The sequence below is a fragment of the Cupressus sempervirens genome, chromosome 7, assembly GCF_028749045.1.
Source record: "Cupressus sempervirens isolate cs-2001-9-10 chromosome 7, ASM2874904v1, whole genome shotgun sequence".
Classification (NCBI taxonomy): Eukaryota; Viridiplantae; Streptophyta; class Pinopsida; order Cupressales; family Cupressaceae; genus Cupressus; species Cupressus sempervirens.
In genome coordinates, this window is record NC_143124.1 from 152,824,060 (window position 1) to 152,896,148 (window position 72,089).

General features: G+C 35.2%; 1 protein-coding gene across 2 annotated transcripts; it reads left to right on the forward strand.

Annotated features, from left to right (window-relative positions):
* The first annotated feature begins 13,588 nt into the window (after positions 1-13,588).
* LOC149545973 (Rrp15p protein) lies at positions 13,589-40,144 on the forward strand. 2 transcript variants are annotated; one of them, XM_089790917.1, is made up of 9 exons: positions 13,589-14,337; positions 16,543-16,644; positions 21,740-21,821; positions 21,945-21,964; positions 22,166-22,226; positions 23,347-23,456; positions 39,051-39,161; positions 39,411-39,525; positions 39,686-40,144. In XM_089790917.1, the coding sequence occupies exons 1-8, from the start codon at positions 13,921-13,923 to the stop codon at positions 39,477-39,479; spliced, it is 972 nt and encodes a 323-aa protein (XP_089647043.1). In that variant the 5' UTR covers positions 13,589-13,920; the 3' UTR covers positions 39,480-39,525; positions 39,686-40,144. The 2 variants fall into 2 exon arrangements, with proteins under 2 accessions (XP_089647043.1, XP_089647045.1); XM_089790919.1 differs by having other exon boundaries at positions 13,726-14,337; positions 39,054-39,161.
* The last annotated feature ends 31,945 nt before the right edge of the window (positions 40,145-72,089 follow it).

Here is a 72,089-nt window from a genome sequence, read left to right on the forward strand (position 1 = left end):
GACACAATCTAGCAGCCTAAAAGACACAAACAAGCTACAACCAGATGAGAGATTAACAAGAAAATTTTTGCTACCCATAGAAACCCAACACAATATACTAGCACAAACTAGAAATAAAATCTATAGAGTAGAAATCAAAGGAGGTTTAAGGGCCCCTAAACCTTAACACAAAGAATACATGGCTTCAAGAGCCATCAAACTAGATAAATGATGTAAGAGCATCCTGGGTTTCTCTACAATCCTGCATATTTTCAGTTCTATCAAGTTACAATGTCTTCCATTGTTGAACAATCTGTTTGATTGTTGAGTTCTTAGTTGTTGTCGAGTTTGTGTGATTTTTGAGTGATCCTTTGATTGCCAAGTTCTTAGTTGTTGTTGATTCATTCCTTTAGATGTTGAGTTCATGTGGTTGCTAAGTGATCCTTTAGTTATCGAGTTCTTAGTTGATGTTGAGTCATTCCTTTGGGTGCTGAGTTTATTTAGTTGTCGAGTGAACATTAGGATGCCGAGTGCCAGTATTTCATGGAGCCTTTGTTTGTTGAGTTGTTTGTGTCTGGTTCTAGTTTGGGTCGATCTTGCTTGTATTTAATTTTAATATAGGTAGTTAATATATGATTTGAGCTGACTTGTGGCTACACATGCATTAAATGTAAGATTTAATTATGTGATAGGGCGACTTGTGGCTGCTCAAGTATTTAAGGAAGTCTAGGATTGAGTTTTAGGGAGAATTTGGTAGATTCATGGAGGAGGAGAATAGTAAGAAGCAGAAATGCGAGGTAGGATCATCGAGGATTGTAATTGAATTGTTATATGGTCATCACCCAAAATGCATTACAATTGGGCATGTATGTTGATTATTGGATGAATCAATAAAAGTGTTTTCACTTCCTCCTCCTTTGGTTGTTGTTCTTTGTGTTTTGTTTTCGCTGTGTTAACTCTTGCAAGGTGGTTTGGATAGTTGGGTGCACCTTTGGCCCTAGCTATCTTCCCTCTTTGTGTTAGGTGATATCAGAGTTCATGGTTCGTCCTTGTGGTGATTGGATCATGTAGAACCCTAAGTGAATTTGGTTGTAGGGTTGCAAATCTATAGATTTGACCTATAACTTGTAGAGGGTTACAATCTTGCAGGAACCTGATTTGTAAAGATGGTTCAAGATAGAGGAAATGTTGATAATGCAATATTGGATACATTGAAGTAGATTGTAGGTAGATTAGATGTTGTGGAGATAGCCTAGAGGAGAGGAGTACATCTTGATAATGTAAGTGATGATGAAGTGGTAGCACCAAACCCTAATCTAGAACCTGAAGAAGATCAAGATGAAGCAAGGTTGTTGAGAATGTTGTCTAGGGAAAATTCAAAGTCTATTGTCGAAGTTGTTCCTTATGATGGAAAAATGGACACCAATGTTGTGTTGGATTGGATCTTTGAAATGGAGAAGTTCTTTGAGTATGAAAACACTCTTGATAATAGGAAGGTGAAGATTGCAATTACTAGGTTGAAAGGAAATGCCTCACTATGGTGGGAGCATTTGCAAACTGATAGACAAAGGAGAGGAAAGGAGAAGATTAGAACTTGGGTGAAGATAGTGAACAAAGTGAAAAACAAATTCCTTCCTATTGATTACCAAGTTAGCTTGTTGAGAATGATGCAAAATTTGAGACAAAGAGACATGAGTGTAAAAGAGTATATTGAGGAATTCTATAGGTTGGACATCAGATTTGGACATGTGGATGATGACGTTGAGAAGATTGCAAGGTATCTAAATGGATTGAGATCTGGAATTCAAGATGAAATAAGTTTTGTGAAATTGGAAAGTGTGGAAGAAGCATACCAATATGCCTTGAAAGCTGAGGCGATCTTGATAAAGAAGCATGAACAAAGACAAAGAGGTAGAGGTGGTAGATTCTAGAGAGGCAGAGGTAGATCTTATGGTGAAGGTGGCAGACCTAACCATTATGTGCAAGATAAAGACAAATCTGAATGGAAGAATGATGACAAAGGAAAGGCTGAGTGGAAAGGTGGTGATTCTTACTGAGGTGGTACTGGTTCTTACCGAAGAAGAGGTAATTCTTATTATAGAGGTAGTTTTCATGGTAATTGTTTTAGATATGGTAAAGAGGAACATTGATCTTTTGAATCTAGATCCTCTAAAAGTAGGCAAGGTAATAAAAATGTTGTGATTCAAGGAGATGATGAAGGTTCACCAAATGGACCTGAGGTTGGAGAAAATCTGATGGTGAGAAGAACCTTATGTAATAAGGGAAGTGATGAGGAACCTATTTTAAGGAGAATTCTTTTGAAAACCAAATGTAAGATGGCTAGAAAATGTTGCAAGGTAATCATTGATAGTAGAAGTCCTACAAATTTGGCATCAGAAGAGCTAGTTACAAAGTTTCAATTATAGAGGTTGAAGCATCCTAAACCCTATCATGTTTCATGGATCAAATATGAGCATAACATATCGGTAAGTGAGCAATGCCTTGTGAAGTTCAAGATTGGACATTACTTTGATGAAGTTTTGTGTGACATTATGCCTATGAATTGTTGTCATATTTTTTGGGTGGACCTTGGCAATATGATGGATATGCTATACATGATGGAAGATTGAATCAATATACTCTTTGGGTGAATGGGAAGAAGCAAATATTGCTACCTTTGATTAAAAGTCCAAATGAGGTTAATTGTACTGCTGTAAAAATTTGCATGGTTAAAGTGAAACAATTTGAAAAGGAAATGAAAAAGAATCAAGTTTGTTTTGCTATAATTTCAAGGAAACTGAGTTTTGTCAATAGTAATCAAGTGGCAGAGAACAATGTTAACTAAGTGCCAATCAGTGGTGACTGAGTGACAATTGGTAGTATTGATCGCATACTAGAACAAATTGTAGAATTATTGAATGAGTATAAGGATATTGTTGCAGAGGATACTCCTGATGGTTTATCTCTAGTAAGGAGTATAAGTCATTGCATGGATCTGATTTTTGGAGTTAGTTTGCCAAACAAAGCACCATATAGATTGACACCTATAGAGAATGAAGAACTTAATAGACAAGTGTACGAGTTGTTGGAGAAAGGTTTGATGAGAGAAAGTTTGAGTCCATGTGATGTACCTACTATTTTAGGACCTAAAAAGAATGGATAATGGAGGATGTGTACTAATTCTAGAGCTATTAACAAGATCAAAGTGAAATATAGGTTTCCTATGCTGAGGATGGATAACATAATGGATTGTTTGAGTGGAGCAAAGTATTTTACAAAGATTGATTTAAAGAGTGGCTATCATCATATCAGAATTAGAGAAGGTGATGAATGGAAGACTATTTTCAAGACAAATGATGGTTTGTATGAATGGTTGGTTATGCCTTTTGGTTTGACCAATGCACTTTGTACTTTCATGAGGTTGATGAATGAAGTTTTGAAAAGATTTTTGGGTAAGTTTGTGATTGTTTATTTGGATGACATTTTGATATTCAGTAAGACTAAGGAAGAACATCTTGAGCCTATTAAACAAGTATTACAGAGATTAAAAGAGGAAAAGTTAATGATTAATCTGAAAAAGTGTTCTTTTATGCAAGAGGAGATTGTGTATTTGGGATTTGTGATTTTAGTTGACGGTTTGAAGATGGATCCTGAGAAGGTAAAAGCAATTTTGGAATGGCTTACATCTGAGAATGTGGGTGAGGTAAGATCATTTCATGTTTGGCTAGTTTTTACAAGAAGTTCATAAGAAATTTTAGTTCTATTTGTAATGCTATGACTGAGACAATGAGAGTAGATAAGAAGGAATTCAAGTGGACACATGGAGCTAATAAGAGTTTTGAGACTTTGAAACAAAAGGTTGGTGAGTTACTTGTATTGGCTTTGCCTAATTTCAATAAGGTCTTTCAAGTTGAATGTGATGCTAGTGGTAGTACAATACGATCTATACTAAGTCAAGAAGGTAAACCTATTGCTTTCTTTAGTGAAAAGTTGAATGATGCTAAAAGGAAGTATTATGTGTATGATCAAGAGTTTTCTACTATTGTTCAAGCCTTGAAGAAGTGGAGACATTATTTGATTCCCAAGGATTTTGTGTTGTATATTGATCATAAAGCTTTATAATACTTGGGAAGTCAACGTAAATTGAATCAGAGACATATGAAGTGGGTTGAGTACTTGCAGAGTTTCACATTGGTGATCAAGGACAAGAGTGGAGTTACTAATAGAGTTGTTGATGCATTAAGTAGAAGACATTCTTTATTGACTGAGATGAAGGCCGAAGTTCTTGGTTTTGATGAAATGAAAGAGTTGTATGATACTGACCCTGATTTTTCTGAGGCATGGAGAGAGTGCAGAGTACCAAATCTAACAGATCACATAAGTAAGTATGATGAATATTTCATTCAAGAACGTATGTTGTTTAAAGGTATTTAGTTGTGTATCCCTAGAAGTTCTATAAGAGTTAATTTGAGTCAGGAAAAGCATAGTGGTGTATTGGCTGGACATTTTGAAATTGATAAGACATTGAGTTTGTTGAAAGAAAAGTATTATTGGCCACAAATGTATAAGGATGTTTAGAAACTTATGAAGAGTTATGGAGTTTGTCAAGTTGCAAAAGGAGTAAGTCAGAATACTGGTTTGTATACACCTATTGTTGTTCTTGAGAAACCTTGGAGTGACATCAGTATGGATTTTGTTCTTGGATTGCCTAAAACAGTAAAGGGGTATGACTATATTTGTTGTTGTGGATAGATTTTCTAAGATGGCTCATTTCATACCTTGTAAGAAGACATCATACATAGAGCATGTTATTAAACTTTTATTCAAAGAGATTGTGAGATTGCATGGATTACCAAGAAGCATTATTTCTGACAAAGATAGTAAGTTTGTTGGTTATTTTTGGAAGACTTTGTGGAAGAAGATGGGTATTGAGTTGAAGTTTAGTTCTACATTCCATCCACAGAAAAATGGACAGATAGAGGTTGTAAATAGAAGCTTGGGTAATTTGTTGAGATGTTTAGTTGGAGATAAGCCAAGTAATTGGGAGATGGTATTGGCACAAGCCGAATTTGCATATAATAATTCTGTGAATAGGAGTACAGGGAAAACACCTTTTGAGATTGTTATTAGAATGCAACCTAGAGGAGTATCAAATTTGAGGAATGTTACTGGTGAAGAAAAGAGAAGTGTTGTAGGGGAAGCATTTTTTGACTTTATGGAGTCTTTTAATAAGGAACTGAAGTTGAGGATGGAACAAAGTAATTAGAAGTATAAAGAGAATGTTGATAATTCTAAAAGACATCATGATTTTCAAGTTGGTGATGAGGTGATGGTTCATTTGAAGAAAAGAAGATTTCCTATTGGAACATACAGTAAGCTAAAGATGAAGAAGTTTGAACCTTGTAAAATCTTGAAGAAGTTTGACAGTGGTAATGCTTATGAAGTTGAGTTACTTGATGACATGGATACATCTCCTATATTGAATGTTGCTGATTTATATAAGTATCATGAATAAAATGATGAAGTTATTGTATCAAAATATTATACTAAGAAGTAGATTGAAGAAGTTGAACAGATATTGGATTAGAGAATTGGTAAGAGCACAAGAGGAAAAGATTACTATGAATATTTGGTGAAGTGCAAGAACAGACCTATTGAAGATGCTTCATGGATTTCTCAATCTGAGTTGGATTCAACTTAGGTTGTGACATCTTAATGATTCAGGAGAATCATTTCTTCCAACCCTGGTTGTCTGATGCAGGAGCATCCTGGGTTTCTCTACAATCCTGTATATTTTTAGTTCTATCGAGTTACAATGTCTTGCATTGCCAAGCATTTTATTTGATTACCAAGTTCTTAGTTTTTGCCAAGTCATTCCTTTGGATGCCGAGTTCGTGTGGTTGTTGAGTTCTTAGTTTCTATCGAGTCATTTCTTTGGATGTTGAGTTCGTGTGGTTGCTGAGTTATCCTTTGTTTGCCAAGTTCTTAGTTGATGCCAAGTCATTCCTTTAGGTGCCAAGTTCGTGTGATTTTTGAGTGATCCTTTGGTTGTCGAGTTCACATGGTTGTCGAGTGATTGTTTGGATACCAAGTGCCAATATTTTGTGGAGCCTTCATTTTCTGAGTTGTCTATGTTTGGTTCTAGTTTGGGTCAACCTTGCTTGTATTTAATTTCAATATAGGTAGTTAATATCTAATGTGAACTGACTTGTGGCTGCACATGCATTTAATGTAAGATTTAATTCTGTGATAGGTCGACCTATGGTTGCACAAGTATTTAAGGAAGTCTAGGGTTGAGGTTTAGGGAGATTTTGGTAGATTCGTGGAGGAGGAGAATAGTAAGAAGCAAGAATGTGAGGTAGGATCATCGGGGATTATAATTGAATTATTATATGGTTGTAACCCAGAAGGCCTTATAGTTGGGCATGTATGTTGCTTATTGGATGAATCAATAAAGGTGTTTTTGCTTCCTCCTCCTTTGGTTATTGTTCTTTGTGTTGTGTTTCTGCTATGATAACTCTTGCAGGGTGGTTTGGATAGTTGGGTGTGCCTTTGGCCTTAGTTATCTTCCCTCTTTGCATCAATAAATGGAGTCACTCAAAGTAATGCTCAGAAGCAAACCTAAATTCCATCCACGAGTTTGACTAACCCAAAAACTTCCTACCAAAATAATAAAAAATAATTAGTCTCCCAAAAGGGCCCTTGAAAATTTGCAACATCCTTCTAATCAAGAAGAAAAATAGAGAAAACATGCCCAATTGAAATGAAATATTGAAACCTCGGTAAATGCCACTACTTCTAAATCCAACCAAAATGATAGAAGCACTAAATCTCCCATCCTTCGACATTAAACATGAAATATTCAAAGCCACCCAAATGGAAGTGGAGCGAATAATGAGCCCACCAAGAACAAATAAACTCTAGAAAAAGAATGCCAAAAGAAATAAGGTAGTAGCAAAAAGGCCCAAAGCAAAGAGACTCATCTTTGAGGCTCTTAAAAGAAGAAACCCAAACAACATCAGAGGGTAAAATTCTCTAATCTCTGAAGCCTTCAAATGAAGTAGCCCCAATAATACCAAAGGGTAATGCCCCCCCTGCTTCCCCCATCTTACTGGATTGACCCTCACCAAGCAAAAAATAGGCCCCAAAAATCCTTCTAGACTAGAGGCAGACAACTCCCAACAACCACTACTGAAGAAAAACTACAAACCCCCCTCCCCCCCTAAAAAAAAAAACCCTCACAAGATGACCCTGAGAGAGGGAAAAAAAAAAAAACCACTAAAACCAATCCAAAGATAATCCCAAAGTGGGCCCAAAGCTCCCAACAGTCATAGATAGGAGTAGAATACCCCTGCCATCAGCAACAACATCCTCTTTCTTGATTCCAGACACAACCACTTCCAAAGACCCTAAATAGTGCATTAGAAGAACGTTGAGATGCCTAGGAAAGAGAGAAACAGATTGCCTCACCATACAAAACCACACCAGGACACAAGAGGAGACAATCACCCACATCAAGCTAGAGATATGACACGTACAAAAGCCATTGCCCAGGGCACTATAGAGACACAATCATAGGCCAGAGGCATTAGGGACACAAATCCCCAAACACAACACCCAAGGCCCCACAAATCAAATCCAAAAACAACTCCATTAAAATCCATGCAAAACATCCCCAACAACTAAATCCTTTGAATCCACAACATCCTAACAAACCCTAGTTGCAACACACATGGAAAAACCCATCCCCCAACATAGGAAGATGATGGGGAGACAACAAAAACTCTAAACCCCAATGTAGAACTACACAACACAATCAAGGCTCAAGATCCCATGAGGTGGAAGAAAACATCCCTCATCATCATCATCATTATCATCGTCACTATCTTTCCCTTGGCTGCCATCATAGGGCTTTGAAACCCTAACGCTGCTATTTCCTCTACCTATCATCATCACTCAAACCATTACTCAAGTTATATTGTATAAATAGTTAGTTATATCTTTACAACCATTTAATTTGATATGTTTATCAACTACATAAGTTTATTATTTAGTTTTAGATATTTAAATAAATTTATTAAACAATAAACAACATATAGTGGTTAGAATTTACATGATGGTTATTATTGTTTAGTGGTAAAATAGAAGCACTTTAATAGGATGTAGACTTCCACTTTATGGGCATTGATCCATTCAAATATGTGTGTGAGGGAAAGATGAGGATTTCCAAGTATGATTCCACTTATGATCCATATTACATTAGCTAGGACCCAAAGGGAGAAGGGTGCTAATACTAAATCTAGGTTGTAAAGAGGAATGCAATACAAATAAATACCCTCTCTTGGGCCCTTAAATAGGATAATGTGAATGTGATTTTAAACTACTTGCTTATCAAATGTAAATCTAGATGCTATGTGAATACAATCAGCCCAATTAAGATGCAAATCTAGGGTAAAGATATGAAAGGAAATAAAATATAAATGATTCTCCCTGAAATGTATAGAGGAAGATGTGTTTTTTCTCAAGAACTTTTGGATCTGAATCTTGGAATGAAATGACGAAAGGAACAAAACCCAAAAATCTCCCCAAAATCCAAGACTAAAGGGCTAGGTCAACTTGGAAGGACATTCTATAAATGTAATCTATGACTCCAAAACTGACGACTCTAGAAAGCTTGCAAACTTTAGGTTTGAGATTTGTAATTCTTTTCACTCCGAACCTGCAAATCAACACATAAAAGAAAGGTTTGGGGGGTTTTATTGGGGGAGGGCTTGCCTTGGTGAAGCCCTAGGTTAAGGACTTAACCATAAATGACAAATATAAATGTAAATAATTGTAAAGAACAAGATAAATGTTTGGATTCACCTTGCCAGTGTGTATGTAGTGTATTGTAGATGTTGAATTAGGAATGTAGGGTATCTCCACACTTTGTAACAGATCTACTATAATTCCAACATGATGCCATGGAATTGAATATGCATTAATGAAGAAGAAGATGAATGCTTAAATGTGGATCTCCTCCCTTGATGGAAAACAATATGCTATATCTTGAAGAGGAAATGCTCACAAGGGATTCTTCAATGCTAGATAGAAATCTCCTTGCTTGAATGCTTAAAAAAGGCTTGAATGCTTGAACTCCTTGAATGCAAAAGAAAAAAATCTTCACTAGAGAGAAAGAGCTTGAATTACTTGAGAAATGATTGAGATGAGATATGAAAATGAAGCCCCCAAGCCTCCTTTTATACTAGTTTTTGGGCAGAAAAAGAACTAAGGCCAACAAAGGAGTAGAATTGAATTATAGGAAAACTTGAGGACTTTTGGGCCAGAAGCCTCACAATCACTATGGACCAGGTCGACCTGGTCCCAGAGGACAAGTCAAATAGGGCACAAAAAGTGCCAAGAAAGGGTAGGAAGATAATAGACTGATACCATCAAAAGGGTAGCAAAATAGCACCCAGAAAAGCATGTCAAAAGGAGAGAGATGCCAAAGAAGAGTGAAATGGAAGAGGAGAGGAGAAAAAGAGACGTTGAGCATAGGTTCATACATGGTCTGAGAGAGGAATTATGGAAAAGGGTGTTAAAAGGTCTTAAAAAGCAAGTGCATTCATTTTAAGATGGTACAAGTATCATTGTTAAAGTTAGGGTTTTGAGTACAATTATAGTTCAGGATCAAACTAAGGATTATGTTTTAGGATTCAGAATTATGATTATAGTTAAGATTATTAGGATTGAGGTTTACATCATCATTGGTTTTTTCAATATTAGAAGCAATATAAATCAAGCTTTATCCCTTATTACAAAGCCCCAAGGGCACACTCAATATATAACCACTGTAAGCACATTACTAGCAAATAAACCAAAGGAAACATGCATCACTACTTCCCTTTATAAAAACTACCCATTGTCTAATAGTAACATAGAAAACATCAATTCATAAAACTATACTAGCTAAACCTCTTCGAGAATAGATATTATCAAAAGATTTAAACATGAGCCACACATGTATACACCGGACAAAACTAACAACAAAGTTCTTTAAATGAAGGTCAAATATGCCACAAATATTTTTAAAAAAACACAAAAAATTAGGAACTAACATCTTAAGTCTTCTTTTGAGTACCCAGAGTTGAGAACAACATTTGAGCCCAATTTCTAGTTAGAAACCTGAATAGTTCCCTAAAATATTCCTCATTGTTGACCTTTCCTCCATGCACTTTCGCTTGCAACAAACATAAACTAATCACCAAGATATGCAACATTTTGAGCTTAAACTGACAACCTTTATAGCCTTTTGCCAATACACACACACAAACACATACACACATGCATATATACACACATAATTATAATATGATATTATAATTGTTCATAGGCCCAAATAATGGGCCTTTATTCCTTTAGCATCATAAATCATCTTGGAATAGACGAAACACAATCATTGAGTCAGTCAACATATTCCCTTCTCTAAATATATGTTACAAGGTAAAGCGATCCATGCCAACCAAGAGAAATCTAATATCCTTCAATATTCTTTCCACCTTCTAACGAACTAACATCATACCATGGTCGCTTCAATGATTAGTTTAAAGCCCCCCCTCAATTTCCAGGTTTCTAATACCAATTGTCAGATCTATTATAATACCCCATAAAAGAGACATCCCTTTAGCTTAATTAACATTAACATCTCTTAATCTATTGTAATCAACAATCATTAACCGTCCTCTATGGTCTTTGAGCCCCACAACCTTTATACCAAGTTTAGCAACAACACCAAAGTTTAATTTATGCCATGGTGGGCTTGAAGCTTTCCACATAGTGTTTTAGTTGGCTAGTTTCTTGGAATTATCAAATTTATTGAAATCTCAAGGGAGTTTCATATTCTCAGCAATCAAATGATCTACATGTGAAGGTGGATAACTAAGATCTTTCCATTTTGAAATAGAGATGTTCTCTTGCAATAGTTTGTTGAAAATGAGAAATTCATTGTCAATAGAGTTTTTTGTATCTTTAAATATCTTATTATTTCTCTCTTTCCATGTGCTCTACCATACATAAGGAGGGATTTCCCTCCAAAGTTGATTAATAATGGGGTGATCAGAAGAGGATTTCTAATTTAAAATCAATTATTGGAAGTTTCTATCAGAGACCCACTAGAGTTTGTACTTTCACAAGACCTTTCTCCATATGTGTGAGACAATTTGACAATTGATAAACAAATGATCACTAGTATCTTCCCTTATTTTGCACATAATACCTATGTTAAGCACACATGAAAAACCCTTTTCACTAAATTGTTCCATGTTAAAAATTTCCCATTCATCGAAACCCACTAGAAGAAGTTGATTTTAGGAATAATTGTGAGTTCCAAATTTGCTTCTAATAGTTAGGGTACCCATGGAAATTTGTCAACAAAGAATAAGCAAACTCGATTATGAAAACCCTTGAAAAAGTCATTATCTAAATAAATTTGTCTTCTTTATCGAACTTGGGAAGTCTCAATCACATAGGAGAATCTATAATTCAACAAATTTGGGAGAAAGATTCAACCTATGTTTGAAGAATTGAGCAAAGATCTTCCACTCCAGGTCCTAAGAAAACATAACCAACAATGTAGTCCCCAAAATAATCTCTGAGTCTATCCTACATCATCTCCAATGTTATCATTAGGGTTATGATCAGGGTTTTGGATTACAAGTAGGGTTTGGTCTAAAGTTTATAACATGAGTGCAATTATGTTCAGGGTTAGGGTTTTGATTAGGGTTATTATATTGGATCATGGTTATGTTAAGAGTTAAGGTTCACACCATAGTTAGAGTTAAGATTAGGTTTTGGGTTTGGTTAATGATCTTGTTTAGGATTAAGGTTTAATATTTGAGCCAGGGTCAGAGATAGAGTTGTGGTTAAGGTTTAGGATTACAATTTTGATCAAAGTAAGAGGTCACATCATAGTTAGTATTATGGTTAGAAATAGTTCACCAATTACTCTTATTAGTTACACAAATATATACCAAATAATAGACAAGTATTTTCCCTTAATTGACCTTTGAAATCATTAGATCATGAAGTGTCAATGCTGGATATTATTAGTCTCCGTCTGTATAGGCGGAGACTAATATTTTCGCTTTAACCAAAATACAATTAATCATGCCTCAATAATCCCTCAAATAAATATACGTGGCATCTATTCTATTGTTTGAACTCATTTTATTTTATATATCTAATTTATAGAACTTTTCTCATGATTTTTGTTCGACGGATTTTGATTTTCTTGGTTTTTTTTCCTTTGTCTATTAAATTTTATAGAAAACAATTGTTTAACCAATCACGACGATTTAGGGGAAATTGTTTTTCAAATCTTAATCTAAAGTAATTTTTTAATACTCAGATATTGATGTGCAATTAATTTTAAAAGCATATAAAAATATTTATAAGATTCTTAATTTTTATGTAATTTAATTTATTGATAATTTTTAAATATTATTTTCTAAAGTTTTGTAGATATCAATAATTTAATATTTCATTTATTTACAATAAATATATATTTAATTTTTAACATCTATTGATTTAAAAATAATTGAATGTATGTTCATTTAACCAAAATAAGAGATAAAAATAATTTAAATCAGAATTAAAATTATAAAGGGAGATAATTAAAAAAAATGAAAAAAATAGAATGTAAAATTATGTTTAGATATTTTAAATATAATATTCAATTGTTAAAAAAATTAAAACTTATGTTGAATTCATTAAATATAAAAATTTATGATAACAATATGTCAATTTAAAATTATATTTTAATAATACATAAACAAACATATGTTAATGAATTATATAAACTTTTTAAAAATTATTTCAATTTTCTTACTATTTTAATACATTGAAATTTATTATTTAAAAATACATATAACATTTTAAAAATAAGTAGTACTCTCCTCCTAGTTCATATTATCTATTACAAAATTTATTATATGAAATTTATAAATAAAATAGTTTCCACCAAAACTTTAAAAAATAAGTAAATAAAATAGTTATAGATTTAGCATAGATTATTAACATTTTTAAGAAGTTTTTATTATTAATCAATAAGATTTTAAATAATAACTTGAAGACATCGTTTTTACAATTTCAAAGTTGTATATTAGAATTTTTTGTTTCTTCTATATGTAAATATTATTTTACTCAATTTTTATATATTTTGTTACAATATTTCAAATATTAATTAAAAAATATGGAAGACCAAAGTTAAGCAATTTCTAAATTGGGTAGCTCTTATAATAACTAAAACATGACCATCAATTACCCTTCAATGAAGAGACTTTTAGTAATATCTTGAGTGAAAGTAATGATTCAAATCCAACTCCCAACCTTCCAAAAATACCACTTGTCTCAAAGACAACATTATCCTTCTTAATATTCACTTGGATCTTAGATAATTGGTATGACCTCTGAGCCATGGGCTTCTCTAGCCTTCATTTCTAAAATTCGAACACAAATTTTCAAGAAGGAATTTGGAGAGTCGGAGTCCTAATGTATTTGTCATTATTTCATCTCCACTCTTTGATTCTTTTATGTTTCTCCTTATCTTCATCATAGATCTAATCCTCTATTTAAACATACAAACAATCTTATTGAACATAATTTTACAAACAATCTTATTGAACATAATTTTAACCTTTAGAAGTCCTCTAGTTTTTTTCCACATGGGGGGAAGTAGCTGTAATACAGCTCTTGTCATTACAATAAACCAGTCATTAGAACTTTTTTAGTCTTAAAACCAAGCTTAAGGTATTTGAATAAAATTAAAAAAATTTAGGCCTCAAGATCAGAGGGTCGAACTTGGCCGGTCATACGAGAGCATATACATCAAAATAGTACAGTTGAAGTTGGGTAATAAGCTTTTTTGTTAAGGGTTTAGCTAGGGTTTTTGTCGTCAAAGCAGTCATGACTGAACAAGCGATGGCGATATCAAATCCACGCAAGCGCAGTGCAGAGCATAAACACAAAAAGAAAATAAAGAAGACGACTGCAGATTCAACTCGAACATTAAACCCTAAACACGCCTCAGAAGAATTGTCTGAAAAATGTGAGAAGGATAGATATTTGTTTGGAGAAGAGGATGCGAGCGACGATGAGAAAGATGTGGTTTTTAGAAGCTCAAGTGGGGTTTCTACAACTCCTGCAGAAGATAAAGAAGAAGAGGAAGAGGAAGGTTATGCAGGAAGTAGTGAAGACGATGAAGATGAGGACGGGAGTAACAGATATGAGGAGAAGAAGGGAATTCGCTTTGCTGAGGGTTCGAATGCTTTCCGTGCTGCGTTTGCCAAAATTATGGAGAAGAAAGTTCCAGACGATACACTGGTAGCTCAAATTTTGTTGAATTTGTTCTGTTATCCTTTCTATAGCGAAATTAGACATTTTTTAAAAGTAAATTATTAACAGGAAGTATCACGGTTATGTATTGCCAGCCTCTACAGTTTATAAATTTGAAAACAAGACATCTTAAGATAACATATTAGATTTGAGAATTGAGTTTTGTTGATAAATATGTATAAATAAGATTGAAGCCTTCTGCACAAATTTCAAGCTCTATGCAGTTTACAAACGTGTTGGGACACAGTTTATGACCAGTCAACATGATAGTCCTTCACGAAATGTGCTCCTTTTTCTTTCCTTAATTTTTTCAGGAACTCTTTATACCGTCTCAGATTTATCAGAGAATTTAGATTTATTTATTCATTTCTTGAATTTGTTGATATTTTTGTTTTGCCTGAACTGGAGCTTTATATTTCTTAAGAAGCTCTAGAATTGTTCTAATGTTTGCCTGATAGTTTGCGTAAAAAATCAAGGCTGCATGCAAATAGGTTTCCTATCAAAGTTGTTCGATAATACAATGATCAATTAGCCAATGGCTTAGGTTTAAAATATGCTCTGCCCCATGCTTTTTGGATATTTGAAAAGATGAAGAAAGTAGGAGATATTTTCCATAGCAAGTTAAATTGTAATATTGCAATCAGGATTCAATTGTGTAGTTTTTGAGTCAAATTCATTGACTCACGTTTTGTGAGTAGTAGTTTATAAGAACCTATTGACTTTGTACTTGTTCTCAAGACAGATGGGTCAATGAATTTTGACTGAAAAACTACACAGTTGAATCCTGATAGCAATATCACAAGACGAAGATAAATATAAGTTGAAGCATTAGCTTTAGAGATATTACCTCCTTGTTCTTGCATGCTTCAGAAACTACCACATGTTAATAGAACTGTCACATACATTTTAAGAAGCAAGCATAATAGTCGTGTTTAAACTTGTTATTGCACCCATCCTTTATAAAACTAAAACCCATGGGTTTAATCCCCAGGTTGTATCTGCTGAATTTTCCGATTTGAAATAAGGTTACGATATATAATGATAAAATTTTCACTGGATTTGTACCATAAGGATGGTGAATAAAATTTCTGTAAGACATTTATTACAGTCAAATGATAATTGCTTGTGGGATAAAAATTATATAAGATAATGATTTTAAGGGTTATGTGTCCTATGTGTATCTGCTGAATTTTCCGATTTGAAATAAGGTTACGATATATAATGATAAAATTTTCAGTGGATTTTGTACCATAAGGATAGTGAATAAAATTTCTGTAAGACATTTATTACAGTCAAATGATGATTGCTTGTGGGATAAAAATTATATAAGATAATGATTTTAAGGGTTATGTATTCTATCTTACACTGCATGTTGATAAAAATTAGTATTACAATTACTTGGGTGGCAGGAAAAAAGATCATGACATTCAAAAGATAATTGTTTGTAGCATGAAAATTATTTAACTGAACCATTAAGGGTATTTAGTATTTTAAGCTCATTAAATCCATTTTTTTGAAATGTGAGCCGCATATTTGTGCTTTCATCCATGATCATGTATCCCCTATCTCTCATGGTAAAAGGCTTTCAGCTTCCACAATTAGTAGAAAAGGACTGGCAAGCTTGACAGACAGATCTCTACCAGACTATGTTTTTTTTTGATCGGTAAGAGGCCATAGCCACAGTTAATTAATATTAATATTATTATTTATTAATCTCGAGTAGATTTGAACCCAAGATCTCCCAGATAAGAGGCTCATAATTTATCGTTGTGTTGTAGGCTCTTGCCTCTCTACCAGGCTATGTTATTGTCTATCTTACAAGCTAATTTGTATAGCCAAGATTTTATCATGTTTATTTGTTAACAGTTTAACAAGTGTGATCTCCCTTTTTTTGAAAAATGAAAAATCATATAGCAGTTGCATGACTATGCAATAGCTGTCTTACAATTTTTGTAGCAATCTACTTTTTAAGCAGTCCATAGCAGCATTTATTGACATATGCTTGAGCCACATAGGGCATTATTATGTGAAGACTTAACCTACCATTTAAATATATCTTTAGCACATTCTTTGATGACTTGTGGATTCTTGAATGCATGTGAGTTGTCTATTGAAAGAGAACTTGCTCATTTCAAATCCATGTTTGGGTTTATTGTGAGATGTTTTGACGAGTTTTCATTCAATGTGTTACAGGGACCTGTTTTGTCAGCGCAAAAGAAACTTATTGCAAAGAAGCTTGATGAAGAGGCTAATGAATTGAAGGCCAAAAGTGAGGCCAAGAAAGAGAAGCGCCTGGTAAGTATACAGTTTTTAGTTTTCATGTTTTCAAATTGTTGGAGAAGCAATTTCCAAATGATAGAGTAGTAGCTGTATTTTACTAAGGTAAATTAATTGAACACATTGCTGGTGTTTTGCACCACTTTTCTTTTGTGTTTGGAAAGTGGTGTTAGCGACAATCCATTCATTCACATTCTTTGATACTTTTTTGAAGAGCTATAAAGAAGGTTTTGTACAGGAAATTTCAAATGACAGTAGCATAACAGTGCTTGACCACCTCTGAAATTACTTATTTTTGTGCTTTCTTTATTTTATTCTAAATGAATCTCTCATTTCATAATAAATATTTAGTAAGTAGAGGAGAAATTCTCTACTGCCAGAGGGTGAGCTGTAAATGGCAAGTTCCTTGCTAATGTTTCATATTTCATAATTCACATCACTTATAAGTTATTTTACAAACAAATGCCGGTTTCAATAACCTTACCAGGCAGATTGAAAACAAACATTATTTCCAATAGAAAGGGGAATTTTAAAGCAATATAACGACCACTTATTGCAACCAACAACCGTGCTGGACACTATAAGCTGTAATTTTTTTGCTGCATCAGATGCAGCATTAACAAGGAACCAACATACAACTCCTTTCTAAGATGGATAGGCTTGGAGAGCCTTGAGTTGTACAGATGGTTCATGCAGAGTCGCAGACATTTGAGGCACAACATTGATCATTGATGCCAGGTGCTTTCTTTTGTTTGTTGATGATTTCAGTAGGAAAATGTGGGTGCTTTTTTCGATGTCAAAATTAAATGTGCTCGAGAAGTTTCCAAAGTTCAAGTAACCCCAAGCCGCCTGAACCATAATGGCTTGGGGCATAGGATTTGGAGAGTAGCCGATGAAAACAGGTCAAGCCGCATGAAAATGGATAGTCCTGGATCAGGGTCTGATGGGCTGCCCCTGTGTGGCATAACTACATAAAGCTCTCTCTTTGGTCGAGGACCGGCAGTGAGCACTAGTGTCCCACCGCCATATTTAACTTAAAAAAACCGAAATATTTTGTTTTTTGTAGAGAAAGAATCAAGATATGACATTGTAACTCTTAGATATGATATGGAGATGAATTCTATTCAAATAAATTCACTAAATTCTCCACTAAACATGGCATCAACATTCAATACACAATACCTGAACTCCGCAGTACAATGGAGTATTTCAGAAATGGAACCATACTATTACAATTATGGTATGATGTGTGTTGGAGAACAGGAGTATTACCAGGAAGTTTTATTCAGAGGCAGTTTATAGTGCAATTTATCTTTTCAACAGTATTCACCACAGGAGTGAAGTAGAAGACCACAAAAAAAGTTTTGCTTGGTAGAAAACCAAAAATGAGTCATCTTAAGGTCTTTGGTTTTGCTGCATATGCCTGGTTTGTCGATGCAAAGAGAACCAAGTTGGACTGGAAGAGTGAGAAGTTGATGCGTATAGAGTATAGCGAAAATCATAAAGCCTACAGGCTGATTGATGTTGACACTGACCACTTGATATTCAACTAGGATGTTGTGATTGATGAAGTTAGGCCCCGTCAGCTTTCTTCACAGATCAAGCGTACTACTGATCAGCATATTAATGCTAAAGATTTAGGTGTCCAGCTTCCATTAGTCCCACCTGAAGACTCAAATGATTGTGAATGAGGGATCTCATTCCAAGCATGTGAAATCTCCTAGGCAAGTAACAATGCTAGAATATTTTCTTGAGGATAACTTGGATCAACATCCCCATGACATACAAACATGCAACCAAAGTCATGATGCCAGCTCTAATTTGGATGAATAGGTGCATGAAAAGAGCCCCAAGAGGTGGGACTGTGTCGATTGTGATGTTTAGGATGATGAAATGGTTGAGGGTAGATCATCTAAAGGCAAGAGCAAGATCACAATTAACTTTTCTCTTATAGCTAACATTTGGGAAATTTATAGGGCACGTGTTTGAGGAAGCAAAAGGTGAATTTGAGTGAGAAAGGCCATGATAATTGATCACAAGAATCATATGAAAATATGGTTTCTTTCAAATGTTCCTTGTTCCACTAAGGAAGAAACCTATTGGCTGAAATAGGTGTTCAAAGTCAAGTAGAAAGTTGATGGTACACTTGACAAGTACAAAGAATGGTTGATCCCAAAAAGATTCTCACAGAAAGAACGTATTGACTATGAGGAACCTTTGTCTCTACAACAAAGATGAGTACCATTTGTTTTTTCATGGCTATTACAAAAAGTTTGGGTGGAAGGTCCATTAAACGGATATAAAAAGTGCCCTCCTTAATGGTTATTTGGTGGAAGAAGTGTACATACACTAGGGTTTTACTTTTCATGTTGCAGTAAAGGAACATCAGTTATGGAAACTGAAGAAAGCTTTATACGAATATAGCTCCGCTAACCCTTATTTAAGAAATCTTACACTCTTTAGCTTAATATCAAATATCTTGGTAATCATTTTATGTTCAATTTCTTGAAATATTAATTACTAATAATCATTTAGCTGTCCAGCAGGCTGTAGCACTGCATTTCCAGACTGCTGCTTCATTTTAAATAAAAATGAGCATTCCTTAGTAGATGGGTATAACACTTACCACAAGATGTACAACTCCTAAATTAGCTATCAGCCACTTTTAACATTCAATGGCATATTCTCTTTATATTGCATTTTGCATAGCACAAAATCTCTACCAATAAAATTAGACTCATACACTACACGACTACTTCTTTTTTGAAATTTATGAATCACACCGAACATCAATGTACAAAAAACCACAATTAAATATCTGTGAGTTCAAAATACTGAGAACCAAAAACCACAACCAAATATCCATTGAATCTGAAATTCAATCTGCAACTTCCAATCCAAGAGGGATTCCTGCATGAAACCACACAGTCAGTAAGGAGGGGTTTCATCCATGAAGTTGGTTTTACCAAAGCTTTTTAATCCTTTGGGTAGATAGAATAACAAAGCTCACTATAAAGGCAAAGTTGCAAACAATAGAAGAACATAGCTCATTATCAAGGAAAACATTGAAAGTTTGACAGCAACCCTTCCTTTATAGAATTTTCAATTTAATGTGAGTTGTCTTAAAATATTGGTCAAAGATACCCTTTTTGACAACATAATTTAATTATTCAACTTATTTTACCTTCACCAACATTCAATAGCCTACAAGAAAACTTTGTAGATCAGGTGAAGGGTTATCAGCAGCTTAAGCCGGAGTAGGGGACATTACAGAATTTGTGTAGATTATCAATGCAAGTTTCACATTCACAATCTTGGTCACCACATATTTTGCAACAATTTGGCACAGGGATGCCATGAGTTAAATCCTAAGTTACCGATTCGGGTGTGGATTCCAAAGCGGATTCCAGAAGCGGATACGGGATGTGGGGATTTTTTTTTTTAAGGATGCGGATGTCAGAGGAAACGTGTATATATATATATATGCAAAGAAATGCAAGAAATACACAAAAACAAATCATTCGATAAATCATAATATGACTATGAATCTATGATACTTAACAGTTAACTGGAACCCTTAAACAAATTTCAAGATATTTCAAAATTCATATGATATTCATATATCAATATCAATATGTGCTTGTCCAACATTAGCGTTTAGTCTTGACCCTTAAACAATAAGTTCAAATAGGTCATGTTCAAGATTCCAACAAAATAAAATTTAAAAACATGGTAAATGATTAAGTCTGAAGATTCAATCAATCAGAGTCTGACTTTGAATCATAGGGATTCGCAAGAAAATCCACATTCTCATTGTCATCTCCAACTGCTGAAAGATTATTTGAACCAAGCATGGTTCCACTTATGCTAGATGCACCACGTGCCACACTAACATAGCGCGGGCTTGTGTAGTCAGCTGGTGTTTCTTTGATTGCTGCCACCATTTCCTTCCAATATGGTCATCTCACCAAGTTGAAAGAAAGCCCATTCGCATAGAGGCAACGTGCAATAGCTTCTTCAGCGCGGTCTCTTGCCCCCATTTTAAATGTGGTGTCCAATGGGCCTCTTTTATAAGAAAATAAATAAATTTTAATTAGTTCCTAACAACTATGAACATCAATGATCATGCATACAAGTGGAAAGAAGTGAGAAAAACTACTAAAATAGATACCCAAAGTTGCTTCTACATATCTTTCAAAAAAAAAAAATTTGAAAAAAAACTTTAAAAAAATCTTCAAGAACTTGAAAAAAATCATCAAAAACTCAAAAAAATTCATCTAAATACTCAAGAAAAGAATTGATCACTTACCTTGAATGGTTTAAACTTCTTTGAGAAAGCTATCTCTCCCTCTTTGATTGATCCTCTTCAAAAATGCTGAACTTAGCTTCACAATGAAGGAGTGGCTGTAGGTGCAAACAAAATTTTAAAATGACTCTTGTGAATGCTTCTATGTTGTCTTCTAGGGTCGTTTTAGGGTTTTATTGTGAAAAAACACTTTAAAAAATGCTTTTAGTCACATGTTGTTATGAAAGTTTAAGTTAAAATATACTATATTTTATTGTTTTCCCGCCTAACTCCCGTGGATGCGTCTGGATGCTCCCGAATTCCCTGCGGGTGCTGCCCGGAAGCCACCCGCAGGCATCTGGAGGCTTCCCGCATCCGTCCGCATCGGATGCGGAAGACAGGCCCTACTGGCATGAATCGGTATCTGAGGTTAAATCTAAGATCTTATCCATACAAGTTTGCGGACAACTGTGAACTTGGTTGGTTTGTCTTCTATAACTGAAGGAGGTGTTTGATTGGAGACGGTTGAACTTGTTACTTATCAATGATAGACAATTATCATTAATTAGTATTGCTAGTTTCTTGTTTCTTGTCATGAGAGTTCATATATTGAAATGGAAAAGGCTCTGGCATGTTTTTCTTTTTTCTAATGTCTAGTTTTAGTAAGATTCATAGTAGAATTTTCTTTCTCATCACTCTGTCTTATTATATGGTCTTATTGAAAATTGTTAAGGCCATGCAATACCTCACTTTACTTACTGGAAGCTTGTTTCTATGATTATCTGAGAAGTTGTAAAGAACAAGTCTAGTTTTGTTGGATTGTATCAGATCAGAGAGAAGGGGCATGTGAAACCAGAGAACTTTTTGGATGGAAAGGAAAAATCCCTTATAAGATTAGCAACGAAAGGAGGTAATTTTTCATTTCTAGAGAGCTTAGTAGAGCATGATGATTCTAATCTGTGTTTTCCCCATACTGATACATCTTTATTTCTTTTTTCCCCAATGCAACTGTTGCTGCATTTTCAAATCGCAGTGGTAAAGTTATTTAATGCGGTGAGTGATTCTATTGTTAGTTAGGCATATATATGTACTACCCAAGTAATTTCAAGAGGCTCCTTCACTTTTTATTTTTATTAATATTTTAAAAATTTTTTATAGGCTCGCTTTCCAGAACTGTGTTTTTTTAAAATCACGATGATCGTTTTTGATGATTGTGTGTAAAAAAATTGAGAATATTTCTGGGTTTTGTAACAGGTTAGCAAGGCACATAGTGTGCAGAGCACATTTGATGTGTCAAAATCCAAGGGTGCAAAAGGTATGATTTTGTCAATTTGACATAAAAATTGTTAAATGTCTGCCGATTGATTTCTGATCTTGCAGCATGTCCCTCTTCATTAATTCATGACACGGTTCTGTTGATTGCTTCTTGCTTCTAAATTCTGACTTGGATCTTAGGAAGTCTTATTGATGTTAAATTATCTAATCGTATGTTTCATAAGCATCAAACTATTGTTTTATATAGTGAGAAACAGAAAAGGGAGACTTATTTCTATCAGTGTGTTGCTATGGTTTTTTATCGATATGTTGTAAAATTGCATCTAATTAAACTTGTACTCTAGAGGATTATTCATTTATCTAAAGATGGTTATTCTGGGTCTTTCAGGATTTACAATATTTTTAACATATAGGGTTGGAAATACAAGTTTTACCCTTTGTAAATTCAGAGTTGTTTTCCTTTTCTAAAGCGTGAACAGAAGTTGAGTTTGATTTCATACATGTGGTAGTAAGAATATACTAAAGAAAGTGTGTTCTTTCATCATGTACCACACTGAGTAGGAAAATACACGAAGGCAGTGAAATTGTATTTGGAACATTTTATTTAATATCAAGCTTTGAAGTTCCCAACTGGACGGAAGATCTTATTACAAGCAGTAGTTTCGAAATAAAGCTGAGTAAATGACTGTTGTGTGTAATTGTTTAGCCAAAAGTTGTCTCAGTTCTGCTTAATTTAGTTAGTGAAACTTAAGCATTAACCTACTATTTTAATCGATTGTTTGAATGGTAATGCAAATTATAAATTTACAGATACGTTTTATGCATTTATTGACAATATGTTTGGTAGGTAGTTGTCAAATGAATTTCTGCCATGGCATGGAATGAAACACTAGCCATTTCTAATGATATTCAGCACTTGAATACAGTGACTTAGGTTATGCATAAATCCATATAATTATGAATGGTTGATTCACTGTTTTAGTTTGCTCTTTTGTCTGATATCTTGTTGACTCCTTATGCTAATTAAATATTTGTCTTTTAAGTTTTCTCTTAGATAGTTATATATCTTAGTTATTGATGTATTTCTGAGCTTGTCTGTATATTGCCATGGATAAGTATTTCAATCTTAATGCTTATACTATGAGCTACTGTTTTAATAGCTGCTACAAAGGAAAGCAAAGCAGCATTCCTCTCTGAGTTACGTGGTGCACCAAGTTCTGTAAAGCCTGGACAACTCAGTTCCACAAAGACACCTACAAAGCTAATTGGGGTAAGAATATGTCTGAAGATAGTAAATTTTCTAATAAAGAAGCTGGAAATTATTTTTACAATATTTCATTGTTTTTTTGGCTCTGGATTATGCTAGTAATTTCCAAAATGCTAGGCTTTGTTCTTCTTCCTGTTATTCTATTTGAAAGATCTGTGTTTTTAAGTTCTGTGAAATATGTCCTTAAGTTTGCATACTTCAAATTTCAATGGTTTTTGATTGTGACTAATGATATTATTTCTAGCTGAAAATGGAGTAGCTTTGGAGAACTCATTTTTGTGAGTCTATCTGCAATGCTGCACTGAACTCTTATTATTTTGGCAATGACATGGTGTAGGTTAAGTATTATATTAACAGTATCAAGGAGATCCAAATCCTTAATTGAAAATGGGAAATCCAAATCCTTAGTTGAAAATGCAAAGAATTCAACTGAGTTTCAAGCAAGGTTGCACGGGGATGGGGGTACTTGGGTACTTCGGGTACCAGTACGGGTATGGGTATGACTATTTTTCAAAACAAGGGACGTGGGTACTTGGGTACGTCAAACTTTTTTTAATTATAAATTAATATTTATAGAAAAACTGAAATTATGAGCCATGACAATGGTTTTTCAAAACAAGAGAAGTGATAAAGTTTGCAAATGTAATGTATTTGTTTTAGTTTCAGATTTGCAATATGTTTGTAATAATAATATATGGTAAATATCTAGATGCATAACAGAGAAGGCAGACTTTAAACATGAACAAGAAGATCATAAATTATATGACAATGACATATTTCAGTCGATAAATTTCTGACTTGAACAGTGATAAAGTTTACTGTCAATCAGCATCATATCAAAGTTTCAAACTGAATATGTATTGAATTAAGCTCGATAAACAAGAAGCTGATATGCAAACAGAAACCAAAAAAATTAAAATCAGAAATCTTAATCAAGGTCCTTAGCTATGATGCTCTCCACTGAGTGCCCCATACTTGGGGTACGTGTTCCCTGTACTTGGGTATGTGTGTATGCGTACCAGGGGTGTGGGTGCGTGTACCCATGCAACCTAGGTTTCAAGCTATGTTGCATGAGTACTTGCACCCATACCCTTGGGATGTGTACTGGGTACTGGTACATGTACCTAAGTACTGGGTACTCAGTATACAGCATCATAGCTAAGGACTTTGATTAAGATATCTGATTTTTGGTTCAGTTTTTTTGTTTGCGTATCAGCTTGTTTTCTATCAAGCTTGTTTCAATATGCAATAACTAATCAGTTTAAAACTTTGATACAATGATTGTATGACATTCAATTTGTGTATTTAATCTTCAAAGTTACTGTTTGACAGTAAATTTAATCACTGCTTGCTTTGAAAATTCAATGTCATTATAATTTTAGATGTTCTCTAAAATATTAAATTATAAATAAAATGTAAGTGTGCCCAAAGAACTTTATCTCCTATTTTGGAAAGATAATTGTACCCGTACCTGTACTTGTCTCTAAAGTACCCAAGTACCCCCATCTGCTTGCAACCTTGGAACTTTCAAGCAAACAAGATGTTCCGGATTTCTACTGAAATCACGAGTTTGTGCCCAAGGTTGAAAGAGGGAAATTCAAGTTAAGAATTAGAAAACCTAAGGACTGAATGTGAATTTGTCCTTGTGAAAATTTTCAACTTGTGGAGTAAATTTTGCACTTAATTACCTTGAATTTCCTAGAGGAAGCAAGATGAATTCCAAAAGATAAAACTGAAAATGCTTAATATTATAAGGAATTCTTGTATGGAGAAGTGAAAATCCTTGGCAAAAGGGCAAAAATTAAATGAATCAGCTTATCCTCTGAAATGAGCTTAACCTCAAAGTCATTTCCAGCTCTCGTGAGGAAACCGTTCAAGCATTTTTTTCATTTCTAGCTTGTCCTCTTCAATTTGCCCACCTTTGGCTTACCATTTCCATGGCTTAATAAAATATGGCAAGTTTTTGAAGGTCATTTCCAGCTTACTTGCTAACTTGCGCCAAAGAAAGCTTTCATTTCTAGCTTAGGTGAGTGTTTGTGCCCTCGAACTTTGCCATTTCCAGCTAAATGTGTAGAACCCACCTTTGAAGCAAATCATTTCCAGCTCAAATGCTCAAATATTCCCCTGAACTTGATCAATTTGAGCCCTACTTATCATTTGTGCCCTGAAGGATTTTCTCATTTCCTGCTGGCATGCTCAAATCCTTCCCACCTTATTTTTGTTTATAGCAAATCCCTCTCTTTTGTTAAAATATATATGGAAGTTGCTATTATTTACTGTCTGAATTGCTTGGTATTAATTTGTATATTGTCATAATGGAGAAAAAATTCAGACAAATTGTATATTTAATAAGATTCCCAAGAAGGGGCATTAAATAGAGTGGGAGCAATTTGAGTGCAATGTAATTCATTTCAGTTTGATAAGCATACAGTTTTTTATTTGATTGTTCATATTTTCAGTAGCATATGTTTGCACTTTCATTGAATCTGTGTGCTATTTTGGTTGAAGTTTTACTTTGCAGTTGGGATTATTTATTTGAGTACATAATCTGCTTAGCATGGTCTGAAATTCAATAGATAGCTAAAACTCCATTGAGTAGAAACTTTCTTTGAAAGACAACAAAAGTAGATTACAAAATGTAGGAGTTGATTTTAACATTGTATGTATTAGAATATTATTTTATTACTATTTAATGATCATCATTGTATATTATGTAAAATATGTATATAAGGTCATTTCTTCGATCTTCTTCAGTTTCTTATTAGAAACTTGCTAATGTTGTATTGTTGTAAACCCTTTTTAATGATCCTTCTGATCATTTGTTAATAAAACAAATATTTTACCAATTAATTCTGAGTAATATGGTATCAGAGCAATATGTTAAGTTTTCTGAAGATTTTGTAATCCTCCTGTGAGAATCTTTTTTTGTTTTTTTGAGTTCCTTTTCCCTCTGCTCGTAGCATCTTCCTGCGAATTTTATGAAGTCATTGTGTCCGTTTTTTCTTTGCAAACATATTTACACATTCTCCTGCACAATCTGGGCTCATTTCTTTGAATTTTTGGGCCGTGTCTTTGGAAAAAAAACCTATTTGCTGGAAAAGAAAATGACGTGACTAGGCTCATTATTTGGCATTTTCTTTATTGCTGCTGGCTCGTTTTGGGTTGATGTGTGACATTAGGGAATGTTTTCTTCAAACCCACAACGGATATCTGCAATTGTTTTTGGCTCACGAGTCTGACGACCATTTATGCAAAACATAGGTTATTGTTGGTTGATTCCTGTCAAGAATGGCCACTTCCTTGTGCTTTTTGGCCTTCATCATGGTCTGCTACTATTCTCACACAATTTCCTTAAGATATTTGGATTCTTTTTGGTATTCTGCCTTTTTTTGAAATTTTTTGTAGCGGGTTACTGTTTCTTCTAAAACTCAGTTTTTTGACGGGTTTCAAAATCTGCTTACAGATGTTTTGTTGGGTTTTTTCAGTCCACTTTTGGGTCTTCGACATTTTTTTGTGTCAGCCGGAGTTATTTCTGCAAATCCATGCCAGTCATACTTCATTATATTTTGAGGTTACCTGCATCTGCCTCTGTTTTCTGCATTGCCTCTTCTTTGTTTTCATTTTCTGTGCATTGGAAAATGTACAAGATGACGTCATTGACCAACTTAATGTTGGAAGGCAATCAGAGTTGTAACGACAAAAAATATGACACCTGGAAGCACCACATATTGACAACCTTTGATTATTGCCACCTTGATGATCTTGTTTTAGGAATAGGAATTTGTCCCAACACAACCAAATCAGACCAGGACATGTTTGATGGCCTAAATCGAGAAGCCCTCAAGCTTGTCAAGCTCTCCATCACAGATGATCAGTTGCCTCAAATTCCTTTTGGCAAGTCAGCATCAGACATCTAGAAGTATCTAAAGGACTTGCAGGACCATCTCATGAAGATTAAGGACATCCAAGATCAACTTGAAGCCATTGGTCAGAAAATGGAGAAAGAAGATATGGTAGTCATCACCCTGAAGAGTCTACCTAAATCTTATGAGCACTTTATCGAAACTCTCAACATTACTTCGACTAATGTTGATCTGAAATTTCTAGAATTGTGGACTGAACTTCTATTGTAGGATTTTTGGAAACAATAGTTTGGTAGCAGTGCCACTTCGTCCTTCCCAAAGCAAGTCTTTGTAGCGAAATCCATTCACAAGGATAAATGCAAAGTTCAATAATTTCAACAGAAGTTCCCCCATTAATCTTAAGATGGTTCGAAGAAGAAGGTTCAATATAACTATTGTCATAAATCTGGCCATGTGATTAAGGATTGTCACAATCATTTGACTTTCGACAATGAAAGTAGGGAGGGGCTCAAACTAAAGCCCATGTTGTTGAGCACAAAAAGCAAAAAGAGTCGCCTTTTATGCCTTCATGGCTAAAAGACCTGCAGTTCATGTGAAATCATCAGCTTGGTACATAGATTTTGGTGCTTCTTGTCATTCAACTCACATACTCAATTGATTTATAGAATTCTCCTTATACTACTTCATTCATATTTAGAGGAGGTGAAGAGTCTACGATTGTTGGCAAGGGCAACGTTCAGATACAGTTTGGTGGGAGGAATCTCATATTCCTCATTGTATACTACGTTCCTAGCATGGAACTAAATATACTTTCAGAGAGTCACAAAACATTCTCCTCAGCTTGATTTGGTATTTAGTGCACAAGTGTTGGATTGTTGATCATGCGACACACACTACTATAGATGTTGGCATTGAGGATCATGGTCAATACAAATTTGTAGGTACTAGTGATTCTCTTGAGCATGCCTTCACAACAAAATCAGTTTCTATTAGCATTCTTTGGCATCAACGATATGGTTCACTTGAACATTCACTATCTTGCTCAGCTTGTTCGAGAAGATTTAGTATATGGCCCACCTGAAATTCAAACTCAAAATCAACAAGTTTGTGGAGCTTGTCAAGATGGGAAGCAACACATGACACTACTCAAGGATGGTAACTCCTGACAAGCCTCAGAGGTAATATAGTTGGTCTATGCTGATATATGTGGTTCAATGAATACTTCTTCTGATACTAGGTGCAGGCATTTCTTCCTTTTTGTTTATAGCTTCTTTTGTAAAATGTGTGTACTTTCTTAGATAGAAACTAGATATGTTTACTATATTTTAGAAATTTAAGGCCTTAGTAGAGAAACAGTCTAGTTGTTATATTATAATTCTTAGGTCTAATAATGGGTTGGAGTTTTGTTCTAATGTTTTCTCCACTTTTTGTGATACACATGGTGTCAAACATCAGTTAACCACACCATACACCCCTCAACAAAACGTTGTAGAACGTAATGTTGTCTTTGATGAAGATCGGGGACCATTTCAACTTTCCTTGTCTGAGTGAAATTCAAAGGATTAGCCTTTAGAGGCTTCTGATTTGGGTGTCCATCTTCTATATGATTGACCAACTGCCACCTTGGATGTTTGATGTTTTCTTTCATGTCTTGATGTCTTGGAGATCTTCTTCATCCTTGATCACAAACTGAATCTCATCCTTGGCTTCGTATCATTTACTTTTCGATAACTTGGGCATAACAGGTCTACATGTATCATCTGTTTGTAAGCTGGAAGATTTTGTTTTATCATTGTGACTGCTGGGCATAACGGGTCTACGCCACATGGATTAATGACTTCAGCTGACAACATTTATTGATAATGCATGCACATTAAGTCTGGGAGATGACGGTTGAGGTAAGAAGCTGGTTTGTTGTCAGTAAAAACTATTATTGATGTAAACAACCTTGGAAATTTAGATGATAGGTTGGAGACCAAGCTAGGTCCAATAGAACTAGGAGAGCCTCCGATCATGCAATGGAAACATCTTGATACTCCCAGAGGGTAGAAGGCCATTGGTCAGAAGAGGATGTGATAGGAAGTGGAGAGCTCTGAGCACGAGAACACAGACAGTGGGAGACAAGACACATCCTCCGAGGACACAGAGGACTCAGAGGAGGAAATCGAGGACGAATAGGATGATGAGGAAGTCGAAGTTATCATAGCACCACCACTACTATTTCCGAGGTCCCTTATAGCTACCTCTCACCCGCACTTAGTTCTTGTGGGTGTGCACATTCTTGGTTTCGGGCAGTTTAGGTAGCTTGTAGTCATGACTTCGGTCACTGTAGTAGCGAGACCAACAGCACGACCAACACCCTAGCTATCAGACCGTCCAACAACATTAGCACCTTCAGGGGGTGCCGAGCCTTCAGTTGATACCGCAGTACTAGATACAGCTATACCGGAGGTAGCGATGGAGTTAGCTGAAGGGGTTGTCCGAGAGACTTTGCCACCAGAGGTAGGGGCTGAGATACTTATACCCATTGATGAGATAGACACTCAGGAGGGAGTGATGGAAATGGAAACGAGTGAGGGTTTGAGAACACCTAGTGTTCACTTGGACGTAGTGGGCTCGGATGTGGTGGTTACGATGGATGCAACATTGTTAGCAACACTAGTAGAGGAGCCAAGCAGAGACAGTAAATCTTAGAGGTTGACCACATACTTGAGTACGAGGTTTAACCGCACACCAGCACCACGAGTGACAGGCATCCTCACACCTATATGGGAAGTAGCCCTAGAGGGAGATCTTGTAGGCACACAGACACAGGTGGAGAGTCACTCAATGCAGATCGATGGGATACCACACTTCTCCACGGAGAACATTGCTGAGCGGATGGTAGAGGTAGTGAAGACAACTATGGGCACCCAGTAGCCTATAGTGGGGCTAGATGCATCGATGAGAGAGGGTGTGGAGGCATTTATTGTTGATATGGTGACTCGGGCTTGTTGAGTGATGACCTCTACACAGACACAGGCCTTGGATTCAATGGTAAAGGAGTTGGAGCACATCATATCCCTCATGAGAGTAGGGTGCCCAATTGGCTTTTAGTCTGCTTTGAGGAATGTGGGTGGCCCAGGGTCGAGACTTCAGAGATGCGCGAGGATTGGGCCAATACGAGAGAGTCATTTGGGGAGAGCCGTATAGAGGCTCAGACTTAGGGGATAGTCTAGATATACAAGGATGCTTATTATGCCCTTCGGAGGAGCCAGGTAGACTAGGTAGCGGCAGAGACGGCTTGAGAGGAGTCGACTACCAGGGTAGTAGTGATGAAGGCAGAACTAGCTACAAAGAAGGCAACTCAGGAGTCAGAGAGAGCAACCTGGGAATCCAAGAGGACAACAGTTTTGGCTCGGTAGAGTCAGCTACAATAGGTGGCAGTAGCGAAGGAGACAAAACTTGGAGAGATTGCTGAGATGATACAAACAACCTTGGAGATTCAGATGGAGGCTGAAGCAGATTTAAAGTTACAGACCTGGCAAGTGCGTGAGCTACGAGCGGAGTTGGACGAGCTTAGAGCATAGACATCTACTACACCAGGGACGCAATTCTTTTCCTAGTTGTCTAAATCTTGATGTAATTAGTAGTTGAATTATGTTTTTAGTTTTTGATTTTGTCGTTCGGAGACGTCTTTACTTTTTGGGGGGATGATGTTGTCGGTTAAAAGTATCACAGTCGACTGGTAGAATTGGTATTCGAAAGGGCGCGTGACAGTTGAGTCACCCCTTCGGGAAAGTATATGTACATCGTCCAATGGACTATTGGATCATTATGATTGTAATCATTGTATTTGGAGTTGCATATTGCATATATGAATGAAGTCTCTGTTTTGTGTTACATTCTAATATCTTAATGTGATAGTATCCGTTTAACCTGTATAGTAAACATAGGTCGCCATTTTATTTGATCTTCAAGTCCACACTATGATCATAGAAAGAGTAGGCAAACACAATAGAAAAACTGAAACAACTGCTGAGATACAAAACATATAATAATACCGAGAAACAAGTGATTAACCAAGGAAAGAAATCACAGTCCACCGCAATGTATGAATTTTGAGATATAGTGAGAACATTAGGATCATCAACAATGAGTCTGCACAACCATCGCAGGTAAATGGTGTCTCCTGCAGCAATTAAACATTAACAATCACCTTTCATTATTGTGGCAGCTAAGGGCAATCCTGAGTTGGGTGGATGTGGGGGAGTGTTAAGGAACCATTTTGGCCAATGCATTGTTACTATGGCGCTCCCCTTGGGAAAATAGACTAATCACTATGCAGAAGTAATGATGACCTTTCAAGCTATCAAATTGGCTAAGTAGATGGGAGTCACAAAGATTTGGCTTGAAGGAGACTCAAATAACATTGTTAGATGCTTGAATGGATTGTCTAAGCCCTTTTGGACAATTCCCAATATAATTTTAAAAGCTAGGGAAATACTCTATTCTATGGAAAAATATTACATTTCTCAAATCGAATACAGTTGCTGAGTGATTGGCCAATGTGGCAGTCAGGTCTATTCAGCACATGAGATGGCAAGAGGAGGCGGATTTATCGACTGAGGTCTTATCTCGTATTAATTATGATAAGATAAATGGTAAGGAAGGAGTATGACAAAATGAATGAGTTAGTACTCCAAAGTGGAGTTTTTATGATTACAAGGCAAGTAATCGGACTTTGTGACAGTTGTGGTAATAATTGCCGCTTTCAGTCGCATGTTTTGTCGGTATTTTTGATTTAATTTGGCTTTATTCACCATACCCTGGCTGTTTATTGTATGCTCTGCCACTAGTTTTTCTGTGTGCTCTATAAAATTAGTGCTTTGCTTGTTAGCTGCTCAAAGTATTGGAGGTGCACTAATGTCAACATGATTGAGCAAAGGAGACACAAAGAGCCCGTTTCTTGTGAGAAGTGGAGAAAAAGAAAAAGGGTCTGGGAGATTCTTGAAGCTGGTGGTCTCACCCCATTTATGGAGTGGCTACATGGAGGTAATCCCGCGGTCACTAAATTTTCTATAAAATTTGGGATGAGGTCTCTTTGGTATTTCAAGGAATGAAACTTACTATAAATGAGGATACGATATCCCAAGTTACGGGTATTCTGGTTGTTGGGAATTTTTTTATAGGGATAGAAGATATTCTGATAATGCTGTCAATTCCTTCCCTAAGGATGAGGATGAGAGAGAACCGCTGGTCAAAATGAGAAAAACTTATTACTCCCTGAGCTCAATTAAGAAGATCTGGAGGATTGTTCTCAGGGGCTATTATGTACTAGGTCACTCAGGATGGTCGTTTTTCTAGAATCTGCACATATCACTTTATGCCTTTGAATCACTTCAGGCACAACATGAAAGTCTCCATACCTTATTACTTTTTCTGAATACTAGTATTAATGGTATTTGATCTCAGGAAGTTACTATCCCTCTTGTGCCTGACGGTCTGACAGTCCTCATTTACGAGTACCTTAAGGCAAATTCTGTTGGACTGTCTATTCAATGCAATCCAAAGTCTGGGGAGGAGACGGAAGACACTGAATCTTTTGATGATGAGAATTTTTCTGACATAAATGTTAGTAGTGATTCAGAGTTGGAGGAAGATGAGGGGAAGGGCACCAAGAAAAAAGGCAAAGGGAACACCCCTAAGAAGACCCCTAAACAAATAAGTCTGCGGGGAAGAAGCAGAAGAATCCTAAAGGGGAAGCCTCCTCCGATGAAGATTATAATGAGAATGATGCAGCTATGGATACCGACAGGGATGAGCCCAGGATGTAGAGAAGGAAAAAGAAGAAATCCCACACTCAAGATGCCATTAAAAGTTTGGAAAAATCTGCTAGGGATGTTTTGCATCCTCCCTACAATGTTCTTGATGCTAATAACTCCATTCCTATCCAAGATGATACCCCTATTGTTAACATGCCCCAGGCTAAGGATCTTGAGAACTGGAAACCCATGGATATGGAGAAGCTGAAGATCAATATAGTTGTCAGTGCTAAGGAGAAGAGTGATGTGAATTTGGACCAAATGATTGATGCCTCTATGCTCATTCCCAGTGATGCCAGCAGAGAACGTGGGCTTGATGTTCTCCTTACTGACAGGAATGGGGTGCTGGATTCCTACAGAGCCATAAAATGGTCTTTCCATGAGTTCAAGGACATTCATCTTAAGCTCAGGGCGCTGGAAAGCAAAGTGGACATTCAGGAGATTGCTGCTATATGTGGGGATATGGTGGATGAGGTCAACATGAATGTGGAGGACAATGCTGATATGATCAGGAAGGGGAAGGACTCTGCTGATTTTAAAGGGCTGGAGAACAGAGTCTTGGCATTGGAAGATAAGGTCTCTAGCATTGATGTTCCTTTGAAAAACATTGCTGATCAAAGCTGCAAGATCCTGAAGGCTTCAAATGATCACATTAAGATCCTCCTTCGTAAGCTAGAGAATCCCAATATGGACATGGCCATTATTCATGTTGTAGATGATAAGGACTCTCCTAAAGACTCTCAAGCTGGTCCTAGCAGAATAACCAGAGCAAATAGAAAGAAAAAGGACTCCATTCCTACTAACGAGGTCAAAGAGCTAAAGAAAGTTGTGGGGGAGATGGAAAAGATGGAGCTTGAGGCGACGAAACTGCTGAAGTGCCTGGGGTAGCTGTGCCTGGTTCTGTTCTTCTATGTCTTGTTGTGTTCGGGTTGGTGGTTTTTTCGGTGGCTTGGCCCTTTTTGTCGTGCTGTCTTTTTGTCTGACTGGCTTTTGTCTTATGCCATGCCTGTTTTTGTTTGTTGGCTTTAAAGGTTTCTATCTCTAGTTCTTTACTGTATAGAGTTTGAGGGCCCCTTCAAAACCTGTTTTCACTTAATCAAAATAACCACCCTTTCATTATCTTCTCACTCCTCCCTCTATTAATCCTCTCTTAATTCCCTTGCTACCTTTTTGCAGATCAGAACTGTCTTATGTTTCAAATCAGAACTTGCTATGGTTACCTTCCTTGTGATGATCCTTTCTACATGCCTTCAACAAATGACTCTCTCCTATATTTATCTTCATGATGGGAGATTACTAATCTTTCAAGAGTCACACAAACTTATTTCCTTCCTATACCTTTCTTTTTCCATTATTCCTTCTTTAGTTTTTATGCCCCCTTCTTTCTTCCTTCCTCCATATCATCTTGCAAATGAACTCTCCTCCCTTATATAGCTTATGTTGAGGGTGTCAAGACTTGTCATTGGATATCTCTCTACTTTTCATAAATTATAAGTAACTTGTAATTATATCAGATCATATTTTCTTATTTATTTTTATATTTTAATTTTATGATTATTTATTATTTAATCTTATCTCAGAAAGGGATCATTATAAATGATTTCAAGGGAATCACTGGTACAAAGGCTGGTGACACCTTTAACGATTGGGTATAAACGGAGATCATATCATTTTGGAGATCATATTGAGGGGGAATGAATATTGTGCGACTGTGCAAGTAATTATTATAGACAGAGGATGAATAGACTTAAAGATGAAATCCCTCCAAGAAAATCAATAGACTAAAGCATGGAAACCCTTATTTCTCATATCAAGTTATTGGACAAAACCTCATAACTTATCTAGATATTTACTAGATATCAAGGACAAACATTCAGGTGTAAATAGGTGCAAATAGGAAGGAGAGTTTTGTGTGTGTGTGTGTGTGTGTGTGAGAGAGAGAGAGAGAGAGAGCCTGATTTAACAAAGACAAAAAAAATGGGAAAAAAATTGCAATTCAATTTGCCTTAATTCAAAATTTTAAAAAATTATGTACACTTCCGTTTTAAAATTAAACTAGATTATTTAAAATAAATATTGTGTAAAATAAAATTAGTTGAAATTAATGAATTAATATATGTGATATTTGACTAAAACTGAATGACATAGTTTAGGTGGCAAAACCCTGATTTTCAAAAGCCTTGAGAGTTCATGGGGAATCAGATGAGGGTAGTTGGAAATTCAAGGGCATGAAAGCAGTTTTTTTGGGTTTGTGCCAAGTCAAATACGGTCTTTATAGAAATTGGGGTCTATGATACACCATAATGCTAGTGTTAATGTAAAGAAAAATTGAAGGTAGTGAAGAACACGAAAGTTGCAATTAAATAACAAAGCCAAACATGATGAAAAAAAGTTCTTAATGTAAAAGGCATTGCTCTTGTTTGTGTGGGTTTTTCTTTTTTTGGTTCATCTTAGACATACCTGGGACATACCCTGAGCACTCAGGATGCAACCTAGGCATGCCTGAGGCCTACCAGAATCAGATTTGTACCTGTACCCATTCAAGCCTGTGACAGTCGTACATTCCACTAATGTATGAAAGAAATAGGCTTGTAAGTTCCAAGAGGTACTCTTTAAGGTACATGGCCTTGTGTACAAGACGGAGGTACCTCTATCCTAAGCATCCATTTGATTTCAGAATGGGAGGAATTTTGTTAAAGAATCCCATCTTACAATAAAAGCTTTCAGATTGAGCTTGTCAACCATGAACAGCATGCTGCAATTCATAATTTTAGGGGCTTCCAGAGGAAGCTAATGTATAACATTGTGTGCTCAAAATATTGTTTGACGCTTGCATCAATTTACCTGATACGTCTACTCTTGAAAAATTAGGTACATAAAAAAGAGAATGCGCAAGTGCAAAAGTCTGCTGTGTTGGAGCAGAATATCCCATTTTTGTTGCTAATTTGTTATGTGACATATTTCCTTAATCACTGGGGAAGTGGTTTAATATCTGCCATTATAAGTTCTCTTTATTTTAAGCTTTCAGTTAAGTTCAAAGCCATATTTACGAAATATTCCTTGCAAGTTTATGCAATTTATAGCAGATTCCTGGATATTAGCCATTCAGGAGGTTTATTCTCAACATAATGTTAACATGAGAATTGGCTACAGGTACCTACAATGTTGCAATATTTGGCGCAGTTAAGATCTTCCATGGTTTTCTATGTATCTCCTAGTGCAATCTGTGAGTGGGTCAAATGAACATCTGGTTAATAGCTGCCCAGACTGCACAATAAAAGCATCTGAAATGAGAAAAACAATATTTTATTAATTGCAGAAGATTTACATGCGATGCAGGTCACTACAGAATAGATAAAGTACACTACTCTGTGTCATACCAACTGCAAGGCTCCATCCATTTACAAACACTGTGTTACAATCTATCTCTGTTTGATTTAGCCCTGTTATGCCTACAACTGGAAGCTCCAGTACATGCTTCAATTCAGACTTTTGCATTCAATTAAGCAGATCCTTCCAGAAGAAATCTGATTCATCTATGCTGATGCAGTGAGGACTGATCTTTTAGAGATGGGAACTGAAAGATCTCTTCATCATCTGTGATCTGTTATTGAAGCTCCAAGATCCCTTGATGCCGAAGCTTCCTCTGCATGTTTGCCAATCCTTGACCATTCCACTAGTGGCTCGGCCAATATGCATGTTTGACGTAACTGCCAAGAAGCATTTGTGGTTATCCACCTGTTGAGCATCAAATGGCCTGTATGCAATTCCACCTTTTGAGATGAAAAGTGGATCCTACTTGGCTTCATAAATCTTATGTGTAACATATGGCCTGAAAGTGCCATGTCCTGTGCTTTAAGGTTCGCTGGGGACCCAAACACTGATGAAAAGGTAGGAATCAGCTTGAGACACTGTGGCAATGCTGTACCACTGTCTTCACCCCTGTGAGCATCACCTAGATCCAATGAGTGCTAAGTGTTCCATTTATTCTCATGAGAGATGGATTCATGTTGAATCACTACTCATGAAACATGGGTCAATGAGTTTGACTCAAAATCACACAGTTAAATCCTGATAGCAATATGACAATTTGACTTGCTGTGGAAATTATCTCCTCCTTATCAACTACTTTATCATCGAGGAAAACAAAGCCAACTTATCTTGGGGGTCACTACTCAAGCACTGCTTTCTACCCTTAAGCAAATTTAGGGTCTCCATGTGGCAACTTTTATGGTGATGGAAAGGAGTTGAGAACTATAATATTTGGGACTCAAAGCAAAGACAAGAAGATGTAAAGGAGTGGTCGCTTGGTTCCATCACTCCAATGATTTGGTGTAGAATTTTCTTTCAGGATCTCAGTCCTGCATTTGTGAGGATTTTCATTTTCTCAATTATTGAGTCATTTTTATCATGCTCAATATGGGGTTAGTAAAAGTGAGGAGATAACACAATTCCACCAAACTTCACAGAGATCATCTGCTTAATCTTTATTGACCTTATAGTGTTAGATTGGCTCCATATGGACCAATTCAGGCCCATATCCATGCCAAAGAGTGCCATATGAACCTTCACAAGTTTTCATAGCATAGTCATATTGGAGGCAAACGGCTCTGAACAACCGATTTGAAATCAAAATTAAAAGTAATTTTGCAAAAAAGAAAAGAAAATAAGTTTAAAACATTTAGTAAAGTGAATAAGCTCTTTGTTACCGGTGAAGTTGAAAGGTTCTTAATGAACCACCTAGGGATCAAGTCTTGTTGAGTGAAAGGCTTTGATATCTAAAGGAACGAGGCTGGGACCAAGCCCTGGGTGTATCTGGCAGAATGGATACCCTTTAGACCTTGGCCCTTACCTAAAGTGGTTCAGCCTAAAAGCTGATCTCCATTGGGAAAAAAATGTTTAGTAAGTGAAATATTATCATCATTTAAGTGAAATTAGCTTTTTGCGTTAAAGAGCAAATTAAAAAGTTTCACATGCTAAATTTGGCATTTTAGTGCCTTTAGGGACAAAACTCATCCTGGTTCGCCAGGGGTTGGCAAGGGTGGAAAGGCTGGGGTTGAAATCCATCCAGATCCACAATGGGCTGGACCCAGACCACCAACTGCGTTTGAGCTGACCTGTAACCTGGCTGAAAATATCTGCGCACCAGTAACATAGTAATTGCTGTATGCAAAGTTGATTGTGAAGTGGAGGGCCTAATGAAAATAGACTAAATAAGGCTGATGTTTCTGTGAGATCACAAGGTTCACATGAATACCGTTGAGCTTTACTTGAATAGACAGTAATTTCAATGCAGTGGTATGGCCCTTAACAGACAAGACTTTTGCATGATTTGATGGATATAAAGGATCATTTACATTGAATTTCAAACTGCCAAATATGGATAAATGCCAGTGTCATTTTTTACTGGAATCCTGAAATCGGAAGACCCCTTTGACTGCTCTTATCTGGAGGAAATACTGGCATCATTAATTCAGGATCTTTGTAGGCTCAATATTCACATGGATAGAAACATGACTGTAATACATAAGAAATTGAAGCAATTTTGTGTTCCCCTTTTTCCTTTACATTTTAGTTGGTAATGGTCATTGCTTTTAGATACATATTCCCTTGTTCATCACTTCATGTATTTTCCACCAAACTTTGTCTACAATATAATCATTGTTAAATCCCGTTTTTTGATACTGAGACAATTCTATAGTAATTTTAATGTTAATATTCTTTGTGTTACTGGTAAATGTTTGCATTCTGTAATTTTGCTAGACAGTTGCCATGTGGATATCATCTTTTCTTCATATTTATATATATGCTTTTTCTAGATGTTACTTTTTGTTTTGATCTATCTTTTGACAATCATCTGCTAATGTGTATTTTTTGACAAATTCCTAGAGGCAATAATGCCATAATTTTATAGTTACATTTATTTTTAGCAGGAAGCAAAGAATGAACAAAACAATACCACAAAAGAACCCAGATGGGCTCCCTTGCGTGACGACTTTATGCTCACAAGCTCAAAACTGAAGGACTGGGATAAGATGTCGGTATGGAATCTTGTTATGGCATATAAGCTCATCTGTTGCTTTTTTCTGCCTCTTTTCCTTTTTATAGTCATCCTTGATTGAAATGCATCTGTTGTTACAGTTCCAGGTAACAAATTGATATTTTAGATCTTAAATTGTTTTGTTCTCCGAGTATGTTGATTATGAACCAAGAAACACACGGTTTGTTTAAACCGAAATAATATTCATTGTAAAGTCCAACCTGGTGTTTTTGGCAACTGCTTTATGCAGAATGCAGCTGCAGATATTGTAGAAGAAATCCAGGGTGGTGATAGTGATGATTCTTCTGATGAGGACTAAACTGGGATTAAATAATATGCATAGCCATAAAAGAGGCAACATGCAGGTGACAGTGGCTTCTATTTTTTTTTCCAAAATAATAACATTGATAGAAAGTGAACTATATTGTAGCATTTTATTCAATGTGACTTTCTATTGTCATCTATATACTCAGTTTTTAGCTCCATTGGGTTTATCGGAATTTGCTTATTAGTTTCAACTTGCAGAGATTGCCAAGGAAATAATAATATTTGATCATGTACACCATGGCTTACTGGTATCTCTGAACAATTTCTATGATGCGTGCAAGGAACAACTATCCGGAGTAGCAGAACACTCATTTTTTTAGAATGCTTGAAGTGGAATTTTCAATCACTAATCTGAAATGAATGATGCCTACCCAGGTGATAGAGTTGATCTTAATACACGATCACTAATAAAGTCATTTGTGCTAACATGGATGTTAACAGATCCTTTTGGGATCTCGATTATTTTTACTAGCTGTATGGAGTGGATTTAAACTGGAACTAACCCAGCGTGTTATTTTAGATTTTACCAACCTTAGTGGTTCAATTTGGGTTAAGTTGTCTTCATATGAATCATTTTCTGATTCAAATATCCGGAATTCAAGTCTATTGTAATTTTCACTTATCGTCCATTAATGCAAAATTTTTGATATTTTTTCCTTTTGGTTGGTTATCCAAAATTCATTTTAGTGTAATTGAAAAGTGTCCATAAGAACTTTTTATTATTGAAGATTTGTCAAACTATGTTACCACTCTGTTTTAGAGAAATAGATATTGAGAGGCAAACAAAGATAGGAGTGTTGAACAGGCCAAATAACTAAGAGGGGGACAAATTAATTATTCCTGCACATTCACTTTTCCAACTGTTGGTAAACAATTAACATACATCCATGGCTACTTAAAATCTTTCAGTTAAAGCATTACAATACATCATCAAAAGATACTCATTAAAAACACATGTACACCGACACAATAAACACCAGATATATAGTGGAAAACTTGTGCAGGAGCACCCTATTACTCCAAGGGTCTCCAAGAGGTCAAATATGAGAAATTTGTGTCTTGGAGGACTATGGATGCAAACAAGATCTTTGAGGACCAAATATGATTTAGTAAGTTTAATAAGAGCCACTTAGTAGGATAGTAGGGTCATTAATAAGACCTAAAAAGTTGTCATTTGCTCAAAGTTGTCAAATTGGGTAAAATGGTCAAAATTGCAAGACCATGGGTGGAATTTGGCATATTAAGCCATATTTGGTTTAAACGCATACAAAGTAACCATTAACAGTCAGTAGGTTACTCATAAGTCAAAACATACAATAGTTGCACAAAAATTGTCAAGTAACTTCTAAAGTTGATTAACTTTTGGGCACTGATCAGTGTTGGTGGTTTGGGGAAGTTCTATCAGTTGGAACAAGTTTGTATAGTTACAAGTATGCTGTAAACCAATTCAACACTTTATTAGGAAACTACAATGCATAAAAATAAAACATACATTAAAAAAGAACTGATAAGACCCTAATTTGTTCTTGAGGAAACCCAAACCAAGGGAAAACCCTGATAGGGCTTGAACCCACAAGATGATGCATTAATTTGAAAGTATCTTTGTTAGGGAATCTCACCTTGTTAGGAGTCATTATATAGCATTAGGATATTGATCCTTGTTAGAAGACAACACCTTGTTAGAGGTAATCCTGTTTGGAGTTGAGAACAAAAAAGGAGTACAGTTGCTTGAGAGTGAGGGTCATATCCACCTACTCGACTCACTAACCAAATACGAAGTGAGTATCACAACAAGATAAACTATACATGAAATCACAATGTCTGATCAGTCTTGCTGTAGCTTGTATCTTCTCTGATCCAACATCAAGGATCGCACATAGCATCATATAGCTCATACATCATCCTCGCATACCAAATAAAACTCTCCTTTATACAATTGAGATTTATTAATTTTGGCTTGCTTAACACTTACAAAACATGTCCATCCAAATACCACACTACACAATTGGATCATGCTATCCAAGAGTTAAGTTTGTGGATGTCATCCCTCCTTTAGCTAAGTCAAATTACACGATCTTGTAAATTGTCTTGTAACCTTGCCACACTTGACTTACTCTACTTTGTATCACCAAAACACATGTATTCATCAGACAAACACTAGCAACCATACTAGCAACTCATTTATGTTGTATATACCATCTTCCCAAAGTTTTAGTCACATTTGACAATTTTGTTGTTTTCACTGACCAAAGTTGTCTGATTGTACCCAATATACCCTTCTTGGACTTAGACATTTTTCACAGTCAAATCTCAACAAAGCTGATTGTTTCATCAAGAGGTCATGCAAACAAGATATGTTGCCATTAATGACAACATTTGAATATTCACTTGCCAACAATCTCTGTCTTTGACATTGATGACGACACTTGTGAAAAATGACTAAGTGTCTAATGCCAAATGTAAAATGCTCTTAGTAGCTTGACCTGTCAATACACTCCCCGTTACAATATACTTTACATGTATCATTTTTCACAATCAAATCTCAACAAAGCCAATTGTTACATCAAGCGGTCATGCAAACAAGATATGTTGCAATCAATGACAACATTTGAATACTCACTTGCCAACAATCTTTGTCTTTGACATTGATGACAACACTTGGTGAAAAATGACTAAATTGTCCAATGCCAAATGCCAAATGCTCTTAGTAGCTTGACCTGTCAATACATTCCCCCTTACAATGTACTTTACATGTATCATTTTTCACACTATCACTCTCAATGACAAAGACGAGATGCCAAAATTCGTCTAACTTATATCCAAGATTTTGCATCTAGGCAAACTATCTCTACAAAAACCTCAAATTATCTACAAAATCATCTTTCAATGCTTGAAAGTCATTGTCCCATGTCTTCTTCAAGTTCCCAACAACTTGAATCTCTCCACACAAAGCATACACAACTATCTCTACTACCTCACGATCTGTATGCTTAAAAATTGCATGAGACTTGAGTTGTCTCAAGCAATTCCAACTCCTTTTGCATAGGAGTAATGGAATTACTTAGCTCTGCAAACCTCCTTAAAACTTTGTCTTCACACTAAAGTGTGCTTATCTTGTCCATTATATTGCTTGCTTCATGGCCAAAATTTGTCACAATTCAACTAGATAATTAATTTATTGTAGCTAATTTATCCAAACATTCCTCTTCTACCTTAATTGTCTTGTCAACATTAATTACATACTTAGTTGAGCTTATACATTGAATGTAAATTCTTCTACCCTTAGAAATGCAAGATTTAACTTCCTTAATGTGCTCATCAATGAGCTTGGTGTCAATATTAATAGAAACACATACCTTGTTAAACCTCTTTGCCTTGTATTCTTTGCTTGCTTTGGCTTCACTTGCTTGCTCCAAAGAGTAAAATTCAGTTTCAGGCTCATCTAACACTCCAAGTTGTCCACCACATCGCTACTCTAACATTGAAAGAGATAGACAAAATTTTGTTCAAACTATTTAATGCTCTACTTAGCACTCTAGCCTTTTTCTCTGCCTCCCTCTCTGATCTCTCTTATGCCTTAGCAAAAGTCATCATTGATATCTTCATTAATTGATCCTCATCAAATGTATCAAAGTCTCACTTACAAGTGTCTTGCTAAGATCACTTGCCAACAATGAAGTCCCGTTAGAAGAATTGGGGGTTGCCAAGAGACTTTTCATTTTATCAGTTACCATCTATGTCTTCTTAGGTGCATCACCCTTATCAATAGGGTCAATGCCAGGCTCATCCTGTTGTGGAGACGCAGGCTCTACCTAAACGTTGTCCTTTTCTGCCTCAACAATTGTGATCACTAAAGACTTGCCATCATTGATTTCTTGCATGCTTTCGACCTCTGTCATAATATCTTCTTTTCTTTCTTTTCCTTATTTTTTTCTTGCTCTTCTTCCCCTTCATCCTTATGCCCTACCATATGTTGTCGCTCAAGGATAATTTCTCTAACTTCTTTATTAGAAATGAAATTTCACATGAAGGTATTTTCCTGCTCTTCCTTAAATGGTTCCAAGGTTATTGGCACACCAGAGACACCAGAGACAAACACATCAAGGTGTTTTTATTTAAGTGAAAATAGGATCTGAGGGGATCCTGAAACCTAATCCAAAGCAAGTTTTTAACAAAAGGACCTAAAACCCACACCATAAGATATGCAATAAGATTCACAAAGACAAATAGAACCAAGACAATACAAGACATAAGTGAAGGGAGGCTATGTAGCTAGACAACACAATTCCCTCACAAAAATAGAATTGACAGTCAAGAATCAATATGACAATAAAAAAACAAACTATCCAACAAAGAAAAAAACAACATAATTTAAGATTTCCCCTTTGATCCTTTCTTGTGAGATCTACGGGTCGTGTCGATGTTAGATAACTAAGAGGGCGGAGGGGGTCAATTAGTTATTGTTGGACCCTTTAAAAAAATTCACCACACTTATAACAACTTTAACCTATCAAGTAGTCAACTTAGTAAACACAATATCTCATCAAATTGTAAACTAATAAACTATCTTGTAGTTACCATACCGAGTATCAACATCAATAATCAACTTACATAATGTTAATAGTTTGAACATGTACAAGCAAATAACATGTAAAACATTCATTAACACCATGATTTTTAACGTGGAAACTTGATTAGGGTAAAACCACTAGGGTTAGTCACCCAAAACTTTTACTCTTATGAAGTGAACTCTGTTAAGAGCCAACCCTATCAAAGGTTACTAACACACTGCTAGATGTGACCTTGTTAGGAGATTTTCACCAAAGATCATCTAGAGTTTGCCACTCTTCAATAAATGGCATCTCTAAAAGACTTGCAAACACTCAATGGAATGCCATCATACCAATGGATTTACAAATTAAGAGATTTTCAAATACAATGGTTAGAAAGTAACAGTCAAATGATTTATTAAAAATAGAAACCGACTTTGCTTGATCATATCTCCATTATGCTCATTTTCACTCAATTAAGAGACTTTCTGCTACAATGGCTAGAAAGTAATAATCAAATGATCTATTAAAAAAAATTAACTCATTTTGTTTGATCAGATCTCCATTCTGCTCATTTTCTTTTCTCATTCACTGGCCATCACATCAACACTTCACTTCATCTCATATTTGCACTATGATCTACTCAATATGATCTCCTTCAAAACTTTGCATCAACTTGGCTATCAATCAGACCGACAACAAATTCCTTCTCACTTATCTTGTACATTGATAGGTGTTTGTTGCTTCAACTCCATAGATTTTGCTGCTTAATTATAATAGTCGATTAATCATTTCTAGCTCAGATGCATTGAATTGAGTCACGCTTTTGCTTCAAACTTTGGACTTCTCCATGGATCACCAAACACTCTTCAAATCTCCATCATTATTCTCTTAATCATTCCAGTCATCGATCTTGTTAACAAACATCGCCCTTATCCTTAGAAGCTTCTCGAATAATCTAGATCTAGCACTATGTTAGTCTTTACTCATTTTTTCACAAACTATTATGTGTTTACTGAACAATGTTCTTCTTTCATTGACCTTCTCCATAGTTGGTTAATGTTGCACTTAGTTAATACTAGACTTGCTTGGTTAATATTGTTATGACTTACTTCACCTTTCATCCTCTTCATTTACTGATCACTTTCTCTAGATCAGTCTAAGTTCTCTTTTCACTTGCCAACTTCATTCCTTATTTTAACAACCAAACTTGCTTATATATTACTCAACTCTTCATGAAATCATGTAAAACAATCAAACCAACATTATATTGTCATAGATTGATTAATTAGTTGTCCAATTGGGTTCACAATCTTATTATCACTTTTTCAACATATCTTCAAAATTTGTCTTCCACTTCCCTGTCCAACATCACATCCTTCAAATGATTGCAACTTAAATGAATGAGTGTTGTCAAGCAAGTTGACATTAATAACAATATAACAACTGATCTAACTCTTTTACATATACTTTGAAGCTTAGATGACCTTGGTCTTCATCAACATCTCTTCTATCCAACAATCTCCCCTTTACTTTCATTAGCATCACCTATGTCCAATAATCTCCCCCTTTGGTATTGATGACAACACATTATGAAACCTAACATCATCATCTACTTTGTTCTTCATCGGGTTCTCATTTGATTTGTTCTTCTGCAACTTATATCCCCATTCAACATATTCACTCCCTTTTCTCATATACTCCCCCTTAGGGTATATCTCATCCACTATTTAGCTTCTTTACTTGATCAACATCTCTCCCTTTGGCACTTCAATCTTCTCCACTAACTAGTTCACCTTTTACAACAATAGCAACTAGATTTCTCATAGTAGTTCTTTCTCTATTATCATACTCAATCACTTCCCCTTTGACAACAATGTTAGAGGTAATTACAAACCTCTATTTTTTATGTAGTTATACCCTGTACCTTGCATGTACCAATTACTTCTACTTCATTACATTATTTTCACCTTTTTCACAACTTTAGCACAACCTAAAGAGTGAACTTCTTCACCAACTCACAAATAGATATTCTAATAAGCCATTAATTAATGCAATCATGCATCTCCTTTGACTTCACATACTCCAATCTAACTTGTTTCTCATGAACTTGCTTTCTCAATTAGTGATACTTGATAGATACATGATTTATCTTTGCATGCATCACAATATTCTTTTAAATGTTTATTGCATTTGAGTTGTCACAATAGATTGTTAGAGCATTGGTCACTTCCTCTTGTATAACTTCCAACAATTGTTTGATCCACACAATATTAGAGCAATTAATAGCAGAAACTACATATTCATCGTTAGTAGTGGAATGTGAGATATAACTTTGTTTCTTATCCATGTCACAAGCCTTTCTTCTAAGAAGAAAGCTCCACCACTAATACTCATTATGCCATCAACATTTCTAGCCCAATGAGTATCAATCTAAACTCTCAACTCAAAATCTCGATCTTTCCATAAACCATAGTCTTTGTTCGTTTCAGATATCTAAAGATTATCTTCACAACAATCATGTGTGTTTCCTTATGATTAGAAGAAAATCTTTCCACAATACCTACAACGAGCAATATCCAGTTTGCTATGGACAATGTGTTGTAGCTTACCAATCATAGATCTATGAAGTGTTTGATTTATATCGGTCATATCACCATCCTTTGAAAGTTTATAGCATGTGACCATCGATGTACCAAATGGTCTTGAATCTTCCATGTCTAATGTCTTCAAGATCTCCTTGATATACTTGAATTGTATGATGTATATGTAATCCTTTGCTTTGCAAACCAATAAATATTTTTAACCTCTCCAAACATTGACATTTCAATATTTTTCCTCATTTCATCAACAAATGTCTTGCACATTAGTTCATGTCCTCTAAATCTAATGTCATCAACAAATATTTTAGAAATCAAGATATTATCACCATATTCTTCACTCTTTAGATATAGATTACTGTTCTCACTAGTTTTGACAAAATTGATTCTTGTCAAATATGAAAGTAATGTTTCATACCATGTTCGAGGTGCCTTCTTCAATCCATACAATGCCTTGTGTAGTTTTAATACCATGTTCCTCTAATCTCTTTAGATATAGATTACTATTCTCACTAGTTCTGACAAAACCAATTCTTGTCAAATATGAATGTAATGTTTTATACCATGTTTGAGGTGCCTTCTTCAATCCATACAGTTCCTTGTGTAGTTTTCATACCATGCTCCTTTGATATGGGTCAATGAAACCTTCAAGTTTTTCAATGTAGACTTCTTGTAGTATTCCATTCAGACATACATACTTGACATCCATATGATAAACTTTGAATCCCTTGAAAGAAACACATGCAAGTAGTATCCTCACTCCTAGTCTAGCAAAATGAAAACATGTTTCTCCATAATCAATTTCTTCTTCTTGTACACATCCCTTGCAAACTAGTCTAGCCTTATTTCTTGTTACTTCTCCATTTCATTCAACTTATTTATGAAAATCCATTTAGTACCAATTAGATTCTTGTCTTTGGGTCTCGACATCAATGCCCATGTTTTGTTCTTCTCAATTTTCTCAATCTCCTCATTCATAACACTAATGCAATCCTCAAATTCCAATGCATCTTTAACTGTTCTAGGTTCAAATTCACAAGTTAGGCATGTATTGTCTCTCAACTTACTTCTTGTCATAACTTCAACATCTTTTTCTCTAACTATCTAATTTGATGAATGGTTCCTTCTGACATACTTTGGTACAATAGGTTTGGTTATGTGTTCTCCATTATTTTCGTCACTCGGTGGGTGCTAAATAGGTTTCTTAGTAACAGGTTGTTATTCCTTGGGTATTTCTTATTTTTTTCTCGGTGACTTATGTATGTTGCTCGAGTGGTGTACTCAATTCTCCTTCTTGAACATAGAATAATCTAGGAATATTCCTTCATCACCTTTATAATCAAATTTCCCATTTCTAACATCTTTCATAATATAACACCTACTTCCAAATACTTTCAAAGTAACTCACATTCAATGTAGGCCCATACCAATGCTCATAAGGTGTCTTGTTTGTACCTTTCTTCAACTATACTCAGTTTAGTGTGTAAATTACAGTACTGATAGCCTCTCTCTAGTAGATCTGTGCAACCTCCTTTTCAATTAATAGTGTTCTATCATAATCAACAATGAATCTATTTATTCTCTTAACCATACCATTTTGCCGTAGTGTCCTTGGTGCTAGCAATTGTCTCCTGATTCCATTCTCATTATATAGGTTAGTAAACTCATTAGACATGAACTCATCTCCTCTATCAGATCTCAAACATTTCAATTGCTTACCTATTTCTTTCTTGAATCTTACCTTATTCCATTTGAACATTTGAAATACATCACACTTTTCTTTCAAAAACGCAATAGACATCATTCTTGAGAAATCATTAACAAATAAGATAAAGTATCTATCACCACAATAGCTTTGCACTTTCATAGGACCTCTTAAATCAATATGATCCAATTCCAATATATCATTATATGAGTAGAACTTACTTTTGAAACTTGAGTTACTCAATTTGCCTATTTGACATTGCTTACACATCATGTTATTAGGTTCAGACAAGCTCAGGGAAACTTCTCTCTCTTTTATTTCTAATAACCTTGATTATATTGTCAATATTAACATGACATAGCCTTTTGTGCTATAAACAAGCATCTCTAGTTCTTGCTATTAGACATGTATTCTCAATAGAATCCTGGTAGAATAAGTTACCTCTTGATTGTTCACCAATACTGATTAGATTTTCAACATCATATATCTTTACCTATCGATTTTGAAACTCTAGTTGTGACATGTGTTATTCAATTGAGCCACACTTAACAAATTAGATTTTAGTCCTTGTATCCAATATGTATCATCACATTTGATATTATCATTTAGCATAATAGAGCCCTTTCCTTCACACGAAATGGAGCATCATTTCCAAGTTTAACAAATCCACCATCATAATGTTCTAGGTTCTCAAATTTACAAATATCACCCATCATATGATGTGTACAACTGCTATCAATAATCCAAGGGTCATTTTTACTTGAGAAATGAGAGCCTTTTCTACATCATAACTTTTTTCTCCTTCAAAATATTCTTTTATTGCAACATATACAACATCCTCTTCTTCCTCTTGATGAACAATTTCATACTTGGTGTCTTCCTCTTTAGCTAGGTAACAAGCCTTCTTTCCTTTGTCTTTTTAGTCTCTATTTTCTCCGTATCTGTTCTCTCTTTTGTCATTCCTTTCCTCTTTCTTCCTATCAGGACATCTAAATGCAATGTGACCAACCTTGTTACAATTAAAGAAAATGAAAGGTAGTTTACCTTTATACTTTCATTTGCCTCTCAATAGCCTCTTAGCCAACAATGCTTCAAGTTCTTCTAGGTCATTATCATCTAACTCAAAATCACTATCATTATTATTGTGATGAGTAATCTTCTCTTTCCTTGAAATTCCAATAGTTAGAGATAACTCTAGATTAAATCTTAGGTACTACACAATTATCAAAGTTATTTAGCTCAAAAACAGTTAGTCTACCGACCAAAGCATCAAGAGTAATATTATTTCTAGCTATGATCTCAACTCCCGAGTATCAAAAACTCTAATAGCATAGATAGGTAAAAGCATTTTAAGAACTTTTCTTACCACAACTTCATCACTTATGACTCCGCTGTCTCCTCTGATAGCATTAACAACTTCCTTGATTCAATTACTGTATTGCACAATGTTCTCATCTGCTTTCATTCTCATGTCATTAAACTTACTTCTCAAACTTTTATCCTATTCTCTTAGCACATTCTAATATCCTCCACATACAAGTATCAAACTGTCCCACATCTCCTTAGTAGTAGCACAATCTTTGATATCATCAAATTAAACATCATTTGTGAAAGAAGCAATCTCTATCATCAGAGAGTTTTGTTTTTTATTTTCTCTCATCTTGCACTTCTTATACTGAGTATCAACATCAATAACCAACTTACATAAATGATAATAATTTTAACATGTAAAATCAATTAACATGCAAAACATTCATGAACACATAAACACCATTATTTTTAACTTGGAAACCCAATTAGGGTCAAAACCACCAAGGACCAGTCTCCCAAATTTTTTACTCTGCTAAACTAAGCTCAATTAAGAGCTAACCCTGTCAAAGGTTACAAGTACACTGCTAGATGTGATCATGTTAGGGGGATTGTCACCAAAGATCATTTAGACCTTGTCACTCTTCAATAAGTGGTCTTTGTAAAGGACTTACAAACATTCAATGAAATGTCTTCATACAAATAAATTTACAAATTAAGTCTGTTAAGTTTACTCAGCTAAAATATTTTCTACTACAATGGTTAGAAAGAAACCATCATTTATTTGTTAAAAATAACAATTCACTTTTCTTGATCGAATCTCCATTCTTCTTAGTTTCTTTTCTTACTGACTAGCCATCACATCAACACTTCACTTCACCTCAACTTCACACTCTGATCTGCTCGATATGACCTCCTTCAAAGCTTCACATCAACCTGGCTATCAAGTGGACCAATAATGAATTCCTTCTAACTTATCTCTTATATAGACATTCTTTTTTCACTTCATCTCCTTCATAGATTTTGCTGCTTAATCACAATCATCGATTAATCTTTTCCAGCTCAGATACATTGAATCAAGTCACACTTTTACCGTGAACTTTGAACTTCTCTATGGATCACCAAACATGCTTGAAATATCCATCATCAAATCTTCTCTTAATTATTCCATTCATTGATCTTGCTAAAAAACTTCATCCTTATCCTTAGAAGCTTCTTGAACAATCCAGATCTATGCACTATGTCCACCTTTACTTGATTTTTCACAGAATCTTCTTCTTTTATTGAACAATATTCTTTCTTTACTGACCTTCTTCATACTTAGTTAATACTATGCTTGGTTAATACTTTCTCAGTTAACACTGAACATGCTCGATTAATACTGTTATGACTTCATCTTTCATCCTCTTCATTTACTTACCACTATCTCTAGCTCAGTGTAATTTCTCTTTCACTTGTCAACTTCATTACTTATTTTACTAACCAAACTTAATAGCTTATACATTATCTCAAATCTTCTTGAAATCATGTAAAATAATCAAACCAACATTGCACTCTCATAGATTGGTTCATCAGTTGCTCAACTAGGTTCACAATATTATCATCACTTCTTCAACATATATTCATACTTTGTCTTCCACTTCTCTATCCAACATCACATCCTTCAGATATCTACAACTTACATGAATGAGTGATGTCAAAAAAGTTGACGTCAATGACAATATAATAACTGATTTAACTCTTCTATGTATACTTCACAACTCAGATTTGACTTGGTCTTCATTATCATCACTTCTATACAACAATATCCCTTTACTTTCATTAGCATCAATTGTGTCTAACACTCTAAATGAGAGGATTTCTCTGAGTGTTTTTCTTTGATTGTGATCCATCCTTCTTTAACCTTGGCAACCTTAGCTTGTCAAGCCAATAAGTTCACATAACTATCAAAACCAATAGTGCTAGTGACACTAGGATTTGTAAGGTCAAGGATAGATGATGAACCAACACCAACAAAAGACGCAATACCTCCAACAATAACAAGGACAACAAACCCCTTAAGGACACACAAAGAAGTTTAGACAAAAATAATAGTTGAATTGACATGATTACTATTAACATGGACAACACACTTGCCTTCAGTTCTAGTATAATAGGGAATAAAAATAATATTCAAAGGAAGAACCCTTAGTGGAATCAAGGGTAGACACACCATCTACGTCTAGTTTGGTTCATTGGACAAACAAATCAATTTGTTGCACTATACTAAACAATTGATTTACATTCTCTATATCACTTGTATTTTTTTCTATAGGTCTTGTAGATTGTTCTCTAACTATAATGCCTTTTGATCTTCATGTAGGTGTTGGTACAACTTTATAATCAATATCCATTAACACTTTAGATATTGATTTCTCTATTTCCTCACCAATTTCATCATACTCGTATGTCATTAGCTTCATGATTCTCATCTTGGATATCATCTTATCTTTTTCCTTGTTCAATATATTATGCATCTCATCATATGTAACCAAAGCATAAAGATCATAAAGTGTTTTGTCTCTTATCCTTTGATCCTCCTCTAAAGCTCTTTGTCTTCTAACATCTAATCTCTCAAGAAGTTCATTAGGAATGTTTCCCTAAATCTCTATTACATTTCTTTAAAAGTTATACAAATAGGTAAGAACAAAATCTTCTAACGTTCTTTGATCCTTAGGTTAATACCTATCATACTACATATTGAGCTAACTAACCACACCTTTTTTTTATCCTTTTTGTGATTGTATTCATGGCTGGTTTCCATTTTTTTTTTTTCTTTTTCTAATCATCGTTCTTCACTAGTGTCTGCGATTTTACCCTAGTTTCCTTCTTGGTCTAAGCTACGTTATTGGTTTCAGTAATCTTTTCCTAGTTTGGATTGGGTATGTTAGCCTTAGCCTTGGGTCTAGTGTTACTGATCCCATATGCATTAAGTGTTAGTGCAAAAATTATGGTTGGTGAGTATTAGAGAGATTGGCCGGTGAACATAGTTACCAAGCCATAGTATTATTACCGAGTACATGAAGAAGAATGTGTGAATATTGAACACAATGGTTACTAAGTCAATTTTTATCGAGTGATATTGATGCTAGGAAAATGTAAATTGACCAAGTAAAGGTTCAACACAGAAAGACAAGTATGTCAACCAAGCTAGGTTATTATTGAATGATAACAATATAACTGAGAAATTATATGGAGTTTACTTAGGTACACATGATGAACATAATAGTTTGAGAATTCATAGAAATCAAGGTATTTTTGTTCTGTCGAGCGAGAAAACGTGTTTTCAAGATGGAGGAGAAGATTTCAAAAGATTTTTTGAGAAGAGAGATTTGACTGATCATAATGCCAATGCAGAAAAAAACTAATGAAATAAAAGGAAGATAAATGCGATGATAAGGAATAATGTGTTAGAGTAAAATGTTAATTTAATTTAATTTAATTACCTTCACTCCCTTCTTAAGATTTCCCTTTATGCACTTGCATTTCTATTTAATAATTAATTAGTAATTATTAAATTTCATTTACCTCTTAGGATTTTCCTTTTAGGTTTTCAATCTCCTTCTATAAGGATTGATCTTTTGTAAATATCTCTCATTTTTTCAGTTTGATAATATAATTTTTCATATTTTTAGAGAAAAGCCCTTGTCTCTTCTTTGTCTTTTCTTCTCTATGATAGATTCTTGCATGTAGGTCTTCTTCAGATTTTGTGATTTGTATTGCTCAAATCCTTCATGGTATCAGAGCCGAATTTATTGTAGCTTGTTCAATTTTTGAAGAAAGCAAGAATGAATGTTTGTTGGATCAAATGTAGCTATTTTTCATTATTTTTTGTGCAAATAGGGGTGGGGGGTCTTTGAAAATTGGAGCTCTTTGAGTCAAAATGGACATCACGATTGGATTCAAAAGACATCAAAACTCCTATTTTCATATAAAATTCGTCGATTTTGGACAATGTTGATTGGGGAGGCAATTTTTGTTTGCATATTGGAGCTATACTACCTTGACATACATCCCAACATGTAAAATTTTTATTTTTTATTTTTTTATAAAAAAACACCCTTTTAAAAAGAAAAAAAAACTGTCATTAAAAAATGCATTAGTTTCCAACTTTTAAAAGTGCATCAAAAGTACACCTTCATCAGCAATTATGTAGGTTAGAGCAAGTATGTAGCTATTGATAGATCTGCACAAATGCTGATGTTAGTAGGGCATAGGTACTAACGTCAACAATTTTGGGCCAAAATTTGACGACCTTCAAGTTGTAATGTGTTTGATTTGTTTTGTTCTAAAAGACTATTAGTGGTTTTTTGGCCATATCTTTTGCATACGAAAGTATTTTTTAACAAATCTTATATTGTCAGAAAGCTAATTCCGAGATGGACACATTTATGAAGGCATTTTTTGATTTTTTTTTCATTTTTGTACCTATTTTTCACTCGAAGTCAAATGATGCTTTCTATTTTCAAAGGGGTATAACTTACTCGTTTTAGCTCCATTTTTTTATCCAAAAGAAGTGTTGGAAAGCTCTTCTTGAGAACTATACATATTCTTTGTTATTTTCATTAGTATTTTTTTCAAAGGTACATGAGATTATCAAAATGATTTTTTTCTCTCTTCTTTTTTACACATTCCTTCTAGCAGTTGGGGTTCAATTTTTGCATTGTGGTTGGTGGGGGGGGGGGGGGGGGGGGATGTTTTCTATTATTGTTTTTTTATTTACATCAGTAAACTAAAACATTTTCAAAATAGTCCAACACCTTCTAAAATAATGGCCAAGAGCTCTTTTTGTCTAGAACTTTTGACTCCTCATGACTCCTCATATCTATCACACATGGAAGTCCCTGATGACACAACTTCTCCCATCAAAAGTGTTGTGGTTTTGTTTAGATGTAGTGCAACTAGTTTCATAGAGGCCTTTTAAGGTCATGCAATACAAGAACAATATGGATGAGGCAATGGGGTTGATTTCTTTAGAGGTATTCAATGGCTTACAGTTTCATCTTGATGGGTGCAATACCCCTCTAGCTATGTGGACCAAGTTTGAAAGCTTGTTTTGTATAGTGAATGAGTTCAGGGCACTTCAAATTGAGGCATAGCTTACCTCTCTTGTACCAGATTCTTTTCCTTTCATTGAGGACTTCTTGAAAAAGTTCAAACAATAGAAATCTTTAATGTACGGTTGTGGCAAAACCAAGACTAAGACTAAGTGAATTTACCTGATTCTTTCTAAGCTTCATGAAATTTTTAAGAATTCTTATTCTACCTTCTATTCCACTAAGGATGCTTTGGGTACTAGATCTATCATGCCATCCTTTGAGATTTTTTGTGATCATTTGACTCGAAAGCAAGCTAAGCTCTCTTAGTTGGATTCTCTCACAGGCTCACAAACTTATGTATTGGCAGCTCAACCATCTTCTCGGATGAAGGAGAAGAAACATAAGTAACATCGTACAGAGTCAAATTGATTCTAGTGCTCACATCACAATAGGCCCACCTCCTCCTAAGGGATACAAACCAAAGCTAGAAAGAACGAAGTGTGTTTATTGTAATAAATTCAATCATGATGAGTCACATTTCTATGAGAATAAGTTAGATGGCTATGCCAAACAGGTTTCAGATTTGACAACTCTCCTTCACAAGAGCAACATTGATCTTCCTTCTACTTCTCACAGATCTTCTTCTTCATCATCATTTCAATCATATGGTAAAGATATAGGAAAGGGTCATGCACTATGCGAAACTACTACTCTGCACTCTTTTAGATTGTTACTAGATTCAGGTGCTTCACACCATATGACATCTTCTTAGGTTTTCTTCTCTTCTTTTGAGGCTTCTCCTACTCCACACATTTTGATTGAGAACAACACTGTTATGACTGTATGTGGAAAAGGTTCTATTGGCATTGATGATGGTACATTTCATGATGTACACTATGTTCCATCTTTGTCCTCTTACCTTATCTTTATTTATTAGATTACACATAGTGGGACATGGAAGATAGTTGAGTTTGCACAAGATTCAATGCACATCAGAGATAGTGAGACAAGCAATATTTTTACTATAGGGACTATTGATCATACTTCCTACTTATATTCTTTCTCTCATTTTGGTCCACCATCTCTACTATCAGAGACTCACTCTCCTTCATGAGAGACTGCTAAGGTGAAGTCAGGTCACTTGAACTTATGTGTTGTTCCTGAGACCAGTGTTGTGACTTCTACACCTCCACCTCCTATTTAGATTCCATCTATTACACAAGATTACTCTTCAACATTGCCTACCATTGTAGCTCTAGTCATTGAGCCACCTACTATAGTTGTTGAGGATATATCAGAGGACACACATCTCCTCTTAGATGATAGATTCAACACACCTGTTATCCCACCTCCATTGGAGATTCTATTTCAGGATTCTCATACATTCTCCTTTGAGCCTTAGCTAATATTTCTAGCTTCAAATTACATTAAGGGGTTTCACCCTCCTTGTCCACTTCCTTTGTTTCTTTCATATTGGAGCTATAAGGAAACTCAGGTGCGGAAACAACTTCCTACACTAAACTCATAAGGAAAGTATGATGCAAATCCTATTAAAATCTTCTACACTTACAGATTCAATATCATGTAAACAACAATATTGCAGCCAACCATGCATACAGAAAATAGACAAAGAAAGGAACACATAACACAAGGATTTTCCAGTGGGGAAAAACCTTTCGGTAAAACAACCCCACCCATTCAGAATGTGCACAATGTATTATCTTCAACACGAGGTTACAATACACGTGCAATGCAAGTTCAACATCAACAACAGAAGACTCCAGTAGCTACTCGCAGTACCAACAATACACCTTTTTCACATCACATCTCTTCGCAACCCCTAAAAAATGCTTATAACATGCACTTCACTTTAGGGCTACTCCCAAAAGGTAAACCGTATTAGGGTTTTACCATTCTCTGAGAAAATAGGAACCCCAAAAAAACTATCAGGGTAGAGTGTACAATACTCAAATATCTTAGTTGTCACATGTCTTCACCTGTCATTGAATCTTCCTAACATAGCTCTTACATGTCATAGAAATCCATCATAACCATTTTAGTCATGATCTCCTTACACACAATTCAAGATGTCGACACATCAACATTATTTGTAAGAAATACATTTTACAAAACAAATAATAAGAATAGGAATTATACAAGGTTGAGACACCTTATTCCTAACAGGAGCCACATTGGTATGTTCATCGACACAGGAGTTCTTTCATTCTTGGGGGGCTATGGACTCTCAAGCTTCTATCATGGGGGGTTTCATTGTACTTATGGTCTTGAGAGAGTCTCTTGAGATATTTCATTTGTTCATCCTTTTCTATCTCTTTTTGGAGTAGGGCTTTTCCCTCTAGATTTTCTCTATTTTTCCATTTCATAGAGATTTGGTTGTGATTGGGTACCTCATTAGGCCTTGTTTCTGAGACCCAACTTTTGCTTTCAGCATTGTAGTTTCCTTGTTATTTCTTGCATTTTTTATAGCTACATTGTCACTCATCTTAAGGGGGGCATTAGAGTAAAAGGTTAATTTAATTTAATTTATTAAATTACCTTTACTCCCTTCTTAAGATTTCCCTTTATACACTTGCATTTCCATTTAATAATTAATTAGTAATTATTAAATTTCATTTACCTCTTAGGGTTTCCCTTTTAGGTTTTTTGATCTCCTACTATAAGGATTGATCTTTTGTAAATATCTCTCATATTTTTAGTTTGATAGTATAATTTTCCATATTTTCAGAGAAAAATCCTTGCCTCTTCTTTGTGTTTTCTTCTCTATGACAAGTTCTCGCATGTAGGTGTTCTTCAGGTTTTGTGGATTTCTATTGCTCAAATCCTTCAGAATGTAGATCAAATCTTGATTAGATGTGAACTCCAAAAATTACCTAAACCCTAATTAGGCCATAAATCAAAGAGGAAAATATATTTCTATATAAGGACCTATATATGACATATTAAGAGTTGTTGTTGTGTTATGTTGAAAGGGTTATGCTGATGGAATGAAAAGGTGAAGAATCTACTTTAGAGAAGAGTTACCACACAACAAAAAAGGAAGAAATTGGTTATATCAATCAAAAAAGGTGATATTGTTGTTGAGCATAAGGGAGATCTGAATTAGCAAAGTAATTTTCATTTTCAATTAGGTCACTACTATTACTTTCTTATCATTGTGGCAGCAAAATCCTTTAACAAGGTAGACCTAATAGTCTATATTGTAAATCTTCTAATCGAGTGCACATATTATGAATGTTGCAAAATCCTTGAGAAAGATGAATTTGATAGATCCTATTGTATTACTCTTAATAGAGTAAGTCACATAATGTGTCACTTTTGTAAGTCCTAACATGGAACCTTTATATGCAATCGTTTATGGGTGTCATTCCCACCACAATTTTCCCTCTAACCAAATGCCTCTATGTGACCAAATCTATGTATCTTGTGTGTTGATTCAATGATGTGTTTATGTTCCTATGATGAAGTAGATTAGATATGTTTACTTTCATTAATTTTATGATATTATGGATATGCATGCAAATGGTGATCAATTATAAGAAGGGAAACACATTGTTAAAGGTTAAACATTTTAGTAACTACTAATTAACCCCTCTCTCAACAACTTACTTTTTCCTAAATTCAAAAAATTGGTATAAGCTAAAGTTATCTTGTTAAAGAGTTTTACCACTCTAGTGAAAAGATTTGAAAGACAATTGAGAATCAAAAGTTGAAACTAAGGATTTCCCTACATCAGATCAATGAAATGAGAGAAAAGTTGAAGTAGTCATTGAATAGAAGGAAGGAATTAGCACAACAAATGAATGACACAACATATCAAGAAGTGTTGGAATAATGATACATTTGTCATTAGTTACAACACTTATTTGATTCTAAATGCTTACCGAGTTCATCACTCAATTTACAGTTCATATCGAGCATTCGTTGGTTACCAAGTATGTTCAGCAGTGTTTACCGAGTCAGGAAGGTAAATGAAAGTTTTAGTGTTTAGTGAGTCAAGAAGGTAAACGAAAGTTTTAGTGTTTACCAAGTCAGGAAGGTAAACAAAAGTTTTAGTGTTTACGGAGTCAGGAAGGTAAACGAAGGATTTAGTGTTTATCGAGTCAGGAAGGTAAACAAAGGATTTAGTATTTACCGAGTCAGAAAGGTAAATGAAGGATTTAGTGTTTACCGAGTCAGGAAGGTAAATGAAGGTTTCAGTGATTACCAAGACAGAAAGGAAAAAGAAGTATTCAGTGCTTACCAAGTGAATTGAAAGAGTTAGTTTCTACCGAGTGACACAATGTTTACCAAGTCACCAGTGGTTACCAAGTTCCAAGCTACTCAGAGTGATTAGTACGGATCGAGCCCCTACCTCTATCGAGTGCATGACGATGCCGTGTAATGTAGTGGATACCGAGTGTCAGAAGGTCACCGAGTAAGTTTGAGGAACCTGAGTTTTCTACTATCTGGCCGACTCAGTAATATTTTGTCCACTTGTGTTTGGACGACCTTGTTGTTGTAAATATTGGAATGGTATATATGTAATGTATTGTACCATTTAAAAAAAAAAATAATGAAGAAGAGTAATAGTCAAGCAAGAGCGAAGTAAGAATGTAATTGAGCGAATTGAAAAAGAATCAGCAGCGAAGTATTCAGCAAGGTTATCAAGGAGCAACAAAGATATATCCATCACATCAAGTGATCAGTACATAAGATCTAATCAACAAATCAGTTGCAAGCAGATCCACTTCTTCATCCTAACAAGTGAATCAGTTTTGTAAATCCTTTAACAGGGTAGACTTAACAGTCTTATGTAAATCTCCTAATAGAGTGCATACTTCATTGTATGTTTGTAAATCCTCTAACAAGGTGGATCTAGCAGTCCTACTTGCTCCTAACAGGGCAGATCACCATAAGTGATCACTGTAAGCCTTAACCGGCCAACTTTATACTACAGTATTGAAGTTTCGTGGGCATCATCCCCACCCCAATTTTACTTTCAATTTGAAAGGTTTCTGGGTCACCAAATCAGTGTGTTAATCTTTTCATGCGTTTAGTAAAGTAGATGAATGAATGGTGAATTTGTTATTATGCTGAATTGGTTTAAATTTTAAAGCTTACTGATTCACCCTTCCCCTCTCAGTAACATTGTTAGACCTGAATATTTCCAACAATTGGTATAAGAGCTTTGTGGTTCTCAGGACAGAGCTTGACAGCTTGAGCAAAGATCAAGGACAATGGAGATATTCAGACTTGACAAAACTATTGAGAATGAGAAGCTAGATTTGGAGATGGCCATGGTTCAACTCAAAGAAGGAAAGGAACATCTTTCTCAATCCCTAAAAAGAAGAAAAGAACTTGCAAGACAAATAAATGACCATTTTTATGTTGAAGAAAGGATTGAAGATTTGTTACCATCAAGTAATTTAGAAGAAGCTGACAAAGCAATCAAAGAACTTTTAGAAAAGAATGGATCTCTGCAAGAAGAGGTAAGAAAGCTTAAAAGAGAGCAAGAAATACAGTCAATCAGGCTATGTGAAGTTTTGGAACAAAGAAACAAAGCACAAGAAGAATTGGAAGATAGAAGTCATGAAACTCAAAATCAATCCCTTGAACATGAAGATCTAGCAGATCAACTATCCAATGCAAATGAAGAAATCAGGATTCTCAGAGCACAAAATGAAAGTCTATAGAATGACTTAAGAACTGAGAGACAAACCAATGAAAGCTTGGAAAATGATCTAAAAATTGAAAAACAAGTCAATGAAAGGATGATGAAATCTCAAGCAGACATGAATCAATTGAATCAGTAAAATGAGCAGAATTTCTATAAGCAAAAAGGTAAAGCTGGTCTTGGATACACGGAAGAAGGTGAATCTTCTGAACAAGGTACTCAAAGGAATCAAAGACCCACTTGTAATCATTGTGGCAAGAGAGGTCATACATCTAACAAATGTTGGAGTAATGGTAAAGGTAAATTCAATGGAAAATGTTTCAATTGCAATCAGCATGGTCACAAAGCCAATGAATGCAAGGAGAAACTAAAGTTTGAAGGCAAGTGTCACAAATGCAAGAAACAAGGACATAAGGCATCTGAATGTAGATCAAAATCACTCAATCCAGCAGAACAAATTGTCAAAGCAATAATTGGTTGGGATTACAATACTTGGTGTAGATGTCACTATTGTGGAGAATATGGACACATAGGAACAAACCGTAGAAGGCATCACCTAAGGAAGAAAGATACAACCATAAGATGCTATACTTGTACTGAACTTGGTCATATAGCCAAGAATTGCATGAATATAGGAAAGGTTGAAGATGAAAAGAAAACTAGAGCTGATAATATTCGAAAGCAAATGAAACAACAGTGGATTCCTAAGTCTACCGAGCAAGAAAATTCAAATGATGGAAATGTCACTCTAGAAATGGGTGACTCCACCATATCTAATTAAGACTTATCAAGAAGGATAAGGGACTGCATCTTCAAGCCATATCCTAGGCAGTTCTAGAAAGAAGAAGTGGAAATGAAAATTAGTATTGCAGATACAAGTCATAATTCACAGTGTTGCATCTACCGAGTAAGGTTGGTTTTTAGACTTTACCGAGCTTGGTCGGGAAGATAAGAAAGGTTTTGTATGTTCACCGAGCTGCAAGGTTTACCGAGTAAGTCGGTGACTATTTATAAAACCCTAATTCTCATCTACCTACGTACCCAAGCATTAATGACAGGATTTCGATCAAAAAGGCAGAATTTGATCTCATTTTTCACTGCGAATTCAGAGTTCACAAAGCAAATATATTTTCAAGTGCATCCAAGCGAGTTCAAGTGATTTGAAGCAATTTTCCAGCAAAGAAATTGTGTTACCAAATCGTTCTCTCACCAAGTAGCAATGGCATCCGCAAGCACCAGTGGCAGCAAGGCGAAGAGAGGTTCTGAAATGCTTGTGAAGGGAGTCGAATGGAAGGCGCCCAATTTCAAAATTGTTCCTGCCATCGCTGAATCACTCAACCCACATGGAGCTCAATCACAGATCCCTCCAAAGGTACTTCTAATCAATGATATTCATACTCATTTCAAGTGTACTGTGCAAGAAATAGGGACACTAGATATGGATAGTACCCTAGCCGAGTTATGCATGGATGAAACCCTAAAACCTGAGTTCAAACATTTGGAAACCAAAGGCTTAACCCATATCCCGCATCTGCCAAGGAGTTTCCAAGTGAAATGGGTGAGGTATATCTTAAGCCGTGTGCATAATGGAAAATTGTGGTTAGACAACCCATCCTCATAACAAAGAAGATGATCCACAAGATCATGGGCTTACCAATGTTGACCAAAGCCAAAACCACCAAAACCCTAGGTCGAGATGACCTCCAAAAATTAACCCAAGCTGAATGGGATGGCAGAGGTTTAAAGCTCAACAATGTTTCAGATATAGAACTGAAATTTGGTATTTGTGTTATTGCATACAAACTGTATAGTTCCAGCAGGCTGAATAGTGTACCCTGTGAGGCTGTAGATTTGGCATATAAAATTGTAAAGAAAAATATGGAGTTTGACCTAGCTGATGTGCTATTAAAACAATTCAATAAAAACATGGATAGCATAAGGACTGCAAAGACAAACCCTTGTAAATTTGGTTCTTTGCTAGTTTGTTTATTTTTCTATGTACATAAATTCTTTCCATCTAAGGATGCAGTTGTATGGGGGAAAGATACTCCAATTTTGTATCAAATAAACGAATTCATAGCAGAAATGGGTATGAATTTTGACAAAGAAAGGATGAACAACAGATTCAGAATACCTCCAAAACTTGTTGAAGAGTATAAGGATGATGTCTATTTCATGGTTGACTGTGACAGAGTCTACATCCAGGCAGTCAAACCCCGAGTGGCATGGGTAAAACCATTGCCCTATGAACTAAATATTGATGATGCCAGAGACATCATTGAGGCACTGGTAAATGAACCAGTGGATCCCAAGTTGCCTGCATTTGGAACCTATGAAGAGGCTAAGGTTAGAATAGAGCTTGAAATCAAGCTTCCTTAAGCAATCTCTAAAGGTAAGAGAAAGATAGAAAAGCTAAAAGCTGATACTGGACCTCTTATGCTTACCGAGGACAATGATGAGGATGAAGAAAAAAAAGAAGAAGAAGAGGAGCCAGAAAAGGAAGCAGGACCAACAAAGAAAAAGGGTAGGGTAATCATTACCAAACCTCAAGCGGTGTTCACAAGGAGAACCAGGAGAGGCAAGAAAGAAGTTGTGTTTAACAAACCTCCTCTAACATTTGAAGAAAGGATGAAAAAACTAAGGATTGGTGCAGGAATCAACAATTTCAAGGCATTGAAATATGAAACCAGAACTCCTGCTGAGCAAAAAGAAATTGAAGATCTGGTAATGGAGAAGTTGGGAACTTGGAAATTCTCCCTAGACCAATTTGTTTCCCAAATTCCTGCTGAACTGTTTGATAAAATAAAGGTGAGATGGGAGAACGCCGAGCAAACAGTTAAAGACATTTTTGAGCAAAGATTAAGAGAACCGGTCCCCAGCCTAACAGATGCAGAAATCAAAAGGGCATTGAAGGATCATGAAGGCAGAATGAATATGAGATTTAATACATGTCTCATATTGCTAAAAAGCATTGAGCCAGTTGTTAAAAATGCAACTGATGTCTGGAGTGATGCATACAAACTGCATAAGACAACTGAGGAACCCATAGAGATCAAGGATGATGATGACAATGGTGATGATGAAGAGGATATGGATGGTGGCAACACCATTTCCATGGAAGTAACTGATGAAGACCTTGAACAGGTAATGAAAAAGAAGGAAGAAGAAGAAAAGGAAGAAGAAAATGTTGAGGAAGAGGATGATGCAGTCAAAATTGCAGCAGCTATCATTGCCTCCCTTCCTCACTCTCCACCAAAGATTGTAAAATCTACTATGGAGATAGGATCTTCAAGCAAGATTGTGAGCACAACAGAGACATCCATTGCTCAATTTCCTCCAGTCTCCTCTCAACTCCAGGTTTCTGCAATACAAGTGCCAAGCACTTCATCTACCGAGCTGGCGATCACTTATTCAGTTACCGAGCTTCCAAACACATCATCAGCCACCGAGTCATCCACTGTAGCAGCTACTTCACTGAGTATATCTCTCCCACCTGCAGCTTGTATAGTAAGTCTTCCCAGTTTCTTACCAATTTTGTCTTCCTCAGCCACATTGGCCCCAATTTTTGCTCTAGTCAGTTCTCCAACTGTAAATATACCAGTATGTACATCATTTTTGAGTAGTACATCATTTTTGGGAAGTATATCAAGTTTTGATACAGCCAGCACTTCTCTTAGTTTACCTTTAGTTGGTCCCATTCTAGTTTTGACAGCCAGTCCAGCATCATCAACTATTGTTTAAATTTCAAAGGGCAAAGGTGTAGTCACTGCAGAAAAACCAAAGAGATACATGTTTTCCAGTAAGGCAGTAGATGAAGAAATAGATCTGGATAAGGACATTGTCATTCCTAAAGATAGATCTAGATACTACATCAGTTGATGAAATGAGAATGATCAGTTAGCTATTAGAGAAAAAGGCACAGCAAATGTAGCTAAGGAATGAAAGGGACAGAGAATTCAATATAATTGAGAGTGCTAAAAACATAATAAATGAGGCTATAGGTGTTGATGTGGATTCATCTCAACACATTTTGTTACAACTAGAAGAAGCGGTGAATAAATTCAATGAGGATATCTCAGGACAAGAAAAATTAATAGAGAAAGCAGAAAAGAAATTTGAATATAAGGTGCTTGAGCACATTGCTCAGCACTTAGCAATAAAACAGGTTGAATTAACCTCAATTTTGTCTGACATTGAAAATTCTTTTAATAATGTAACCTCACTTTTTGCAAAACTTTGTGATGTTACCGAGTATACAAAGGAAGTAAAAGAAAAGTTGAATAAAATTGATGCAGATATGAAGGTCAGTGCCCAAATGCTGCAATCTGACCACAGTGCAAGTTCATCCCATCATCTGAGAATCAAATTTTTGTCAGAGAAACAGGCAGAATTGCTGAGAGAGGAAGCAAGGATTAGGTCTACTCTGATTGACATCTAGAATATGATCCTTCCTGTCATGAACACAATGCAGAAGCACATTGCATATTCAAAAATATTGATCCATGACAATAATTTCTCTGTTGCAGACCATGTGATTGAACTTTCTGCAGAAGTTCAAGTAGCTCTCTCCACATGTAAAATCCTGCAAGACAATTGGGATAAAACTCTGCGACTAATCCTTCAGGTACATTATGAGTTTATCACACATTTTGGTGTCTCCATGTAAATACATTCTTTATTCTTTGGCATTACTGTCAAAAAGGGGGAGAAAGCAATATATAGAGGAAAATCAGAAAATCAGACACAAAAGGGGAGAAGGTAATAAAGTAATAAAGAATAAAGTCATATAACTCATGTAAAAACTTTGTGTATATTGTATGGGGGAGTTATATGTAAGGTAGCCCATGTATATTCAGCACATAGCACAACAGAATCAAATCAGTTTTGTCAGATCTTGTATATAAATTTTGGCTCATAAGTGTTTTTGTCACTAATGCCAAAAGGGGAGATTGTTGGAATAATGATACATTTGTCATTAGTTACAACACTTATTTGATTCTGAATGCTTACCGAATTCATCACTCAGTTTACAGTTCATACCGAGCATTCGTTGGTTACCAAGTATGTTCAACAGTGTTTACCGAGTCAGGAAGGTAAATGAAAGTTTTAGTGTTTACCGAGTCAGGAAGGTAAACGAAAGTTTTAGTGTTTACCAAGTCAGGAAGGTAAACGAAAGTTTTAGTGTTTACCAAGTCAGGAAGGTAAACGAAGGATTTAGTGTTTACTGAGTCAGGAAGGTAAACAAAGGATTTAGTATTTACCGAGTCAGAAAGGTAAATGAAGGATTTAGTGTTTACCAAGTCAGGAAGGTAAATGAAGGTTTCAATGATTACCAAGATAGAAAGGAAAAAGAAGTATTCAGTGCTTACCAAGTGAATTGAAAGAGTTAGTTTCTACCGAGTGACACAATGTTTACCAAGTCACCAGTGGTTACCAAGTTCCAAGCTACTCAGAGTGATTAGTACGGACCGAGCCCCTACCTCTACCGAGTGCATGACGATGCCGTGTAATGTAGTGGATACCGAGTGTCAGAAGGTCACCGAGTAAGTTTGAGGAACCTGAGTTTTCTACTATCTGGCCGACTCAGTAATATTTTGTCCACTTGTGTTTGGCCGACCTTCTTGTTGTAAATATTGGAATGGTATATATGTAATGTATTGTACCATTTACAAAAAATAATAATGAAGAAGAGTAATAGTCAAGCAAGAGCGAAGTAAGAATGTAATTGAGCGAATTGAAAAAGAATCAGCAGTGAAGTATTCAGCAAGGTTATCAAGGAGCAACAAAGATATATCCATCACATCAAGTGATCAGTACATAAGATCTAATCAACAAATCAGTTGCAAGCAGATCCACTGCTTCATCCTAACAGGTGAATCAGTTTTGTAAATCCTTTAACAGGGTAGACTTAACAGTCTTATGTAAATCTCCTAACAGAGTGCATACTTCATTGTATGTTAGTAAATCCTCTAACAAGGTGGATCTAGCAGTCCTACTTGCTCCTAACAGGGCAGATCACCAGAAGTGATCACTATAAGCCTTAACCGGCCAACTTTCTACTGCAGTATTGAAGTTTTATGGGCATCATCCCCACCCCAGTTTTACTTTCAATTTGAAAGGTTTCTGGGTCACCAAATCAGTGTGTTAATCTTTTCATGCGTTTAGTAAAGTAGATGAATGAATGGTGAATTTGTTATTATGCTAAATTGGTTTAAATTTTAAAGCTTACTGATTCACCCCTCCCCTCTCAGTAACATTGTTAGACCTGAATATTTCCAACAAGAAGAAGTGATTGAAGAACTATTTGATGGAAATATGTGATGAATTCAAAGCTGCAACATTAGATATAATGGAGAAGAACCAAAATTTAACTGAGAAGATGAAATCATTGAAGAAGGAACAAGAAGCTCACATAGTGAGAATGTGAGAAATCTTGGAACAATAGAGACAAACAAAAGATGTAAAAATAATGGTTGAAGATGATAAAATATAGATCACTGCAAGAATGGATGCAAATGATGATGAAATTATGAGGTTAACTCATAACCACTATGATTTGGTAAATCATCTACTTGGTGCTAACAATGAGATTGGTAGAAAGATGGAAGAAATTGTTGAGATGAGATCTGAGAATGAAAAATTAAGAAATGAACTAAATTCTAAGAAGGATACAAATGAAAGACTTAAAATATCAGAAGAAAGCATGAGGAAATTGGATTGGCACTAATGACGACAAAGAAGACAAAGATACGACTGGACTAGGTTTTAGCAAGCACTCTACAACTGAGAAAGGAGAGTCATCAAAGAAAGAAGAACATAGGATCATGTATGAAAATCCTAAGCCAAAGAAGCCTACATGATATCACTATGGAAACCCTATGCACACAACTAATGCTTGCAAGAGTAAGATTGATAAGCCTACTATTACTCCTAAATTTGATGGTTATTGTTACAATTACAATAAGTATGGTCATCAAGCATATGCATGTAGATATAAGTTTAATTAGTCTCCCAAAAAAATGAGTTCAATGGTTGTTGTTACGCATATAATAAGTATGGAAACAAGTCACAAGATTGAAGATCAAAGAAAAAGTCCAATTGGGTACCAAGAACACAAGGTAACACTGTCAATTGGGATTACAACACAAGGATTATCTACATAAAATGTGGGAGACACGGTCACATTGCAACCAACTATATGAGGTTACACTTTGGAGGAAGACTTTGAAATTGGAGGAATAATATTATGTCATATTCTCTTTGTCATAATGTTGGTACCTTAATCAAAGATTGTAGATATCAATCATCAACACCAAATGAAGATGATACCAAAGGAAAGAGTCAAGTTGATGTTGATGAGATTCACAATTAGATGGGTAAGATGTGAAAAAATAAGATTGAAGATAGTGGAACACCAAATATATCAGTTGATGACACCTTGTCCAATGGATTAGGTGAAACCATGACCACCAAATAAACTATACAAGTATTGTCACTGATCAGTGAGAAAAATTGTGAACCAAGTTGATAAGTCAATCAGTAATGAAAGCTAAAGTAACTAAGTATGGAGATGTAACCAAGTCAAGTGTGGTTATTAGAATGGTAGCCAAGTTCAAGTCATGGAACATTTATTGCACCCTACCCACCACATTAGATAACCTTACCTATGAATATGCTCTCAAACAAATCATTCTTCATCTTGCATATGGGAAGCACACCATAAAAATTTTGAGTGATTGGGCATAACAATTGGATTTTGAGATGAGATTAGTGAACTTGTACATATCTCAAGAAACAATTTTGATTTTTTGAAGTGCTTACAACATAAAAAGAGAGTTTGAGTAAACCCTATGAAGCCTTAAGTATTCGATGAAATGACATCAACCTTAACACTTACAATTGTGCCCATCTTAGTTCAATGCAAGGGTTAGAAGGTTGAAAAGGTTTAGTTAGTGAGGAAGGAAGACTATGAAGAAACACATTATAAGTTATACCCCAAAGTTGCAACACAAATTGATGAAAAAGGGCATTATCATCCATACCCCCTAGGGTTCTTCTTGTATGTGATGTCGACACAAACATTCATTGGAAGATTGGTGAGGTTGGGGATTATGAACTGTAAATGACCTATAGTTCACTTTGTGAGAATGAGAAATTGAAATAAGACCATAAGCATATAGAAACTAAGAATTTGACCCATGTTCTGTATTTCACAAAGGTCTTTAAGATAAAATGGATACAAATTATTTTAAGCCAAGTTCATGAGACTACAATGTGTTAGAGAAAAAGGTTAATTTAATTTCGTTAATTAAATTAACTTTTCTCCCTTCTTAAGATTTCACTTGATGCGCTTTTTGCATTTTCTATTTAATAATTAATTAGCAATTATTAAATATCTTTTATCTTTTAGGTTACCCTTTATAACTTTTTAGGTTACCCTTTCGGGTTTCAATCTCCTTTTATAAGGATTGATCTTTTGTAATAATCTACATCTTTAATTGATCTGAGAATGCAATTTGCATGTTTTTAGAACAAAACCCTTACCTCTTGTATTTTTCTGCTGTGACAAGCTTTTTACATGCATGTGTTCGAGGGCTTTATGGATTTGTATTGATAAAATTCTTCATGGTATTAAAGCTAGATCTGCTATAGCTTGTTTGCTATTTAGAGAAAAAGGGAGAGCAAGGGTTTGACAGATCAGATCTGGAGTTTTTTCGAGTATTTCCTAAGAAAACATGGGGTTATTGATTTTTGGAGTAGTCTAAGGTCAAAATCCCTATTCCCATATAAAGTTCATCCATTTTGGAAAACATTGTCTCTATTTCTCCATTATCTTTAGTTCAGTTCTATGTGCAATAACAATAAATTTTAATATGGTTTGAAGATAGCGAACAATTTTTGAAAGAACAAAGGATATATAGAACATGTGACTACAAACTTCACAATTACACGAGATAAACTGCTACATCAAAGGAATGATGTTCTAATTTATTTTGCATTCCTCCAAATTAAAAAAAGTATTCCTCCATCTCAACCCTTTATTTCCATGCTGGACAACACCATAACCATCACACATATGGAAGGAACTATGATGTTTTGTGTCTCTTGTTTTATGTATCATTTTCTTCATTCATATTCTTAGTTGTTTTTTTTTTTTTTGAAAACATTTTTGTAATAGATTTATGGACTGTGGAAATTTAAAACCTACAATTATGACTTAAAAGGTAATTTCATTTCGTTGGCCTAGGAATCAAATGTTTGAAATAAATAATCAACTTAAAAGGAATTTCGGTTGGATGCATTAGCTTAAATAATACAATTTGACCACACATTTTCAGTCAAGTCCTCATCAATGAAAAACATGTGATGGTACACACTCAATTTATGTTTCAATCTAGCAATTCAACTTTAAACCAAACCAAATTAAATAGTAGTTCCACTTGATTTGGAACCATCAATTAATATTAGCAACTTTCTCCAAATCTAGAGTTCCACTTAAAATCCAACCAAATCTTTATCATAACAAAAGATGGAAATATAAAAAGGTATAAGAAAAATTTAAAGAAAAAATTGATACATAAAATATCTATAAGTGAAAAAGTGGAAGTTTTCAATTCAGTCTATATTAGGAGGGGCTAACAAGAAAAGAGTTTAGAACAATGTTTTTTGAAAATAGAGGGATTCTTTAGTATGACACAAATGGACATGCTTGAATCAATTCACTAATTGAAACATTTGTGATAATGTCATGTATGTTAAATAGAGATGTGCACTATGAAAAAGTAATAGCTAGTTGTTGGTCCCTTGTTGAAGTATCTCAATTATTTATTGTAGATTGATTGGATGTTACGGAGAACCAAAAATCTCATTTTATATGTTTGACTGTATAGTGTGGGGACATGAACCGTGTTATCATGTAAAGCTCTACTTTGAGTGTAGTGAGAATTTTTAATTATTTGAATTAATTGGTTGTAGATAGATCAGATTTATGGTTTTAAGGATGCATAATCTTGATTCCTTAAGCAACTTTGAATCAATTTTAGTGGGATTTTAAGGAGTGTTCTTACTTGTTAATACTATATATATGTTCTTTTAGTATGAAAATATTTAAATGATGTCATGAAAAACTATTAGATTATGTACAATCATGTAGGGCACATTTACCTATAATTTGTATTTCTTCTAATTTTAAAGTATAATATTAATATACCTTGACATATCTTAGATCCTAGACTTAAAACATGACATATCTACTTTCATGTAAATTTATTAATTAGAATAAAGTGAACTTCAATTGTTATAGTGATGTAATCAAGATGCTATAAGGAATTCCTAGTGTACACTTATCATAGGAAATTTGTTAAGAATGAATTGAAATTAGCCTTTTTTGAAATGAATTTCTATTGTTATAACGATGTAATCAAGATGATATAAGGAATTCCTAGTGCACACTTTGATGGGACTCAAAATTGCATCCCCAATTTTAGTACCATTGTAAGCTTTTGAGTCATTTTGAGCCCATTAAAACACATTTAATGCATGTGTACCCGATAGTCACTTATGAGGCCTATGAGGTGTTTAACATTTCTAACACTTTGCATTTAGTATATCCATGTGTCCCATGAAGATAAATTGCCTTTCCGAGCCAATTTGGTGAAGTTTCATTTTGAGCAATGTTTAAATTTGTATTTTTCCTGAGTGTCAAACAACGACAAAAAGCCTATTTTGCATTTGAATATCTTGCACCCAGTAATGTTTCATGGCTCACCGCTTTGGGAGTGTTTAGTACACATATCAAAGAGCTTATGTGTTTTTTTTCAAGTCATTTCAATATGTTTTGACTAGGTTTTGAATCCCTCACAGTCGGTTGTTTATTGTTATCATGCTGATGTAAATTGTTCAAAATTCTAGGAGGCCCTTTTTGACCAGTTGTAACTTTGACCTAGTTGACCCTAATGAGAAAATTCCTTTTGTATTACATTTTAGAGGTCAAAGACTTGCTATGTTTTAGATTTGAGCCTATGATAAATTCATTTGACTTATTTTCAAATGCGATTCAAAATATGATTTCTAAAGTTTTACTGGTTTCCTAAAGTGTAGATTGATCAGTACCCCTATTTAGAATACCATAATTTTGAATCCATGATAGGTGAGACCAAATGGATTGTACTGTTGTGTTATACTCTCAAAATTCTTCAAGTGTGCTAGTTTTCAAGTCTTGACAAATTTGTCTGCACACTTTCTCAGGTCCATTCCATTTGCAAAAATCATAGTTCTACCATTGCTTCTAGTCCTATAAATTCAAGTAGCCCACTTTGAATGTTTTCCAAATGTGCCTTGTTATTTTTCATGAGCCCAAATCACAGATTTGCAGTCTCCTCATGATAGTGAACTAATACCCTAGTTTTCATGTCCCCAAGTGTCAATTTAACCTAATTTTGAAGCCAAAATTGAATGCATTTTATGGTTTTCTGACATGTTTACTTGCAGGTAGTTATGAGAAGACATCTTTGATGGTTGATATGTTTTGAGCCCAAAGTCATCATGAGACAAAAGTTGATAGGGTAAGAGAATGCAAAATAAATAATCAATATGTCTATTTTTAGAGCTCAATTAGGTGTTTCAGTCAATTTTTAAGGCCAGTAAGAGGACCCCTTGGCACGAAATTGACAATTTGTAAAAGTATG

What these genes read in the sequence shown, in the direction of transcription:
- LOC149545973 (XM_089790917.1), top strand. Translation starts at nt 13,921, where the DNA reads ATGACTGAACAAGCGATGGCGATATCAAATCCACGCAAGCGCAGTGCA. An exon ending in AAGTTCCAGACGATACACTG is followed by an intron (nt 14,338 to 16,542) that starts GTAGCTCAAATT and finishes AATGTGTTACAG; the next exon opens with GGACCTGTTTTGTCAGCGCA. An exon ending in AAAATCCAAGGGTGCAAAAG is followed by an intron (nt 22,227 to 23,346) that starts GTATGATTTTGT and finishes CTGTTTTAATAG; the next exon opens with CTGCTACAAAGGAAAGCAAA.